General features: G+C 33.0%; 1 long non-coding RNA gene across 1 annotated transcript; it reads right to left on the bottom strand.

The window, feature by feature from the left end:
- Nucleotides 1–33305: 33305 nt before the first annotated feature.
- On the bottom strand, nt 33306–59752 carry LOC103106885 (uncharacterized). Its single transcript, XR_468551.3, has 3 exons — nt 58918–59752; nt 39556–39893; nt 33306–33766 (listed from the first exon to the last, which is right to left on the bottom strand). It is a non-coding gene; the product is annotated as an uncharacterized LOC103106885 (long non-coding RNA).
- Nucleotides 59753–72089: the final 12337 nt, after the last annotated feature.

Here is a 72089-nt window from a genome sequence, read left to right as displayed (position 1 = left end):
TATTTTGGGGTAGAATGTAGAGTAAGTATGTAGCAAGGAAACAAGGTAAGTATATTGGTGCACAGAGGGAAACACTAATTGTAGTTTTTCTCTGTGCAAAGAGGGGATTATAGGAATGATAGGGAACAAAGGAGAAGATTTGCAAAAGTCAGAGGCTTGGCTTTTGCAATCCAAGGCTGGCTCAGGCATGGAACACAGAAGGAAACGGTTCTAATGAGTGTCTGGAAGTTATTTAAGAAGACAACCATAGTTCTTTGGGGGGAAGTTGTTCCTGTCTCTTGAGAGAGAGTACTTCCTGCCAAGGGGAAATAATGGACTTTCTGTTGGAAGCCATTGATCTTGAACCCAAGAGGGCTCCCATCATCTGTCTGGTCTCCCATATAGAGATTTATCCACCTGGGTTTCATCTGTTCCCACTGACCTTGTTCCGGTGTTCCAATTGCCTACTTTACATCTACATATTTATTAAGAAGAAGCCAACCCAAGCAAAGAAGATCTGTCTCTCAACAAAGGGAAGCTGCAGCCATCTGGCTGGACCCTTTAGGGTGACTCTGCCATTCTCCTTCACCCTATCAAATCATCTACAACAATATTTTGGGTGACCAATAGTCAGGAAAGCTACATAAGGTTTGGGGGTTCAAAGGCAGTCAGAGCAGAGGTAAGCAGCTGGAAGACCAGAAGACGGATCTGTGAGGATCTCTTAGATTGGTGGGAGGAGAAATAGAGAAATAGTATATAGGGAAACCTTCTTTGGTCCTCCTTCCTTTCCCTGCAGTAAAATATTCAAATCAACCTTGTTTTTATAAAATATAGTAGTCAAATTGCAGTGTATCAGTCAGTCAGGTCTGAGGTCTAGCAGACCCAGCCTACAGTCTGATACAAGAACAATCAAATACAAGTCAAGTAATCTACATATTTCAGTTCCAAAGGGGCTTTATCTTGCTCACAAGCACACAGAACATAATTGAGGCTCAAGAGACCCTTGAAATTACATTTTTGGTGCCACCATATCCTTTGATTTTTGAATTACATCATGAATTCTATGTTAAAGTTAGTTATTTGTCATATACAGATGTGACATATCTTCTTATCTTTAAGTAATAAGGATATTAGTAAATATAGATACCTGAGATCTACATGGGATTGCTTATTACACTTGATTGGATAGGATCTATTTTCACTACTAGAAAAGATTAATATTGGATAAAATTTTCTGCAAGATTTATAATGTGGCTTTTTACAGAGTGGTAACAATTCCTGTTCATTTTAGATGGTAGAGTTAGAATTAAATTTTAAACAATAACCTTGACAATGGCATGACCTTTGAGCTAAATCATGTCCTCTTTTTGCCCTTGATATTTTCCTAAGATGAATTTTTAATGCTTTATTTTTTTAAAGGATAGTTAATCCTAACTATAGCTTTGTCCTTTGGTCTTTTCTTGGAGAAAATATTTGTTTGCTTTGGGTGTGAATACCTTAGTTAAAAAAAAAAAAGCATCTATGGATACAACCATTTTTTGAACTTCTTAATGACAAAATGCAATAGGACACAATTTAATTAGGCTTGAATTTGCAATAATTTATATTTATTTCTTTGGGGAGATGTAAGACAATCACAGGGTCTTTTATTTTTAAAGGACAGATGGCTTCCTGAGACAACACTAATGACAGATAACGAGTTTTTAACTCTGAAACTTCCCACAAGTTCCCAGTGTAATGAGTAGATTGAATACCTTGGAGACCCTGTTTTTAGAATGTGCTTTTCCTTGCATTAAGATTGAAATGACTAAAAAGGTTGGGGCATAACATTGTAATGAACTACTACTGTCATAAGAAATGATAAGCAGGTTAATTAAAAAAAAGACATGGAAAGAGCTGTATGAAATTATTAAGAGTGTAATGAGCAAAACCAGGAGAACATTATCTACAGGAACAGAAATATTGCTGGAAAATTAACTTGTGTATGTCCATCTCCAGAGGAAAAAATAATAAATAGAAAAAAGCAAGATATAGCTTATTATATATATATATATATATATATATATATATATATATATATGTTATTTTTGTCAAATGATGCCTTCTCTGACACAGTGAGGAAAAAGAGGCAAGGGAGGGAGAAACCTGGAAATTTTAATATAATGAGCAAATAAATAAGATTGAAGAATGTTCCAATATTATATACAGAACACTTAAAAGCACAACTATAATATTTTGATTTAGATTATGTTGTTGATAAAACTAAAGCAGAATATGTTTTCTGGTATAGCAGCAAAAAAGGCTATCATTTATATTTCTAAATAGAATATAAATTTAAATATGAAATTTACATATACAATATATTTGTAAACATATTCACAATAGATGTTTTTATATGTGCACACATTTGCCTTTTTCTACATAAAATACATTATCTGATATATATCACTCATGAGTATATCATAGAAAATCATTGATCTATATGTATATATGGCTGTCTTGAGATTTATTTAAATATCAGTTTGACATCCTTTCATTTTGTACATCCACATTTTAAGGGAATTAATGACTTCTCATTAGTCTTGTGGATTTTCTCCCCCTTGTTTGGAAGGAGTCTTGGTATCGCTTTACATTTACCTTATCAAAATTAGATATTGTGTGTGTGTGAATGTGTACATTCTCATTGTGAGGTACCAGTTTGTGAAAATATTTTACATATTTTAAGTACAGAAGCTATAACACTCAATAGTGTTAAATATAAATTACTAGCTCATTTTAATATCCCACGTTGTTAAATAACATCAAAATATTATTTGTTAAATAATTTTTATTTAAAAGTATATAAACATATTCATATGCTAATACATCTATAGCTCTTTTTAATCTACTCCGGGTGACTTTCCCCCTACAAAAGAAATTCTCTATTTCCTGTTTTTTCATCATGCTCAAATAAAAAGTGGAGCAAACCCTTTATCTAATGGCGAGCCATATGCATTACCTTTCCTACTGGTTTCTTATTTCAATTTCTCTAATCAGGATGGATTTAGAACAGTTTTCCATTTGATATTATTGATAGTTTTGATTTCTTCATTTGGAACTGCCTATTCATATCCCTTGACCATTTGTCGATTGGAAACTGGCTTGACTTGACTCAGTTCTTTGCCAGACCCTGTCCTAATGTACTTTTGTTCTCTCTCCTTTTCCCTGTGTTGACTTCCTTCATGAGTAAATTTATCTCTTCTCTGTCTCTTATGAATTGCTAGACTCTACGTCTGACACAAGCAGTCCTATTTGCCTTAGCATCTCTTCCAAACTACTTCCCATTCATTAGCAAATTCCCAGGACTTCCACTCTCCTACCTCCTCAGCTTATAACCATGTTTCATAATTTAAAGGAAAAATTAAGCCCATTCTCCACGGACTCCCTTTTCTCCTGCCTTCCTAGAGCATAGAACTGACCAGGTTCCCTACTTAACAAACTCCAGTAGTTCCCTCTTGCTTCCAGAATCAAAGACAAAATATTCAGTTGGGCATTAAAATCATTTCATGCCAAATCCCTGTTAAGAGAGCTTTTTAAATTAATTTCTCCTTTTTTATATTTAAGCGGGAACGTAGCAATGATATTTTTCAGTAAGATATCCCCTGCTGTGCCGTTCAGCAGTTAGAGACTCCCTGCTGTGCTGTGTGGCATTTGGTCACAGAAAGTGTGGCTTAGTGTGGTTTGTAAGTTGCAGACCATCGGAAAGGGCTTTTGTCTATGACTTATGTCTCTTGCGGAGAGGAGTGTATGACTTGTGTTCTCTCTCTAGTTGGAGACAGAGAAACGGAATTTAAGGCCTTATCAGCCTTATTGATCATTGATAATGGTTAGATAGACAGTTAGATAGTGGATTTATTATTAGATAGTCATAGTAGAGAAGAATAGGTGAGGGCTTTGGCCTGGCAGAAGATGCTGCCCTCAGGCAGATAGATTTAGCGTTTTCTAGAAAAAAAATAGTTAGTATTGGGATTTTGGATATAGTTACAAGCTATTATAATAGTATTCTCACTTTTCTCCTTCCTATTTCCTATCCGTGTTTCCTAATAATAAGCTGTTTCGCATTTAATAAACTGCACACTGGTTTTTATCAAACTTCTGCCCCACCCAATTTAACCCCTCACATCCCCATTCTGTATTTCCAATCTTATTACACCTTATTCTCTGCTATGTATTTTTCCATTGACCTTCTTGCTGTTCTATGAAGATTTGTTTCTGGCTCCCCTCCCTGCACCCACCCCCCTGGGATATCTGGAATATTCTCTCTTCTCCACTCTTTCTTCTGGATTCCCTGATTTTTTGAAGTTTCAATTAACATCTCAGGTTTTATAGGAAGCTGTCACTATCCTTTCTGAATTCTAATGTCTTCCCTCTGTTAATTCTCTACTAATATATAGGTGTACATATATTTGTATGTATGTATACACATATAGTTATAGGTATAAGTATATAAATAGCTTGTTTATAGGGATGTGCTTATCATCCCCCCATTAGATTAACATTTTATTGAGGGTAAGGATTACCTTCTGCCTCCTTGTATTTTACCAACACTTAGTACAATTAATAAGTAGTAGATAGTTACTAAGTAATTATTGAATGGCTGATTATATAAATTAAAAGATGCATAAGATATTGTATATACTCATATAGATATATATGTAAATATGTATACATTGCATATATTTATATAACTAGCTATATATAAATCCTGATCTATATCTATAATATAATGAAGCAAAGACAAATGAAAGATAAATTCACCAGGTAAAGGTCTAGTTGCTCAGGGTCTCCATCCTATGAAGGCTTCCTATACAAAGTGGCATTAGAGTTGTAACTTCAGGACAATTGGGAGTTCCAAAAAGAGGAAAAGAGACAAGAGATAAATTGGCATGTGCTCAAAATAGTTACATAGGCCAATATGGTTGGATTAGAATATGGAGAGTGGAATAAACTTTAAAAAATCTGGAAATTTCACAAGGGCAAACATTATAAAGAGTTTAGGATTCCAAACAAAAGAATTTCTACTTTACTGTAGGAATAATAGGGAATCTGGAGTGTATTGATAGTGGAAAACATTAACATAGTCCTATTCCTATGATTTAGGGAAATTACTTTGACAGCTGAGTAGGCTATTAAGTGGAGGAGAAGACTTGAGTGAGGGAGACTAATAAGAAGGCCGATGCAATAGTTGAGACCAGAGGTGGTGAATTAAATTTTATCCAGATGAGTAGAGTAAATTCAAACTAGTCAATTCTGCAGAATGCGTGTGAAGTACAGAGTTGAAGGTAATTGCTCTATGTATCAAAATATATTGCTTATATAATTTTTTTATTTTTATATATTCATAATATATGTAGGATGACATATTGTCCAATATTTTTACACACATATACTCTATTTTGGGGAATATAATTATTAACCTGGTTATCCATTAACTTGTATGTGTATGTTTATTTTTGATAACTGTATTTCAATGTGATTGGTTTTATTTGTAGCCCTGTACACTTTATTTTGTGTTCAAAAGCATTATTCTGAGAAGGAGTCAATAGATTATTTTATCAGACTGCCAAAGACCTTTATGGAACTGACCAACTAACTAAATAAATAAATAAAAACCTGTTATGTTTACATGCATAAAGTTTTTTTTTTATTAGTGCATAGATGTATATATATATATATATATATATATATATATATATATATATATATATTTAAATAGGGCCCAGATAGCAGCTAGTAAACAATTATTTAATGTCTATTTTTTGTAGCCAAAGATCTGTTATAAATATTATTAACTATATTTGAAAATCTCAATTGATTTTTTTTAAAGCAGAAGAATAAACAGTGTTCTTTTCTCTTTTGGCATTGATTATTCTGTGAGCATATCCAGAAGGCTGATAATACAATCCATTTTAAATGAATAATTGGCTCTTGCAACACTACCCCAATTGTAGAAAATCTCATGAAAGGCAAATCACTATTTGCATTTGCTAGAGCAATGATTCAATGTTCAACACCTTTGAAAAGGATATGTCCCCAAATGCTATACCCAGGGCTCTCTGCACTGACAGAGTAAAGTGGATAATTGAGTCTATTATCTAGAAACTGCTATGAAATCATTCCCCACTACTAATCCCTAATGTCTTGCATCACACTTTTTTTTTTTAGGAGAAAACAAAGGTTCCATTGTGCATGCCACATATTTAATGAGCCCTCATAGAATGGCTGCCATAAAATTAAGATTAAACATATGTTTTAAAGTTTCCAAAGAATTTCATATACACTAATGTACATAGTATTCATAATATAAATGTAGATTAGGTATATACATTACATATATGTATGTATATGTGAGCTGATATGCCTCTTCTTTGAACATCCAAATAACCAGTATGATAGGGATTACAGACATTATTTCCATTATTTTGAAGAGTAAAAAAAAACCAAAAACAATGAAACTATTTGCTAAAGACCAAACCAATAGTACTTACTGTCTTTACAACTGAAGACATTTACTTCAGATTAATTTTCAGTTTCAGTTCATTTCAGCCAGTTCCCTTGCCTCTCGAAATTCAGCAATTTAAAAATTTCCCAACATAATGTGTAGGTCTAGCATGTATTCATGAAAATATTTCTTTTTTTATGCAGTGAAAACACTTGTAACATAAGAATATAACAATTTCTTTTTCTTTTGAGACTTTGTGCTGGCATTGTCCCCTTCCTTAATTTCATTAAGGAAGGAATGTTCCATCTTCCCTGCCTTGTCTCCTCTCTATCTCAAGCTTATAAAAAGAATCACTTATAACTTCTAAGATTAAAGTAGGTAGGCTTCGTCCCCCTTCTTGGTTGGTGTACTCTCACACCTACATTTTCAATCTGCCTTATTTCACATTATTTCTCATGATGCAGATGGCAAAGGGCACAGAATGCCAGGTCTGAAGTCAGGAAAACTCAACTTCCTGAGCTCAGATCCAGCCTTGCTTTCTAGTTGTGCCATCCTGGGCAATTCATGTCCTCTCTTTGCTTCATTTTCCTCATCTGCAAAATGAGGGGGAGAAGGAAATGCCAAACTACTTTAGTATCTTTGCCAAGAGACCCTCCAACGGTGTCATGAAGTGACAGACTCGACTATAATTGAACAGCAACATGTGCTCCCATCATTCACTCCGCCATTCATCATGCCTGGTATTTCCATTTGCTGCTTCCATAACATTGCACAGCACATCTTTAAAGCAACACGGATTAGTGGATTCATGATTTGTTTCCAAGTAAATAATAATAATGATCATGATAGCCAACATTCGAGCTTTGCCAGGCTTTGTTCTAAATGCTTTATTATTTCTTCTCTCATTTGATACTCATAACAACCCTGCAAGGTAGGTGTTTTTAAATTTTGTTTCAATTATGACCCTTTTTCAATGGAGGACTGAGGCAAACAGAGGTTCAGTGATTTTTCCAAGATCATGCAGCTGCTAAATCTCTGAGGCTTGATTTGAAACCAGGACCACCTCTATCCCCAACACTCCCAAGTCTGGGTTCAAATTCTGTTTCTGATACATATTGGCTATAAAACTCTGGAAAAGTCACTTAATCTCTCAGTTCTCTAGAGACTCCTGGTAATTACAAAACATGGTAAGGGGGCTGACCTGCATTGGTAGTGGAAGTTTCCTCATTATAAAGCACCCTGGAGAAGTAAAATCACAAGTTTAGAGCTTCTATTTAATTTCCATGTAATGGTAAAGGCTGTTACTGTGCATGTGTATGTATGACTCTTTCTCCTTAGCTTTTCATTTGGAAATACACCTTCAGAGGGTCAGCTCAAGTTCCACTTGCTACAGGAAGTTTTATCTTTATCTCCCAAGTTATTAGTGTTCTCCCTTCAACCTTAGTCCATTGCTACGTAATTTTAATGTCCGCACTTTGTATAATTTATATGAACTCTATCCTGTCACCCTCCATCAATAAATCTAAAATCATTTAAGTGCCTACTATGTAACAGGCTCTATGAGAGGAATTGTGAATATTAAGACCCAAATCATAATAATTGCTGCTCTTAAAAATAGTATAATCTAAAAAAGAATTTCTTAACCACTTTTTTAAGGCGGTAGGAGGGTATCATGGGCCTATACAGCAAGTTTGTGAACCTTATGGACATCTCAGAATAATAATTTTAAAGTAATATAAACAAACATATGTTTGGAAAGGAAAATAATCATAGGGAAGAGTAATCAACATTCTTTTAAAAGAAAAAAAATGTCACAAACCTCAAGGCTAGTGCTGAACAAACAAAAACAAACAAGAAATAAAGTGAAATACGGTGTTTCTCCATCTGCTTTGAGATGCCACCAGTTCTTCCACTAGAGGAAGACGGCATTTTTCATTGTGAATCCTTGAGGATTTTCTTGGATCACTGTATTTCTAGGAATAGCCAAGTCATTCATGAATGTTTGTCTTATAATATTGTTACAATGTACAACATTTTTTCTGGTTTTGCTCACTTCACTTTGCATTAGTTGGTGTAGACGCCTTTCCAGGTTTTTCTTACTCTTCATCATTTTTTCATAGCATAGTAGTATTCCATTACATCCATATACCAGCACTGGTTCAGCCATTCCCAGTTGATGGAATTCCCATCACTTTCCAATTCTTTGAATTGCTATAAATATTTTTGTACAAACAGTTCCTTTACTCTTTCTCATAATCTCTTTGGGATAAAGACCTAATTTTTTTTTAAACCCTTAACTTCCACCCTCGAATCAATACTATGTATGGGTTCCAAGGCAGATGAGTGGTAAGGGCTAGGCAATAGGGTCACACAGCTAGGAAATGTCTGAGGTCAGTTTTGAACCCAGGACCTCCCATCTCTAGACCTAACTCTCAATACACTGAGTCACTCAGCTGCCCCCAACCTAATAATATTATTGCTGGATCAAAGTATGCACAGTTTTAAAGCCCTTTGGACTTAGTTCTTCATTGGAAAAACTTCCTATTCATATCCTTTGATCATTTATCAGTTAGGGAATGATTTTTATTCTGATAAATTTGACTCAGTTCCTTATATATTTGAGAAATGAGGCCTTTATCAGAGATTCTTGCTATAATTTTCCCCTTCCCCCAGCTTTCTATTTTTCTTCTAATCTTGGTTGCACTTTTTGTGTGAAAACCCTTTCATATAATCAATTACCCATTTTATATCCTATAATGCCTGCTGTCTCTTGTTTGGTCATAAATTCTCTTATCTTTAAATTTGACACATAGACTATTCTCCTCTAAATTCCTAATACGTCAAAATCATAGCAATAGATTGAGATATTAGTCGATATCCACTCTCTAGCATTTCTTTTTTTCCCCACTTTCCCCAGCAGTTTTTGTCAAATAGTGACTTCTTTTCCCAAAAGTTTTGATCTTTGGGTTTTCCAAACACTAAATGGTAATTTATGACTATGTATTGTGTAGTTAATCTATTCCACTGATCTACCTCTCTGTTTCTTAGATAATATCAGATTGATTTGGTGATTATAGCTTTTAAACACAATATGGGATCTGGCACTCCTATGTCACCTTTTTCACTTTTTTCATTAATTCAGTTTGTTCTTCCATATGAATTTTGCTGTTATTTTTTCTACTTCTGTAAAATAATTTTGGGACAATTTGATTGGTGTGGCATTGATAGAGTGAATTGAGTTGAATTAAACTGAACTGAATCCAAGCTGGGGTCATAAGGAATTTATTTAAAGAGAAATTTTACCTATCGAACAATTTTGCCCAATGTGCTGTATCCAAAGCTTTAATATTCAAATGCATTAATATCCCTTCAGAATTAACTAGATTCTTTAATAAGGCAATCAACCTCAGGCTTCATAAAGAGGTTAATATTGGTATCAGAAATCAATACTCTTGGTATTTTCTAGAAGATGCTTTTGAGGGAGAGTAAATGCTGACACTTCTTCCTTCCTCTTAAGAGTTGTTTCTTACCAAGATTTATTATATTTTTACATTTCTAATTAGATTTGGATATCAAAAGAGAAGCAACAATATTGAGCTTAATATAATCACTATGAAAGTATTTGGATGAAGATAAGCATAATTTTCTTATAGGACTTGCCCAATTAGATTCAAGATGCCATAAGCAAAATAACTGTTTCCTGCTAATTGTACTTGAAAGAGATGAGGTATGTATAATAAATTGGGTTCCAGAAAAGGGGGTAAAAACATATACTCCTAACCAATTAAATACCTTTCCACAATATGCTAGTTAAAAACCTATCATACTGAATATTCTTAAGTTATAAAGCCTATAAAATTCTAGATATGTTAAAATAACTCATTTTATAAATACTGGCATCCAGAGGAAAATTCCTGCAGTAAAAAAGAAACAAAAAAGACTTTAAGATGCCACAGACCAACCAGTTCATTGTTTCTGTCAAATCACCTTTCTTTTGAGAAAATAGCCAATGGCCTTAATTTCCCTTGAAATGCCAGAGTTAATACCAGAGAAACATAATCTTGAAAAATGAACATAAACTGGCAGACAAACTACAAAATTTTATTTTAAAGGACATAAAAATGTTATTTTAAAAAACTATAATAAATACAATGTTTAATTTAAAAAATGAGCATTAGACATTAAAACTCCTTACATTTATTTAAAACAATTTAAAAGTGAATCACTTAATTTCAATGAACATAATATAATAATTTCCCTGTTTCATGTCTATTGAATTTTCTTCTATGTCCTTAATAGGAATAATTCTATCATAAAGCACATATTATACTGGGCTCCATTCTTTTAAAATCCCTATAATGGCCTTAAATAGAACAAATTCTATCAACTTCAACTTATTTTAATTTCTCAGTTTTAAAATAATATTGTCAGTATTCACGTTCTTTGAATTGCTTATGTGAGTAGCCTCTAAATATCTGGCAAATTGTCATAAATTAAACATTTAGAAAAACTGATGATAATTCATGATTAGTGCCCTGCACTTTTATGTATCTTCCCATATTTTTATTACTTCCACAACTTTTCTATTGGATAGGCTGATAGTAGTGATTTTATTTTGGCTATAGGTATAGAGGAGACAGAGAGAGAGAGAGAGAGAGAGAGAGAGAGAGAGAGAGAGAGAGAGAGAGAGAGAGAGAGAGAGAGAGAGAGATGAGAGACTTGTGACAAAGGAAATAGTGGTTTGTATTTTGTAGCTGAATATATTATAAGAGCCATTATAATCTCTTAAACTTTTCTATGAAATGCATTTCATATGTATAAAGAAATATTAGTATTGACACTTTTCAAATCAATTTAATTAAATTTCCAAATACTGCACAATTCCCTTATGTGTATTTACTTTTTTTATTATCACCGTCAGAAGTAACAGCTAAAAGTGGTAACTGTGGTTAAAATCTTTGCAGGCAGCTCCGTTTGCATTATATTCTTAGAGCATTTATAAATAGTATTGGTGGACATAAGCTAATCTACTTAGCTCACCATTCATGATCTTCCCAGGAACATTGTTTTTGGTTTCTTTCCTTTTGAATTAAAAATATATTCATATATATTCAGTAATCAAATTGATAAGAATTGGGCTGAATTCATCCAGAACCAATTCATATATATATATATATATATGTATATATATATATATATATGAAATGAAGATTGGACATTTGTGCAAATTGATTGCATCATGTAGAAATAGGTATATTTGCCTTTTGATTTTAGAAATATTACGTCTTTGAATTTACACATCAATGTTTGCATGTATACATTAAAATTTTCTTTTCATTAATCAATTTTGTATAAGTTAAAGTAGCCAAGTAATATAGAATGACAATTATTTCTAGAGTACTAACTTTTCCAGGGTTAAATATTTATAAGAAATATTTTAAGTTTATATCCAACCCTTTTTAATTCCTGGTAATGAATCATAATGATAAGTCATATAAAGTGGTATCAGAATTCTAATAAAACTTTTAAGGATATAATGTAATTTTGTTATTGCTTTAGAACACAGGAATTACTACTAAATATCTAGTAAACCATAATAATCATAGCAGAACCTTTTTAACAATAAAAGCCAGTTTTATAAATATTTTAAGTTACTTTAAAATAGTGTGTTTTAGAGAGTAAAGAGTAATTCAATCCTGTGATTCAGATGATAGATACATAATGTTATCAAACCACAAGAACTTTAATGAGCTGACACTGGATTACAATGTTTGGATCTATATTAAGGGTATTGTTTTCTTTTTTCTTTAATATTACTTAAAATATTCCTACATATGGTTACAGAATAAAGAAGAGAATTGATGCTAATCAATAATATACATATGGGTATATTTTGTATAGTGCATTTAATTACTAATAAAAGTATTATACTAAAACAATTATTGAAATATATTTTAAAATTTATTTTATAAATAAATTTATATATTATATATTATATAAATAATTATATATTATTTTATATATTTATTTATATTTATTTATATGTACATTTATATATATATTATATAAATAAATTTAAAAATATATTTCAATAACTGTTTTAGTATAATACTTTTATTTTTAATTACATTCATTATGCAAAATATTCCCATATGTATGTACACATACATACACACATGTATATGCGCATGCATACACATGCCTATTTGAATGTGTTAGTCTAAGAAGCTTTCACAAGAGTATGAAAGAGGTCCATGATACATACCAAGATGAAGCTATTTCAAAATTTGGGATGGCTAGGTATTCAAAGAAATCTTTAATGACATGTTGCTAATTTCCTTTAATAATGTTTATAAATACTTTATGTTGTTTGCATTCTAAGTTAGTATTATTTTTATTTTATCATATTTATTTCAGTCTTGTTCATACTAATATTAAGTGGCAAATTGAATTAGTTAATAATAATAATATCTAGCATATATATATATATATTGCCTACTATGCACAGACACTATGCTAATTGCTTTAGAGTAATATCTCTTTTGATCTTCACAACAACTCTAGAAGGTAAATATTATTATCCCCATTTTAGAATTAAGGAAATTAATTTAAATGATTTGTACAAGGACATATAGTTAATAATTTTATGAGACCATATTTGAATTCAAGTTTTCTTGAGTTTAGGCTCAACATTCTATCTACTGTGCCACCTAGGTTTGGCATTATGCCATTCTATTTATTTATTTTTTAATAACCCTTACCTTCCATCTTGGAATCAATACTGTGTACTGGTTCCAAGACTGAAGAGTGGTAAGGGCTAGGTGATGGGGGTTAAATGACTTGACCAGGGTCATACAACTAGGAAGTATCTGAGGCCAGATTTGAATCCAGGATTTCCCATCTCTGGGCCTGGCTCTCTATCTACTGAGACTTGGAATCATTCCAACAACCATGGAATGAAGATTGACCCTTCTCCTCCCTTATTCCAGTATATGCAATTGATCAGTAAATCAAAAAGTCAATAAACATTAACTTAAAACATTGACTGTGAGGAAGACTTGAAACCTATGAAGAAAGGCAAAATTAATTTCCCTGCCATCATACAGCTTACCTTTTAACAGTGGAAAGAATATGCATAGACGGATACATAAAGGATAGATACATTCTTAAATCCCAATTTTTGTATGAGAAATTTCCCCGTCTCCAACTCACTCCCACTGTCACTCTTTGGTACTTGCCTCTGAGGTTAACTTTCATTTAAGATGAATCATGAAGACAGCCAAGAAAGTCTCAAGGTTGAAGTGAAGAGACGGAAAAAAGGAAAAGAAGGGAATAAGTGCCTCTGCTAAGTGCTTTACAAATATTTATTTGATCCTCACAAAAAAGACTTTGAAGGAAGTTCTTCTATTTATCCCCAATTTACACCTGAGGAAACTGAGATGAGTAGAGTTAAAATGACTTTCCTACAGTCCCACAGACAGTAAGCATCTGAAATATACCAAAAGTGGGGAAAATTCAATACAAAAACATGGCGTCATAGCCTAAATTTCAAATAGAATTTAAATCAGTCTTATGAGTCTAAAATGTGTTATTCATAAAGGCAAATAGGTTAACTTTAATAAAGTTGCTAAGTTAATTACTTCATACATTGGATGCCATATAATAAGGCCCTTTCCATATTGGTGCAAACAATGAATCCCATGGAGTCTTTTTGTTAACTATATGGAGTATGGTAATTGCTATCAGTCTAGTTTTAATCTACAGTGCAAATTCTAACAATATTTCATCTTCCCAAAATTAATTAACCTCATTAATCAAGATTAAGTTGTATTAATTATCTCATTCAACAAGTATTTATTAAGTACTTACTATATCCCAAGTATTTTCTGAGATAGATTTTGGGGATAAAAAGACTTAAATGAAATAGTTCAAACCCAGATATATGATCAGGAAACTGCTTGAGATGAAAATAAACCCTACAACAATATTACCTGTTGACTATTGTTCCATTACATATTTTCCAATTAAATCATTATATTATATGGTTTTAAAATCACAATTTCTTCTTGATTACCAAATAATAAATTCCAACATTTACAAAATTAACATCAATTTGATTAGGAAACCATCATATCTTTGGTATATCAGTTACTCAAGGCATTACTACATTTTCAAACTATATTTCTGAACTCATCAAATAATAAAAGATTTTTGTAAATCTACTAATCCGCATAACTTGTCAGAGGGTGTATTCAGTCTTTTGACCTTTCTCCTAGGCATCTATCTTCTTATATCTCAACTGCATCATCTTTGTGACTTGGTCTTTCCTACCTCCCCTTTCGCTATCCCTTAATTAATTGTAGGGAAATTATATTTTCTTTCATTGTACATACTCTCTCATTTCTCATTAGTTCTTTGTTATGAGCTACAGAAAATTACTATGGAATTTAGATTCTATGTACCATGCAATGACTTATATGATTTTTTGTTTTGCTCTCTTTGATACCAATACAAATTAAAATCAAAACAATATGTCAAAAATTGTTTTCCAACTCTCCTCTTTCCCAATATTTATACTTGTATATAATTGAATAGCTCTGTAATCTCTACAATATGAAGATTTCAAAAAATGTTATAGATCAGAACCTCATCACAATTTATAGTGTGTGTGCATGAGTGTGAAACCATATAAATTATTGCACGGTGCATAGAATCTAAATTCCATAGTAATTTTCTGTAGCTCATAACAGAGAACTAATTAGAAATGAGAGATTATGTATAATGAAATGTACCATTTCCTATCATAGAATAAATCCTACACATAATGTCCCACCGTTCCAACTCTTCTCTGAATTTTTTGATATTTCAGGTTGATCAGTGGGGAATATTGTCACTTTAACATTGTTCCTTACTCTTGGTACATATCTGACCTGCTTCCTTTCTGGTAAGATATCTTTTTTACATAGCAAGTTCATGATAAATAGTTTACACATTTTTATTGTATATTTCATTACTTTTGATATGGTTCAGGCTATTTATACAATACTCAGCAAAAGCATCTCCATTTTCTTTTAAAATATCCTCCTATTTTACTTTTGCCCCATACTGACTATATTTAATACCTTAATTTGAATCAAGGAGAGATTTTTGATATTAAAATAATGTACTTGTGTTTCAGAGTTTGACAACTCAATTTTCAAAGTTGATAAAACTTGCTTTCTCCCTTCTATTCATTCTAAGTATCAATAATTTTTTCATATATAGAGCCTTTCCAAGACAAGTTTTAGGGGACAAAATTAATATGGTTTGGCTAAATATAAGAGAATGTGGTCACCGATAGTATAACTCATCAAAATGACTTTTTATTTAGCAGCTTTATTTACAAAATAGAGGGAAAGAGTAAAGTAGAGAAATGTGAAAGAGGGTGGAGTAATCAGTCTAACTTATCACCCTAAATGTTTTTCCAGTGCTTGACTCAACTCAGGCAGGGCGCATTAACCCTCCACCGGAGGACTCTTAGCCTATAAAGATATTAGAAAATAGGCATTGTTTTATTTGTTTAGAGATAAGAAGTAGAGAAACCAGCTTGAGAAGGAATTGGAGTTTCAAGCAGAGCTGAGTCAGAGTCAGTTTCAAGTATAATGTTTTTTCTGAGTGGCAGTTGTTCTCTGGCAGTTGGCAGTCACACACAGGAGCGCTTGCTCTGAGGTCTTTGAGTAGGTAATATCTTTGCCTCTCTCTCTCTCTCTCTCTCTCTCTCTCTCTCTCTCTCTCTCTCTCTCTCTCTCTGGTAAAGACCTGAAGGAGTTTTCTTTTTCCGACTTGGGAAACACTATTGACTATCTATTACTGCCTTTATAGATTGTTTAACTCTTAGAAGACCAAAGAAAGACCTGGTCTTTGGTTTGGACTGCTAAGTCTGCTAAGTTTCAGAGTCCTAATTTGATTCTTGTTGAGACTCAGTAAACTAGCTTTTGTTATTTTTATAACTTGGAGGTGAAGTTAAGAATTATAATCGTAATAGTATAGTTTATTGTAGAATAGGGAAATTTGGGTTGGTCTGATCAGGAGAGATTAGTGTAGCCTGTGAAGAACTAGAGAAGTGGTTCCTTGTGGAACCAGGGAGTTTTATTTGGGCAGATTTAGAATCCTTAGAAATCCTTTTTTATCCTTATATATTTCAATAAATATTTGACTTTTTATAATCAGAGTCTCTTTAGCATCCTTGAGCCTAGCTTCACTTCACTGATATAAACTGAGGATATTTTGTGAGCATATCAAGCAGAGTATCAAAATCAGTTTATAATCTATAATCAAATCCATTCCAATATTAGTTTTTGTAGATTGGCATTTTATTTTTACAGACAGAGGGCTGTGGTGAATAACCCCATGGCCTCCTCCAGAAACTAATCTTGCCAGAAGCCAGGAAAGGAGTCACCTTTTCATTCACCCATGTTGTATTCCAAAGGGGAAGATCCAAGAGTAGCCTCACCAAATGCTAGGGTCCTGGGTCCATGCTGAGGAAAGGCCTCCATCATGCCTTGAAAAAGCTCAAAGACCCCGAGATAAGAAGTTTCAGTCACTTTTTTTGGGCAAATTTTAATTTTAAAAAAATTTTTTCCATTTGAATTAGTTTATTTAGTCAATTTATAACATTATTTCTTAGTTACAATAATCACATTATATCCCTCCCTCCCCTGCCCCTACCCTTCCCGCAGCCGACAGCTGCTCAGTTTCATTGGGTATTACTTGTGTCCTTGATCAGAACCTATTTCTATGTTGTTGATATTTGCACTAGGATGATCATTTAGAATCTGCATCCCCAATCATATCCCGTCAACACATGTATTCAAGCAGTTGTTTTTCTTCAGTGGTTTTACTCCCACAGTGTTTCCTCTGGATGTGGATAGTGGTTTTTCTCATAGGTTCCTCCAAGTTGTTCAGGATCACTGCATTGCCACTAATGGAGAAGTCCATTACATACGATTGTACCACATTGTATCAGTCTCAGTGTACAATGTTCTCCAGGTTCTGCTCCTCTCACTCTGCATCACTTCCTGGAGGTCATTTGAGTTCCCATGGAGGAATTCCTCCACTTTATTATTCCTTTGAGCACCATAGTATTCCATCACCAACATATACCACAATTTGTTCAGCCATTCCCCAATTGAAGGGCATTCCCTCATTTTTCTAATTTTTTGCCACCACAAAGAGCGCAGCTATGAATATTCTTGTACATGTCTTTTTCCTTATTATCTCTTTGGAGTACAAACCCAGCAGTGCTATGGCTGGATCAAAGGGCAGACAGTCTTTTAGCGCCCTTTGGGCATAGTTCCAAATTGCTCTCCAGAATGGTTGGATCAATTCACAACTCCACCAGCAATGCATTAATGTCCCTACTTTGCCACACCCCCTCCAGCATTCATTACTTTCCTTTGCTGTCATGTTAGCCAATCTGCTAGGTGTGAGGTGATACCTCAGAGTTGTTTTGCTTTGCATTTCTCTGATTATATGAGATTTAGAACACTTTTTCATGTGCTTATTAATAGTTTTGATTTCTTTATCTGAAAACTGCCTATTCATGTCCCTTGCCCATTTATCAATTGGAGAATGGCTTGATTTTTTTGCACAATTGATTTAGCTCCTTATAAATTTGAGTAATTAGACCTTTGTCAGAGGTTTTTGTATTGAAGATTGTTTCCTAATTTGTTGCTTCCCTTCTAATTTTGAATGCATTAGTTTTGTTTGTACAAAAACTTTTTAATTTGATGTAATCAACATTATTGATTTTACTTTTTATGATTTTTTCTAGTTCTTGCTTGATTTTAAAGTCTTTCCTTTCACAAAGATCTGACAAGTATACTATTTTGTGTTTGCCTGATTTGCTTATAGTTTCTTTATATTCAGGTCATTCACCCATTCTGAGATTATCTTGGTGTAGGATATGAGATGTTGATCCGAACCTAATCTCTCCCATACTGTCTTCCAATTTTCCCAGCAGTTTTTTTTTTTATCAAATAGTGGGTTTTGGTCCCCAAAACTGGGCTCTTTGGACTTATCATAGAGTGTCTTGCTGAGGTCACTTACCCCAAGTCTATTCCACTCATCCTCTTTTCTGTCTCTTAGTCAGTACCAAATTGTTTTGATAACCATTGCTTTATAGTATAGTTTGAGATCTGGGACTGCAAATCCTTCTTCCTTTGCATTGTTTCATGATTTCCCTGGATATCCTTGATCTTTTGTTCTTCCAAATTAACTTTGTTATGGTTTTTTCTAATTCAGGAAAAAAGTTTTTTTGGTAGTTCAATGGGTTTCAATCACTTTTTTAGACCCTTCTTTGAGTCACTTCCTGTTCCTTCCTCCAATTTAGGGAACCAATTGTAGTCTTTAAATTTGCTTAGAACTGCCCAGGGAGCAGTAAGTTACTTCTGGAGGTGTAAACCCTTTTAGGAAGTAGTTTGTCGACTTCCCCTACATTAGGGTTCAGTAGAGGTATATTTGCTTTTATTTCTTAAATTTAAAGGTAGGCAAGGGGAGAGTTAATCCCATCTTCACAGTGTATGGTGATGGAACATCTCTCAAAGTTGTTGATTCAACTTTATTTCAAAGGCTACACCATGCATATTCTTTATTTTTCTTAGTGACTACACTGCTGATAAGTAAGTCAACCTTATTTAAGAAATCATGCATCTCATTTTGGAGGGTTTGTAATATTCCAGGAATTGATGCAATCATCACATCATTTTTGAAAAGGAGCATCTGGAGAAACTTAGCATGTATGAACAATTTCTCTATCATTTAGACTGTTCATTAGACAGCCTTAAAGTGCTTCACTGGTTTTGTGCCTCTTAGACAATAACTCCAAGGTCACCAACAAACTTAGAATTATTTTAATTTTGATGAACATTGCATAATTTTAACATCAGAATTGTGGATATTTATATGATGAGAGACTTCAAAGGTGTCATTTTGTCTTAAAGAGCTGAAAGATTTGTTGTTGTTTTCTATTTTTTCCTAGTGAACAATTAGCACTTGAAGGATCTTAATAGCTATGATCCTTTTAGTCAAACACGTGACTGTAAAGACAAATTTTTCTCTAGAACACAACTTGCCAAGGCCAAACTGTTTCCTTGTTCTTCTCTATTCATATTAATTTAATACATGTCTGTTCATAATTGGACAAAAATACTACCTTAATATATATTTTTATTCTTATATTTAAAAAATTGTGTCCTTCTATGAAGTACTCTCCAAACCATATATTAGCCTGTCACCTATATTTGTTGATAAATAAAATATGACAAATGAAGGAATCCTTCCCATATTGAAATGGTTATAGGAAAAATGTCAAGTTCTTGCACTATCAAGAGTTAATCTTATTCTGCAAAGATTGGTTACAAACTCTGGATTGTTTTTCACTTATTCTATCTTTCAATGGGGCACTCATAATTAAAAATACATTTTCTTGCAGCCTTCACTACAGTTTATCTGGCTCTAACTTTCATTTTCTTAACATGAAAAATTAATTCATGAAGCTCAATAAATTATTCTCATTTTATGAGGAACATTTCGTTTAGTGAATCCTATACCTAGAGCTAAGGCCCCTATTGTCCCTTCCCCTACAATATATCAAATATGTGTGAGTCTCTTAAAGTTCCGAATTTTATTTAAATACAAGATTTAATCAGGTCTATGATGTGAGTTGATTTTTTAAAAAAAATTAAATCAAGGTGGTATAAAAATAGCAAATAGAAAATACATCAATGAATCAAATGAATAGAGTCTTGGGGAGTAAGAGAGAGCGGGCAGGACTTGGAGGAAACTTATTGCAAGCCAAATATCATTCAAATTTCAGTAAATACCAAGAAATGCTGCTAATGCCATTCTATAATGGCAGTTCAGAAAATGGCTAAATGTCAATCTGAAGTCAGAATTTTAGTCAGCAACAGCACAAAGGTGTTGGTGAATTTTTGAGGCCAGAAATGGAAACATAAGTGAAGTCACCTGGGTTTTTTTCTTGGTCAACTCAAAAAGCTCTGTTAGCTGCAAGTCTTGAGAATTAAGTTTATTTCAAGGTGAATGAAATCCTAAAAGGTATGTTTTTGAGGGGGAAATAAATGACAGAAAAGCTGTTGTTCTCTTTCTGAATATTTCCTTATGAAGAGGAGTTCTTTAAAAATACTCAAATATATTAGAATCACACATTAAATTGGCCTCAAGATTCATGATCTAGACTAATTATAGAAATGAAACTAGGACTTCTGTGTCACTGCATCAAGATGGTTAAGATATATACATACATACATATATGTCCCTATAAGCTCTTAAAATGTCCCAAAATAGAATTGTCTAACAGATATAGAAAAAATGAAATTGAATTAACATAACCAAAAAAATGAAATACCAGTGATAAAATTCTCTTTAATTAAGTGAAAAAAATATCCTTAAAGAGATTTCTTAATATATTTTTACTACTAACCTCTACTATAATGAGGAAACACAATCTGAGCCACAGGCTAATGTCTGGATCCCCTAAAGGAATATTGGCCTGTTGTAAAGATTTATTTAGCATACCTAAGTCCTATTAGCCCCCTTGTCTTTGTGATAATTTGCAAAAATTATTCTGCATAGCCTGTAAAGTGGAATAGAGTGTTGTCTTGCAATGGTAAGTACTACCAAATCTATAGAGATTTTGTGAAGAAAATTTCCTCTGTTCTCTCAATAAGTCAATTAGCATTTATTAAGTAAGTAGTTATTACATGTAAATACTGCAAAAAGTGGCAAACATCAATTGAGATTAGCAGGAAAAGAGTCAAAGAAGGAAAGTGAGCAAAAGTATAGAATGGTTATCTGTGCCAACAAAAGAAAAGGTGATTTAAATATAAATGGTTTTAGCAGGTCCCCTACTCCATCTCTGGGCTTTTCATATTAGGGAATAAAGAAAACATATTCTAAGTGCCCAAACATAGAAGGCAGCTGAAATAGTTATGTTGTACAGCGCTTTTTGGTGAAGAGAAATGGTACCCATTCTCAAAGGGAAGTATGATAGAGGATCAATTAAAAGAGAAAATGGCTGAAACTTTTAGGATTTCAAATGTAAGACTATTCATTGGATTCAATAAAAATGAAAGGCACAATACATAACATAACATAGAGAATCCTAAATCTAGGAGGAAGATGAGTATTAGTCCCCCAAGAAGTTGCAAAGCAGCGTTATAATACATTGAAGCAAAGATAAATGAACCAGCAACATAATATAATTCAGAATTCTGTGGAATTCCTTAAAAGAATTAATCAACAAGAAGTTCCAGAATGATTCAAAACAAAAATACAATGAAAGGATAACAGATATTCCAGAAGAACATAGCAAAAAGAAAAAAAAAGCACTACAATGGAAGTAAAAATATGAAATACTGCCTCAAATTCTAAAAGGTGTAAATTAAGCAACAATCTAAAGTATCCACAGGTAAGCCAAAAGCAGTGAGAGAAAGAGCCAGAGCTGGAGACAGAGACAGAGAGAGGGAATGAGGGAGAGAGAGATGAGGAGGTGAAAAAGGAGGAAGAGGGAATAAACAAAGGTAAAATAGGATGGTGGGAAATGTATTACTCTGAATTTTAATGGGATGAGCATGCCTATAAAAGAGATGCTAATAGGAATAGAATGTAATTTATCTTCTTAGCTATCCATAGTACTTTCACAAAAATTGACCATATGTTAGGAGAGAAAAACCTTAAAACCAAATGCAAAACAGCGGAATCATCAGACAATATTTTTTTAGAAAATAATGCAGTAAAAATTCTATTCAGTAAAGTATCATGAACACAAAGAATTAAAAATTAATTGGGAAAAATTTTAATCCTTAAGTATGTATGCATCAAAGAAGAAATCAACATTTTTTTAAAGAGCCTGACAATTGCAAAAAATACCAAAATTTCTGGGATGTTTCAAAAATAATACTTGGGGAAAACTTGTATCTAAAAATGCACACATCACTAAAAATACAAAGAGGAGATCAATAAAATGGGTATGTGGATTAAAAAATCAAATAGAAAAATAACAAATTAAAAATCGTAATTAAATGCCAAAATGGAAATTCTCAAAGTCAAAAGACAGATATAAAATATTAAAACAAAAAGTAATTGATTTAATTAAAAAAATTTGGAGCTGATTTTTAAATAATAAAATAGACATACTACCAGTTAATTTGACTAAAAAATAAGAAAGCCAAAATACCAGTATGAAAAATGAAAATGTCGAATGGACCACCAATGAAGATGGAATTAAAGCAATTATTAGTGGTTATTTTACCCAATTATATGCCAAAATGACAATCCAAGTGAAATTCATGAACATTTAAAATTATGTAAACTGCTCAGATAAACAGAAAAAAATAGAATGCTTAAATAATCGTATCACAAAAATAAATTTTAAAAAAGTTTTCTAAGAAAAAAATCCCAAGAACAAGGTCAGATTACAAGTGAATTTGATAAAAAATTCAAGGAACAATGACTTTCAATATATTATAAACTACTTGAAAAATATGTCATGAAAGAAACACACCAAATTCTTTTTATAACACTTAAACATGGGAGAGGTAAAACAGAGAAAAAACAAGGCTAATTTATTTATTCAATATCAATGAAAAATATGAATAAAATACTAGCAAGATTATTATAGCAATGTATCACACAGATAATACACTTAAACCTAGAGGAATTTACTAGAAATGCATGGCTGGTTCAATATTAGGAAAACTATCAGCATAATTGACCACATCAGTCATAAAACCAACAAAAATCCCTTATTATTATATACAGAAATAGCAATTGATAAAATTCAGTACTAATTCCAATTAAAATCAGTAGGAAATATAAGAATAGGAGCATAAGAGCTTTTCTTAAAAATAATAAGTAGTATCCATCTAAAGTCAAGACAAAACATTATTTGTAATGGGGATGAATTTGAATCATCCCTATTAAGATCAGAGATGAAGGCAAGATACCCATTATCACAACTGTTATTCAGTATTATTCTAGTAATGAAAGCTGTAGCAATAAGACAAAAAATGAATTAATTAAATAGATTATGAGGAAATAAAGCTAATACTTTGGGGAGGATAAGCTTAAAGAACACTAGAGAATTGATTACAAAACTAGTTGAAACACCAACTTTAGGAAAGTTGAAATATATAAAATAAATCCACATAAATCAATATCATTTCCATATACTACCAACAAAACTCAGCACCAAGATACAGAAAAATAAATTCATTTAGAATAACTGCAATCAATATATGATATTTTGAAATCTATAATGGAAACAAACCAGGAACTATGTAAATACAGTTATACTTTTAAATTTTTTTTAATATTTATTTTTAATTAAATGTAGAAGCCAGTTTTGACAATTGTTTTCTAACACTTTGCAATTTAGATTCTTTCCCACCCACTTTATCATCACTCCCTGATGTGATAAATAGTCTGATATAGGATATATTAGTGCTTTCATGCAATACGTATTTCCATATTCCCTATGTTGTGACTGAAGAAACATATCATATATACCAGTGATAGTGAAACTTTTAGAGACAGAATGCCAGGTCCTGCCCCACCCCCCTCCTTAGACCAAGTGCCATGTCCTGTCCTTCCTCATGCCCCTCCTTACCTCAGACAGGAGGGAGGAAGCTCTCCCATTGGGCTTCTTGGCAGAGTCACAGGTGATGAAAGGCCCATATGGAGAGAGGCTGGAGTGCTCCTCTACTCTCCAGCTCTGTTCCCCTCCAGATATGTGCCAGACTGTGAGCTATGCTCCCCTCAATCCTAGTTCCAATCCAACTCCACCATGGGAAATGTCTTCACTGCAGACTTGACAGCCTGCCAATTGCACTGCAGCCCCATGTAGCATGTGAGCCTGTCCCCCTAGTGCCTTACCCCAGACAGGAGTGGGAGTAAACTCTCTTATTGGGCTCCTAGGAAGAGAGGTCAGTTAAATGAGGAACATCCTCAGGAGCATGGAGGGGGGAGGGGAATAGCTATGCCCCGAGTTCCTCTGGCTTTCTAGTAACTGGGGGAGTGGTTTGGGGGGGAAGGATGGCATGTGCTCCCACAGAGTGTGTTCTATGTGCCATCTCGGCACCTGTGCAATAGGTTCACCATTACTGATATATACAATAACAAAAAATTCCATTAAGGAAATAAAGAGATGGATGGAAAGCATCATGAAATGTAAAATGGATATTTTGCATATATTAAATGAAAAAGCTTTTGTACATTAAAATAAAAGTCAAGATTAGAAAGAAAACAAAAAAAAATCCAGGAAAGAAATTCTAGACAGCCTCTGAGTAAAAGGCTCATATTAAAAATATGCAGAGAACTTTGTGAAGTTTATAAGAATAAGAACCACTCCTCATTTGATAAATGGACAAAATATATAAAAGAAATATTCAGATGAAGAAATCAAAGCCTGGGTACATAAAAAATGTTCTCAATCACTACTGATTAAACAAATGCAAACTGAAACAATTCTGAGATATCTCACACCCATCAAATTTGTTAAAGTGCCAAAAGCACAAAATGACAAATATTTAAAGAGATGTAGAAAAATAAAGGCACTATTGGTGGAACTGTGAACTGATCCAACCATTTTGATGAGCAAATTGCACCCATAGAGTTCTAAATTCATGTGTATCCTTATACTCAACAATATTATTTGCTGGGTCTATTTTCCAAGGAGATCTAGGAAAAAGGAAAAAAAAACAACACATTTCTTCAAAAATATTATAGTAGCTCTTTTTATGGAGGTAAAGAACTAGAAATTGATGGAATGCCCATTAATTAAATATCAGCCAAATAAATTGTGGCATATAATTGTTATGGAATACTATCACCTTGTAAGAAATGATAGCAGATTAAAAAAAAACTTGAAAAGAACAACTTGAGATAATGCAGAGTGAAATGAGTAGAATCAAGAGAACAGTTTTGTAGGTTGCTGCACACAGAACATGAATTTGGAACAATGCTTTCTTTACCATAGGAATAGAGCCATCACAGTCATCATAATGGAGAGAAAAAAATACAACAAATTTCTCTGATTAAGGCCTCATTTGTCAAATACACAGACAAATGAGTCAAATGTGCAAGAATTAAAGTCATTCTCCAGTTGATAAGTGGTCAAAGGATATAAGTAGACAGTCATACAAAGTATTTAAAGCTTTCTATATTCATGCAAAAGTACTCTAAAGCACTATTAATGAGAGAAATTCAAATTAAAACAACTCTGATGTACCACCCCATACATATTAAATTTCCTATTATGATAGAAAAGGAAAACAACAAAACTTGGGGTGATGTGGAAAAATTGAGATGTTGGGGGAATTGTGAACTGATCAAACCACTCTGGAGAGCAATTTAGATCTATGCCCAAAGGGTTATAAAACAATGCATATCCTTTGTCCCAGCAATACCCTTACTAGGTTTGTATCTCAAAGGAATATTAAAAAATATGAAGGGCTTATATGTACAAATTATTTAAAGTAGCTCTTTTTGTAGGGGTAATGAAAAAGAAAGTGAGGGGATACTCATCAGTTAGGGAATGGCTGAGTAAGTTTTAATATATGATTATACTGGAATACTATTGTGTTCTAAGAAATGATAAGCTGGAAGAGCTAAGAAAAACCTAAAAATGAAATGAAGCAGAGTGAAATAAGCAGAACCAGGAGAACATTGTAATTAATGATAGGGATATTGTACAATGAGCAGCTGTAAATGACTTAGCTATTTTCAGCTATTCATTGATCCAAAATAATCCCAAAGGACTTGTAATATAAAATGACATTTGCTTCCAGGGTAGGAGGGGGAAAGCTGCTGGAGTATGAATCCAGAACAAATTAAACATTTTTTTTACTTTCTTAAATTTGAATTTCACTCCAGAAAAGGATTACTATAGAAGAATGATTTACTTGATTACACATGTAAAATCTACATATGATTTCTTACCATCTCAGTGGAGGTAGGGCGAGGGAGACAATTTGAGATTCAAAAAACGTTTTTAAAAAATTGAAAACTTTTTAAATGAAATGAGAGAAAATATTTTTAAAAGGAATGACAAGAAGGATAATTTCAGGAAAAAACACAAAAGACTTACATAAACTCATCAAAAGTGAAGAGACTGGAATCAGGACTTCATCCACAATAAAAGAAATGCTGTAAGTATGATCATGTGTGAAAGACTTGGGTAGTCTGATCAATACAATGACTGAATAAAATCCCAAAGAACCTATAATGGAAAATTCTATCTATTTTCAGAGTAAGAACTGATTAAATTTCAATTTAAAGTGAAGCATACTTCTTAAACTGGCATTTCTCTTTTTTTGGTCTGTTTTCATTTACAACATGGCTAATATGGAAATATATATATATATTACATGATTTCACATGTAAAATTAATATTCAATTTACTGCCTTCTTAAGTAGGGTGTACTAGATAGAGAAGGGGAGATAACTTAGTTATTCTTTACATGAACTGGGGAAATATTTAATAAAATAAATAAAATACATTTAAAATGTCTACAATGTATAAGTGGTCTGCCCTTACTCATGACTGGGAATTTTTTTACATTGTAAGATGAAAAAAAAAGCTATATCTCAGAAGTCAGAGAATAAAGTTCATAATCAGGCAAAATAAGAGAATCCCATCGTGTAGGACAGTCATTTTAAATGGACAGCTTTGTCTTTTTCTTTCTGTCCTAAGAATGCAAGGACAGAAGTTTTGCCTATGAAAATCTGGTCTTATTGCACACATCTCAAGCAGAAAACAAATATAAAATAGCATATGAAATAACATCTCTTATATATAGCATGACAAAAAAGTATATGACAAATTAAAAACATTAATTTTAATGATGTCTATAAATCTGATTTAATTCATATATTTAAAATATATTACTTGACATAAAACTATAATAAGTCATGATTTATCTTTGATTCATGTATGCATTTTAATCATTTGCATAGGTGAGAGCAATGAAAAGTATCACTCAAGCAGATATAATGATAAAAGGATTGATAGACCATTTGATAAAATATTTTAAATCAGTATGTCCTTTTAATTAAAAAAAAGTGGAAGGATATTCTGACAGGATTATATCTTTAAAAATATATTAATATAGATATCTGAGAAAATCGTAAACTGTTGCTTAATGCTGGGGTTGGGGAAGTGGGTCAAATGTTCCCAGCCATCCATTTTCCCTTCTATGTAGTTTGTATAGAATATAGTAGCATGATGCACAGTTTAGGTTGGAAAAACACAGAGTAATTGTCTAACCAAATTTTAACAAATTTATTTACCATTTTAAGGTAGAGTGTCGAGAGAATACTTGATGCAGCAAGTTATTTAAAATAAAACACTAAGAACTAAAATGGAGTTTATATCATAAATCAGATAAGAATTGAATGAGGGGATGAGAGGTCTTAACACAAGGGAATTCAAAGTTCAGTTTTATTCAGAGAACAGAATCAATCTGATGTTTGTATTAAATCTTTGTTGAAATGTACATAGCATATTAATACCTTAATTTGACATTCCCAGATAGGTTCACTCATGATGCTGCTACTGAATGACATGCCTATCTTTTTGTTTATTTGCAGATTTAAATACATGTACACTAAAGAAATAAATGCTTTTATCTGGGATATCAAAGAGTCAAGAATTTAATTTGTCATAATTGAATAGATCAAATTCATCTAGTTCTTGGGCAGTTGAAACCTATGCTTTCTTTGCTGTTAATTTTTTTGCTTTTTACCAATTTAGCACATATCAAGGACAGACTGAATATAGTAGAGTAAGAAGTAGAAGTTTTGTTTTAGCTGCTTCACAACATTCCCTACAATTATCCATAAAGAGCATCAGATCAAATTCTGATGAGGAAAGTCAAGGAAAAAAATCTCAGTACATCATTTTTTTCCATCCAAAGACAGTTTAGGAAGATAAATGGAGAGTTCTATGGAAAGTGAAGTAGATATTGACCAGGAACCTGTGTAGTAGCATCAATGCAAGCCAGAAATGTATATATGATTGTCTTACCTATGGCAGTGACAGCTCAGGGCCTGAACATCTAGGCAAAAAAGAGATTTTAAGGGCCTGCCAAACTGCCACTGGGGGCTGAAAGAGATTCCAACTCACAGCTGTGACTGCTATTATGCAGTTCCATGGCACAGTTCCAGGCCAAAGAGGAGCAGTGATGGTTACAAAGGATTGGGGAACTGACAATGTAAGAAGCGAGGAACGCGTTCCAGGAACAGCAGTAGAACTCAACCCAATAACCGTAGAGAATGTATACTCACTTTTAATACTATAAGCAAGCTTGAAGTGGAATAAATGAGGGCAAGAGACCAAACAAAGGGGGAGCAATCACTTTAGTCATTCTGAAATTGTTGATCCTACCAGTCACTTAAGTGTTACCAAGTCCAGTGGCAATCTACAGAAACTCAAGCCAATGTAATCAAATCAGATCAAGGATTTGTAAAGACTAGGAGGACAGTGAACAGATCTTTCCTTGGAATAGTTAAATGCTTCAGGGCATAGTGCACCAGATTTGGAATTAGAAAAAACAACAACAACAAAAAAAACAAAGTTCAAATCCTGCCGTAGGAAAATACTAGTTATGTGACTCAGGGAAAAATCAATAAACCTCTGTCTACTTAGTTTCATCAGCTCTAAAATGAGATAAGAATTGTAAAGTACTTCATACAGAGACTAATACATAATAAGCACAATATATGTTATATAGAATTATGATTATTATCATTATAATCACCATTTTGCAAGCAATAAAAATTTGCGGGCTCCCAGACTGAGATGTCAAAACAGCAGAGAAACATAATAGAAAGACATTTAGATCAAATATCACACCACACACTATTAGAGGTGAGCAGAGCCAGATAATAATAAAAGTCCAAAGTTAATAAATTAGCTGGAAAATGAACAAACAACAACAAATAATCTGACCATAAAAAGCTACTATGAAGACAAGGAAGTCCAAGACACAGGCATTGAAAGAGACAATGAATTTAAAACATCTCTAAGCAAAGTTACAAAGAAAATGCTGATTCCACACAAGACCAACAAGAATTTCTAGAAGAGTAAAAAACAGAACAAAATGTTTTTATTATCAAATAATAATAGTAAAGGATGAATTGGGAAAATTATAAAATACATGAAAGAAGGAATAAAAGAAGAAAGGAAGAGAAAAAAGAAATTTAAAAAATATGAAAGGAGATTCAACATATATCTATCAGACAAGTGAACATGCCCCCCCAAAATAAAGTGACAAATACTGAAAGAGATGTGGAAAAACCAGGACATTTTACACTTTGGGAGCTGCAAATGGATACAACCATTCTAGAGAGCAATATGTAACAATGTCTAAAGGTTCATAAAAATAAATATATTCTTTAACCAAGCAACCCCACTGTCTATATCCCAAAGAACTTGAAGATAGAAGAAAAGAATCTATCTGTACAAAAAATGTTTATAGCAGTTCTTTTTATAGAAGAAAAAAACTGAAAACTGAAGCAATGACCATAAATTGGGGACAAGTTTAACAAGGTTTGGGATATACTCATAATGGAATACTATTGTGTCATAAAAAACTGACAAGATCAGCACAAAAAAGCCTGGAAAGATTATATAAAGTGATACAAAGTGAAGTAAACAGAATCAGGAGAATGTTGTACATAGTAACAGCAATAATGAATGATGATTTACTGTAAATGTTTTAAATATCAACAATGCAAGGATCAGTTATCAAAATTTTTTTGTCTCAGGACTCCATTTCACTCTTTGAAATAACTGAAGAATCTCTGAAGAACTTTTGTTCATGTGTATTATATCTATTCTTACTTGGCTTATGGATTAGGGACAGGTAAGTGAATAAATGGATAAAGAGATCCCAAAATTCAATATCATATTAGTCACCATATGCTTATTAATTTATGTATTATCTGCTGTTTAATATATTGACAATAAAGATAAAATAATCCCTACTCTTAAAAAATTTACATTGTGTAATTGAAAGAAAAAGGTGTATACACAAATATAAAGAATAAGTATGTGAAGAATAGATACACAATAAATTCAAGGCATTAAAAATCAAGGTAGTAAGGGGAAATGGACATTACCAGGGCAAATCAACTTTGTATATGTAAAAAAAAAAAAAGACTCATATGGGATTCCTACAAATGGAACAGAAATCTGAAATCTCTCCTTTTCTTATGTGGTTATTTTAGTTATTGTAAGACACAGAATAAAGGATATTAGTGTTAAGAACAGTGATAAAATCAGCCTTGGTGAAAAAAAAAAAGTTTTCAGATAAAAATGCTTAAGGAATGACACAGACTGTTCTGAAGACCTAAGAGAAAAGTGTCCTTCAGATAAATTTTCTGAAAGAACCTGTTTGAAAGTAGATTAGTATCTGAGGTAAAATATTGTTGCAGGGAATTTTGGTCTGGCAGCTCATTTATAAAATGACTCATCCACATTTGAGGTATATAACTAAAAAATTGTATGTCACATGACTTTGGGGAGATGATGGGATGATTATATATGGATGATTGGGATCACAGCTGACAGAAAGGTAGATTATTTTTTGTGATTCAAATCATAAGGTTGATATGATTCACTAAATCATAAGAATGCCCTAAACTAAAGAATATAAGATTTTCCGTAAAGGAATAATCAGGAGAAGCCAAAGACAGAAGAAATGGAAGGCATCTAGAGAATTTGCATCCAGAAGACAGAATATTGCTAAATAGCAATGCAGTTTTAATCAGCAGGTTATGTCCCTAAAGAGATAGAGGAAAAATGATTTGTCATGTAGAGTTTCCTGCACATGTACTACACATGTGCCTCTTTGATAAGTTTCCAGAAGTGTATACCTACTACCCACTTACACCAACATATTTGGTATGCATTACTGAGAAAGTTATGCAATGAGTTTTGGAATATTTGTATTATTTCTTATTTTGACTTTTAAAAATAAATATATAATTTTTTTTTGTTTTTGCCTCCTTATTTTGCACATGTTCATCAAAAGACTTAGTCCTATTATCCAGAATGATTAATGCAAATAGAGAGCATATTAATTAAGGAATTAATCACTAGTAGAAATGCATCCCCTCTGTCAGGGTTGACTTGTAGGACCCTTAGAAATGATTTGTAAACTCATGTTTTGGGCTATGGCTGCTCCCTCCTTTTAACTAGAGAATATCTCAGCCTTGCTTCTATGGGTATAGGTTACAAAGAGTGAGTCTAAAAAGAGAAAATGATTTAAAAAGTCTTATATTCAGTATCACACTTGTGGTATAGACCATTAATAAAATTTTGCTGACATCAACATTTTTAATTTCTACACAGAAGTTTGCCTAATAGTCTCATTACATTAAAAATAACTATTATTTTAAGAGTTTAGAGACAAGGTAGGGAGAGGAGGGATAATAGAAGCAGCAAAGGTAACGTAAATCCATGCTAATTGGTTAGTTGAATGTTAAATCCTAATCAGAATAATTTGAACATTTAAAGGTTAATAATAACAATAATATGAAAATAATAATAATATGACATGTAATATAGTTGCAAGCCTGCCAGGAATAATTTTATTTAATTTATGATGTTTCAAAATTCAAGAATTTCTGCTTTGAAAGAGAAATATCCAAATTAGCAAAAGTCTTTCATAGTTTTTAATCTCTCATAACAGATTAATTCAAAGTGCTAAACAGGATTCTCAAACAAGGAATTTTTCACAGTCATGATTGCACCAATTCTAGAATTAGGAAACAAATGAGTTTACAGTCTCCTTCATCAAACAGATAAAAAAATCTGTTAATTTTCAGCATACCTTCAGAGAACATTTTATCTAAAAACAATTAATTCCCTTTGTTACCACAGATTTTAAAGATTCTTCGTTCATGCTTGTCAAAAGTGAACTCAAGAAATCTTGTATTCTGATCATTATTCAAATCTATTTAGGTCTCTCTGAAAGAAGCTACAATTCTTAGAAGCATCAATTAAGAATTTCTCGCTTTTGTGACTACCCAAATCAGAGGAAGAAATTCCTTCAGGGATCAAAGAGAGGAGTAAATGTATTATTTTAGAATTCATAGTCCAAGATGGCAAAGAAAATTCCTCAGTTGAGCTCTCCAAAATAATCCTCTAAACAATTCTAAAATAGTGCCTCAAATCAAAATTGGGAGCAGTAAATACAGCAAAAGCCTGGGTGAAATAACTTTCCAGCCTAAGACAAATTAGGAGGTGGTCAAGAAAAGTCTTTTTTGGCAAGGGAAGGGAGCTCAGCACAGATCACTCAGCACAAGCTGTAGAAAGGACGAAGAAAGGTCCAAATGACTTTGGAGGTGACTTTGGTGGCAGCAGTATCTTGGGAAGTGCTTAGGCAACTAATGATGGTCAAAATAAGATTTCAGTGGGTCATCTGACATTATTGTTGTTTCTGTGTACATCATTCACTTTGTTCTTTTCATTTCATATAAATCTTGCTAGGTTTTTTGTGATCAACTTGTTTGACATTTCTAATGGCACAATAATATACAGTCATATACCACAACTTGTTCATCCATTCCCCAATTGGTAGACATTCCTTCAGTTTGCTATCACTTAAAAGAACTGCTATAAATATTTCAAAACATATAGTTTCTTTTCCATTTTCCTTGATAAGTTTAGGAAACAAATGTAATAGTGATATTACTAGGTCAAAAGTTTTAAATAATTAATAAATCTGAATATAATTCCATATTACTCTCTAAAATCATTGGATCAGTATAAAGTTCCATCAACAATGTATATGTGTCACTATTTTTCCAAATCCATTTGGACATTTATCATTTTGCCTTTTGATGATTTTAGTCAATCTGACAGGTATGAGACATCTCGGAGTTGTTTTAATTTTCATTTTTCTAATCAATAATGAATCGGAGCATTTTTTTTCATTATTTAAAGGTAGGTTTGACTTCTTTATCCAAAATCTTTCTATTCAAACCTTTGCACAATATATCAATTTGAGAATGGATCATATTCTTGTTTGACAAAGTTCTTTTATATATTAGATTTGAGATCTCTATCCGAGAAACTGTGTATAAAAAAAGATTCCCAGGTTGTCATTTTCTTTTTAATCTTGGATACATTAGCTTTATTTGTACAAAACCTTTTAAATTTAATATATTCAAAATTATCTGTTTTACATTTCACAAAATCTTCTTTCTCTTAATTGTTCATAAATTCTTCCTCCATGCATAAATCTGAAAAAAAAAAAACAACATTTTCCCTAAGAGGGGAAAAATAAAATAAAATAAAATAAAAATAAATAAGAGTTTTAATTTGTTTATGATATCTCCCTTTATACCTAGGTAGTATATACATTTTTATTTTGCTTGCGAAAAGGTGTAAGATAATAGTCAATATTCAGATTCTGCCAAATTACTATGTAATTTTTCTAATAAATTTTAACAAATAATGAATTCTTACTCCAAAAACTGGGAACTTTACCTTTGTGAAACAAGGTTATTATAATCCTTCCAGACAGTTTGTTGTATGCCAATTTTGTTCCAAAAAAGATATACTTCTATTTTATGGCCACTAACAAACATTTTAATAATTCCTGCTTCATAATAAATTTTGAAATCTATTGCTGCTAGATTTAATTCCTAATTTTTTAAAATTTCCTTTGATATTATTGACTTTTTGTTTTTCCAAATTAATTATTTTTTCTTCTTCCATAAATTAATTTTTGATAATTTAATTGGAATGACATTGAATAATTCTTTTGGCTTAGCTAGGTCTGTTGTTTGAATTAAGCTGACTTTGCATAACCATGAATGATTAATACTTTCCTAAATAATAATGATTTAAATCTGGCTTCATTTGAATAAAATATGTTTTATGATCATATTAATATCTTTTCTGGATTTCTTTTGAAAGATAAACTTCCAAGTGTTTAATTCTATCTATTATTGATTTTAGTGGATTATTTCCTACTATTTCTTCTTGCAGGGCATTTTTAGGAAGTTCTTTTAACCTGTTCAATTTCTTTTTCTAAAATAGCTTCATTTAGATATTCTATTTCCACCTGTGTTAGTCTAGGAAATTTATATTTTTGTAAGCATTCATTCATTTTGCTTAGCTTATTAAACACATAGGCATTCAATTGGAGGAAAAAATCCCAATAATTGTTTTGATTTTATCCTCATTAGTGGTCATTTCACTATTTTAATTTTAGATGCTCATTATTTGGTTTTCTTGTCTCTTAAAAATCTAATTAACCAATTTTTTATTTTTTCACAAAACTACACTTATTCCAATTATTTTCTTATATTCAATTTTGTTAACTTCACCTTTACCTTTTAGGATTTCCAATTCTGTATTCATTTAGGTATTTTTAATTATTTTCTTTTTTCTAATGTTTAAAATTTGTATATCCAATTAAGTGGTCTGTTATTCTATTTTACTGATATGAGTATTTAGAGATATATTTTCCTCTAATTACTGTGTTTTCCATATCACAAAGTTCTAGTATTTTGTCTCATTATTATTATTTTCTTCAAGAAAATTATTGTTTTTATGTCTTCTTGTTTAACCCATGTATTCCTTAAGATTAGGTTTTTAATCTCCAATTAATTTTTATTCTGTATTCATGTGATCCCTTATTAAATATAAGTTTTATTGTATTATGAACTGGAAAAGGATACATTTTATATTTCTGCTTTTTCTGTGTTTAATTTTATTTTTTGTGTCTTAATATATGGTATTTTAAAAATAACAATGCCATATGGCATTGAGAAAAAAATCATGTTCTTTTCTAACCTCATATAATTATAAAACTTAGCTATTATATAACTATGATTTTTTCTTTTGGAATTTCTTTCAGTTGGTAATTAATTATTTCACATTTTACTTTATCTTCTAATTCCAAAACTTAAGGCAAATTTTCTTAAAATTTTTTAAAAGATTGTTTAAATTATTTTTGGATGATCATTTCAAGGTGACTATAAGAATACTTATTTTGTCTCTTCTCAATCTGTTTTTCAGGTCAGTTGCTTTTGTAATAAGATATTTCCTATCTTATTTAATTAAAAATTTTTAGTTTTATTATTTCTTGTCTTAAGTTATCAGCTCCCTCTTGCCCAATTTTAATTTTTAATTAATTATTTTCTTAAGTGAATGTTTGGATTGTTTTTCCATTTGGTTGATTTTTCTTTTCATAATTTTGTATATCTTGAATTAAAATTTTTTCCCTCAACCTCTCTCATTTTATTTTTAATGTATTTTTTTAAGATCTTTCAAGAACTCTTTTTGGACACATGTCCATTTCACATTTTCCTTTAAAGTTTTAGAAGTGGATCCTCTTCTGTCACTGTCTACTGAGTTTGAACTCTGATCTTTATTTCCAAAAAAAAGCTATCTGTGGTTGGAAATCTATCTCTTTTGATTACTCATCTTTTATTTTTAGTGACCTTATTAATTATCAATTTTAAATAAGTGTTATGTTCTTTTCTGTGTGTGTTTACATTATTATAGGATTTTATTTTGTGGTTATTATATTTTAGTTCTCTGGGGGGTCTTTGATGTTTTGGTTCCAGCTGTCTGCTTTGTTTATCTCTAAGCTAATGTATTTTAGCACTAAATCCTAAATCAGTTCAGGGACAGATAAGAGAGACAAGGAAAAAGCAAGTGGGTTGTGCTCAAGGTATTGATTGAGTCCTTTTCAGCCCCTCCTCAGGAACAGATCTTGATGGCAGGTAGAATAAATAGTGGATTTTTTTTTTTGAGAGAATATAACTTCAGCAGTCAAAGGCAGGAAGTATAGGTGTTCTAGTGGCTTTGGGGAATCCGTCAGCCACTCAGAAAGTGCACTTTTGAGCTCACCCTCCTGATGAAGCCCTGGGGCTCACCAGAATCTTCCCCAGCCAATGGCTCTCTCCCACAATCCTTTGCTGATCTCAACTGTCATTCAACTGTTGTCCATCATTGTAGAATTCCAAAAAAGGGGGTCTCTCTTTCCAATCCCTACAGTGTGTATTCACTTTTCCTCTCTAAAGCCATAGTTTATTGTAGTGTCTAATTAACTGAGGACTCAGGTAAGCCTCCCAGTCTTCTTTCTCTGCCCATGCAGTGAGTTGGTTGAAGGTTCTGAAGCTGAGGCTGCAGCCTACAAGCTGCTTCCAGGCTCTACCATCTATATATTTCATCATTAGACAAGCATTTAAAGCCCCCATGCTTTTTCTCAAGTTATTTCAGGTTCACTTTCCTTTTACTACATAAATTTGGTGTTGATACCCTAAAGAGAGAAGCCTCTCTAATAAGATGCATGGTAAAGCATGAATGTCCATTATTACTACTATTATCCAATATTGTTTTAAAAATGTTTGCTATAGCAATAAGACAAGAAAGGCAAATTGAAATAATTGTAATAGGCAACGAGGAATCAAAATATCACATATCAGATGGAATTCTTAAAAATCTTAGTTTCAACTTAAAAAAGCCTACTTGAAATAATTAGCAACTTCAAAAAAGTTGCAGTATAAAAATAAATTCATGTAAACCATCAATATTTATACATATCACTAACAAAGTCTAGAAACATGAAAGAGAAAAAAATTCCATTTAAAACTACACCCAATATAAAATAGTTAAGAATCAAATTACCAAGACAAAACCAGGAACTATTTTAATGCAATTTTAGAACATTATTTACACTAATATAGTCAGATTTATACAATTGGGTAAATATTAATTGGTCATTAATATGCCATGTCAATATAATAAAAAATGAGAATTAATTTTAAAATTTAGATTTTATATAAAGTTATATAAAATAAAAAATTAATCTTAATTTTTTCTACTTATTCAGTGCCATGCCAATGAAATTTAAAAAAAATTAATGAACTATAAAAAATAATAAAATTGATCCAGAAGAACAAAAAGTCATGAATATCAAGCTAATTAATTGGGAAAATTTGAAGGAATGTGGCTTAGCAATACCAGATCTCAGACTGTATTACAAAGTGATGGCTAAGAAATAAAATGTTGAATTAGTGATATAGACTACATGCACAATGCATAGCAGTTAATGACCATGGTAATTTAAGGTTTGATAAATGTGAAACTTTTGGGACAATGTGGAAGAGAGAAATGATAAAATTAATGAAAAGACTGGATTTTGCAAAGCTATCTCAGGAAAAGATGAGGTGGAACTCTGTTGCCATCATAGGAATGGAAAACTCCAGGTAAGTTAAAGGTGGGGCAGTTGGGAACTGTTGGATTCTTCTCTCCTTGGTTAAACTGCCCAAACTTTAGTTCCTTCTTGATTTCCCCGCTAGTACAACAAGAATTCACTATTTTCCAAAACTGCTGGGGAAACTAAAAAGTTTGGAAGATAAAGTCAAATGAAACATGATTTATACTTAAGGGGTGATAACCATAACCAAATAAGGGGAATATGAAATGTTTTAACTATCAGACTTATGGATAAGGGAAGATTTATGATTAAACAAGAGATAGCACTTTGGAGAGTAAAATAGAATTTGTTTGGCTGGAGAAAGACTCAAAGAAATACGGATGAATTTTCATTTTTTTGCACTTCAGTGTGAGAGGTGAACTTACTATTTGCCTATACTCTTTGCTGCCTTCTCTTATGTGAAAGGAGAAAAAAGAGAAGGGAAATGCTGGCTTTAAAACCAAATTTCTGTTAATCTTACTGACAGTTGAATGGATTTATCTCAATCCTAGCATGGTCCAGAGTCATCCTCATGAGCTCTGAAGCTTTCTGAGTGAGGGAAAACACTATTCAATACAATACACTTAACTCAAGCTCTATTTTGGATAGTTAAAAGAATTTGCCAATGCTTCATCTGATTGGTAATAGAAGAGAGAGAAATTTGCCTAGTGATGGACTGTTGAATATCAGAAGGAGGTAGCTATTGGTAAAGTAGCTTCTTTTTTTTTTTTAAATAAACTCATGATATTCAGGTTTAAAGTGTAGAATTTTGAGTTATCAGTAGCAAATAGATTTTTCTTTTCATGTATCAACCTCTCAGGTTTCTGTGTGTGCTCACTATTCTATACAGGTATTAAATGTATTTTTTTCAAGTGTGACACAAATTTAAATGTAAGCTGGGATATATGTGTTATTCTTGCATTTCACTTATGAATATTTTTATGTTATGATTATTTTTGTTGTTTTCACTTTATTTTTTAATTGTTCACTTCATTGATATGTTTATATATTTACATGTTTAAATGGATATGTTTAATGTCAAATTGTGTCAAAACGGGTGACTAATTTTCTATTAAATGAATCATATATTGTTGTGGATTGGAGAATTATAATTGTGAGTAATAAAGTTGTGAGTATTAGTATTACCCCATAACAAGTCTAACCCTAAGTAACCTAAGAATTTGAGTGTAACTATATAGTGTTTGTTTTTTTATGGGGACCTAAATCTATACAAATGTTTATAGACTATGAGAAAATGGAGAGACACAACAAGCACATGACCCTAATGTCTTATCCTAGGAATACATTTAATGAAACTTGATTAAATCTCTATACAAGTCTCTAGGCTAAAGTTGAAACTGTCTCCTTATAGGTTACTAGCAACTAGGGTTAGTAGAGCTATTCTATCAGTAAAAACTCTTTGCAAAAAGCATAGCAAAGAAAAAAGATAGATGAAAGTAAATATTCATTAGAACCAGAAAGGAAGTGATCATGCCATTCAGATAATGAAGATAATGTTCATTAGTAATGAGGATGATATTAATATTTGCAAAACACACTTATTATGAGTAAAATGATGTATTCCTCATTTACAATTGTTAGGACATCTCAATTCATCTCACTAAATATACACTGGTACCAGACAAGTTTTAGGGCAGAATTCTTATGATGGAGAAAAGTGTTTGTTGCAACATTTTATTATAAAGAGCATGGTGTATATTCACTTACCCATGCAGCCATTATAGCATCCTAGTTTTTTAGTCTCTGGTAGCTTTTAATTAAACTTTTAAAATAGATTGCTTTTCCCTTAATTACCTGTTGTTAGCTGTGCTGCCATGGAGGCAGCTGCTGTCGTATCAGGTTTACCATTTCCTAATGGCTCTGCTGATCGCCTGGTGGGAACAAAGACCATTTATCCGTGCGATTATAGCTGTAAGAGAATGACAAAGTAGTCTCAACTATAAGCAGAGCTCAGGGGAATTGTTATCACCTCACCTATTACTTGTTATTTTTTTCATGTATTTGATGTCTTCATTTCAATGAGAAAGTTCAGATCAATCCAATCCAATTCAGCACAATTCATGGCTCTTCTGCTTCTTAGTTGTCTATTCATGGATGAATCTTTTAACTTCTCTAGGTCTAGTTTTCTTTACCTGTTTCAGGAAAAACAAACAAACAGTTAAACTAACTACTTCTTAGATGTAGTTCAAGCTCCAAATTTATGATCTTAAATTGCAATTAAATACTATAAAAAGTAGGCATAAGGAATTGTGTAAGGCACAAGGATGGAAAATAACATATGTTCTGCTCTAAATAACTTTACCTATATTGATAAAAACAGTTCTCCCTTTAAATGAGGGCAAAAGGAGAGACGAATGAGTCAATGAATGGATGAAACATTTACTACCTATTTATTATATGTTAAGCACTATGCTTAGTGTGTAGAGAGAAAATAATTAATTTGTTTTTCTCTGGAGTGACTTCATCCTAGATCCCATCAGGGAATGGAAACCTGTTTAAGATTTCAAAATAAGACCTCAATGACATTTTGTTATTGCCACAGACCCATAAGTTGAGAGGCCTTTTATCTCAAGAAAGCAAACCATTAGACTATCCTTCCTCCTCCTCTCCTCTGACCTTTAGAAGGCAGAGGAGTCCCTTCTGAGGACATTACTATCCTTTCATAACCTCTTCCACCTCTGGTGAAATATCTGATTAAGCTTGTGTAACTTGTTGCTTTCTAATTGAGTATCTAATTATCTAATTGGGTATTATTTCTAATTTCTAATTTCACACCTAGATTGTAAATTCAGCTCCCAGACCATGGGGTATAAGACAGAGTGAGTGGAGGGTCTTGTATCAGTAGTCTAAAAAATGAGTATTTTACCCATGCATTAGGCATTGCCATTCGGACATGTCCCCGTACTCATGAGTAAGAAGAAAAGATAGTATCTTCTACTATTTACTCTCTGACTCCAGATTTGTAATTATAATTTGGGTGGGTGTTCATTTTATTTTATACCTCACATAATAATCCCCAAACTATGGCCCATGGCCCCTGAGGCCATTTATCCAGCCCCCACCACACTTCCAGAAGGGGCACCTCTTACACTGATGGTCAGTGAGAGGAGCACTGTATGTGGTGGCACTGCAAAGCACAGCATCGCTCATGTATAGTACTACTTCCGGTGACATAATCCTTTCTGTGGCGCCTTGTTCTGAGAGTAACTGAAGGAGCCCAAGGCACGGTGCAAAGGATTATGTGGCTGCACAATGGAAGATGTTAGAATGGTGAGCGGCGATCTGGGGGAGGGGATTCCGCACTGTGTATTGCACAGGCCCATCACAACTGGTGCTGCAACCTCCACTATCCCTGACAGTGGTATACAGTGTCACAGGCATAGCACCACCTCTTGAACTGTATACAGGCATTGGATAGTGGTGATCAGGCCTGTGACATCAGCAGTGGGACTCTATTGTGAGAAGCCCACCACTGCCATTGAGTGTTTTATGAGACACCCTCTGTTTTTTTGGGGGGGGTCAAATTAATATAAGACAGTGTTTTATTTTCAGGGAAACATGGTAGTACAATGGACCCCATACTCCCCCAGATGCACAACATAATGGCCCCTATAGGGGTCTTACCCATGTGATCAGATTCCTGTGTGAGTTCACAGATCGCAGTGTGGTTCGCACAGGGTAGTGTGAACTGGAAAGGTTGTAGAGGAACCATCTCTGTAATCGTGCCAGTTCCCACACTGTACCAGTGTGAGCCTGATGTAAAAGTGGAGTTCCACCACTGGTGAGGCTGAAAAGATGTGGACTGGGAAAGCTGCATTTATGGACACAGATCAGACTGCATTGTCTGTATGCCTCTGTGTGGGCAAAATTATTGTTGGTATGTTGTTTTTGTAGAACTATTATATACATATATATGTATATATATATACATATATATATATATTTGATGTCATCGTTTCCTAGGGATTTCAAATTGCTATTAGTAAAATATGTATATATATATATATATATGTATATATATGTATATATAATGACGTTAAGTAAGAGAAAAATTGATGCAGAGTGTAAGATATTAAAAAAACAATGAACTTATGATTACTGTTTTATGCAGTACAAGGAAAGAGCTGTGTGTTTAATATGCCAGAATATAGTGTCTGTGTTCAAAGAATACAATTTGCGTCAACCCTATCAAACTCAACATAAAGATAAATATGATCTTTTGGTTGGAGATGTGAGAAAAGATAAAATATTAAAACTGAAAAATACATTGACAACTCAGCAAAATACTTCTGTGGAGAAGAAGCAGCCAAATATTTCATCACTGCGAGCAAGTTTTCAAGTTGCCAAGATAATGGTGTGCACTTGCAGACCATTCATGGAGGGAGAATTTGTTAAAGAGTGCCTTCTTTCTGTTGCCAAAGAGATGTGTCCAGAAGAGGTAGACTTATTTAGTACAGTTAGTCTTTCAGGATCTACAATTATACCAAGGATTGAAGAAATGGAAGACAATTTGCATCAGCAAAACTCCTCAAGAAAACTTTTCTATTTATCCTTGGCACTCGACGAAGAGCAATGATGTTGGTGATTCTGCACAACTTCTAATTTTTAATTCATGGGACGAATGACAATTTTGAAGTCACAGAAGAGCTTGCTGCACTGAAAAGCATCAAAGGAACAACTACAGGAGAGGATATCTATGAAGAGGTTTCCCAAACTGTGAAGGATTTGGAGCTGGATTGGGCTAAACTAGCCAGTGTGACAACTGGTGGTACTCCTAGCATGGTGTGGTCTAAGAAAGGAGTAATTACTCACATTAACCAAGAGATGGACAAACGTAACCATTCTCATCCAATAGCCATACACTGCCTAATCCATCAACAAGTGCTGCTATGTAGTAAGTCACTGAAGTGGGACTCTGTTATGAAAATTGTGGTATCTTCTGTTAACTTCATTAGAGCTCATGCACTAAACCACAGACAATTTCAGGAATTTCTGTCTGAGCTAAATGTTGCCTATGAAGATATTCTGTACCACAGAGAAGTCTGTTGGCTGAGTCGAGGTAGAGTTTTAAGACATTTTGGACTTAGTTTCACAGTTTACAGCTTTTATGCTTTCAAAAAACAAAGAAGTACCAGAGCTCAATGATGCAGAATGGAAATAGCACCTCACCCTTCTGACAGATATAACAGAGCTACTCAACAGTTTTAATGTGCAACTTCAAGGAAAAGGGAAGCTCATCTGTGATATGTAATCACATGTGAAAGCATTTGAAGTAAAATTAGGCCTCTTTATTAAACAAGTGAAGAAGGAAAATTTCTGCCATCTCACCTTAACTCAAAATCTGTTAGTGGAAAAACCCTTAATTGCAGTCCCAAAAGAAACATGGGTTCACTGGAAAAGTTGCAAAAGGAGTTCCAATTCATATTTAAAGAGCTTTATCTACATGAACAGGACATACAGCTTTTCCATAACCCATTTTTCTATTGACATTGAAAATGTGGATACAATTTACCAAATGGAACTGGCTGAACTTCAGAATTGTTACACTCTAAAAGATGTATTTAAGTCAAGCAGCTTGCCTAATTTCTACACATCTCTCCCCTCTGAGACATATCCTAATCTAAAGAACCATGCACTCAAACTGGCAACCATCTTTGGCAGCACTTATGTCTGTGAACAGACTTTTTCCAGAATGAAACATCTGAAATCTCCAATCAGATCTAGATTAACTGATGCACACTTGCATCACTTGTTATGGCTAGCAGTGACAAATATGGAACCAGATATTGACCATCTCATTAGTCAAAAGCAGGCCCATAGTTCCCATTAAAATACTGATCAGTTTGTTGATTTAAATTTACTTGTTCTTTATTTTAAATATTGTATTTGTTCCTTTTTTAACTTTAAAATAAGATATGTGCAGTGTGCATAGGGATTTGTTCATAGTTTTTTTTATAATCTTGCCCTCCAATGGTCTGAAGGGCAGTGAACTGGCCCTCTGTGTAAAAAGTTTGGGGACCCCTGATCTAGGATATAGAGCTGGGAGAGACCTCTGGGACTATCTATTCCATACAAATCTTTCATTTTATATATGTGACAATTGCTCAGGGATATAAAATAATTTGTTCAAGGTTTTGCATCTGGTAAACATTAGAGATAGAATTTTGATATTCTAAAGCTTTTTTGTTGTTGTTGTAACCCAATGGTCTAAGGAAATGAAATATACTAAATAAAGGAATATTTGTTTAAAGAAATAGCTCCTGATCTATTCTTTGAAAGAAAAATATTTAAATAGGCAAAAAGTCAAGGGAGTTTGTTCACAGAACCAGACATGGACTATGAAAATGTGGGAAAGTGAAGATATTAGAAGAGGTGATTTAGTAGATGAGTAAGTGTGGGTCTATGAAGTAGGATATATGAATAAAACCAAAAAGTTGGAGGGAAATAGAATATAGAAGGATTTGAGCTAAAAAAAAACACCATGGTTCCTGAAAGATGTTTTCCCTGAAATTCTAAGTTACTCTCACCTTTGCTTAGTGTCCACATTTTTTTAAAGTAGCCTTTAGCGTTAAGGGATTGGTTCCACATAGGTGTGTCATGTCATCCGTGATTCTAGGGAGAAAGGTTAAACTGAAGAAGGAAAGAATGGCCTTTTCATGCTATTTGGAATCATTGGTTTTCAAAGGGAATGAGATGTAGAAAAGAATGGAGTACAGTCCTTATTGTTAGGAAAAAAAAAACAACCCCACCAAAAAAGAAAACAAATGAACAAGCCAAAACTGAGTTAAAATCCAGCATCAGACATGTGTAACATTGGAATTCACTTAACCTCTATTTTGCTCAATTTCCTCTACTGTACAATCTCTGAAGTTATTGTCTAGGTTCAAGAAATAGTCTTTTTAAAATACTTAGAAAGGTGACTCATATAATTTTGTTATTTGGTTATTTTCAGTCATGTCTAACTCTTTGTGACTCCTTTCCTTTTGTTGTTGTTGCTTATTTGTTTCTTTTGTTTTTGTTTTCCTGGAAAAGATACTGGAATAGATTGTTACTTCCTTTTCTTCAATAAATTTTTTTTAATTTTATGTAATTGATTAATTATAGCATTTTCCCAGGATTACAAAAATTATATTCTTTCCCTCCCCTCCCCTAAACCCATCCCATATCCAACACACAATTCCACTGAGTTTTACATGTGTCTTTGGTGAAGACCTATTTCCATATTATTGCATTAAGGTGATCATTTAGGTTTTATCACCCCAATCACATCCCCATTAACACATGTGATCAAGCAGTTGTTTTTCTTTTGTTTCTACTCCCACAGATTTTCCTCTGAATGTGGATAGTGTGCTTTCTCATAAGTCCTTCAGAATTGTCCTGGATCATTGCATTGCTGTTAGTAGAGAAGTCCATTATGTTTGATGGTACCACAGTGTATTGGTCTCTGTGTACAATGTTCTCCTGGTTCTGCTCCTCTCAGTCTGCATCAATTCCTGGAGGTCGTTCCAGTCTCCATGGAATTCCTCTATTTTATTATTCCTTTTAGCACAATAGTATTCCATCACTAACAGATACCACAATTTGTTCAGCCATTCCCCAATTGGAGGACATCCCCTCATTTTCCTATTTTTTGCCACCACAAAGAGCATGAATATGAATATTCTTGTTCATGTCTTTTTCCTTATTATCTCTTTGGAGTACAAACTCAGTAGTGCTATGGCTGGATCAAAGGGTAGGCAGTCTTTTTTGATTTTGTTCGAGAAAGGATCTTCAAGGAAGAAGCTTGATAACTCCTAAATCCAGAGAATGAATTGTTGCAGAAAGATGCAGAAAAACCTACACTACATCAAGAAGATCAAGAATGAACTTTGGATATGGTTGATTGAACTGAACTTTGATTGAACATTTATTGTAATTGTAAACATTTATGCCAAAAGGGACTGCCCCTAATTTGGCTTTCTGTCAATGTGCCTAGCAAAACATTGGTTTTGCTTTCTTTCTTTTCTATTTACTCCCTCACTACTCTAATTTCTCTTAGAAAATTGAATATTGTGTATATCTATAGTTAGAAGTGCATTTAGGATTACAAGATGATTATGTTAAATTATCAATGGGGAGACTAGTCTCCCAATGATCATCAGGGGGGGATTGTAAACCTTATAAAAATTCTCAGACCCTACTTCATAAGGTTAGGATTGTGAACCTTAAAAATTTCCCAGACCCTACTTAATAAGGTTGGGTTAAGACCATTCCCTATTGGGACCATTCCCCATTTGGGCAGTGAAGGTACTTAGATCAGGAATGTGAGAACTCTACTTAGATCAGGAATGTGAGACCTCTACTCCACCCCTACTTAAGTCTGCCCTAGGGGAAGATAAAGTTGTAAACTCTTTGCTAAACAATGAAAAGTACTCAAACCCATACTTATAGTAAGACAAAAAGTTCTTTAAGCCATGCCTATTTTTGGACTAATACAAAAGGGTGCTAAGTACCTATAAAGGTCAAGCAACTTGTGAATTTACAAGGAACAAAGAGGTGAGAAACTTACTCAGAGCTTTCCTGGTGTGAATTACTCAAAAATTTACAGCTTCTTAAGTGTGAATTAAGAATGGTCTGTCCTTTGAAAAACATCTACTGTGATTGGTAGATGGGAGAACTTAGGGGAGGTGACATAGGAGAAAATTCCCTATATAAGGAGATGACAGTCTCCTAAGAAGAAAAGACTCTCTAAGGAGGCTCTGAAAAGAGTCTCTAAGGAGGCTCTGAAGACAGTCTGAAGGAGGCTGACTCTGGCTGGAACTCTCTCTGAGGAGACTCTGTCCCTCTGAATCCTTGCTTGGACAGATCTTGTGGTGAGTGATTAAGGACTGACTGATCTCTCTCTTAAGACTCAGGTCTAGGGCATGTTGGCTTAAGGCCCTTCATACTTATTCCTTTCTTATTTGCTCTCTCTTTCTTTAATTCCTAATTGTAATAATTAATTTAAATCTTTATAAAACCCAGTTGACCTGGGTATATTTCATAATTGGGAATATTTCCCTGGCGACCACCTTATATTTGATTTGAAACAAGACACTGTAGTGAAAACATATTTTCTGCAGTCACAACTTACTCAGCCACTCTTACTATCTACTACAATTTAAGTCTTCCACTATTTTAACTGCCACAGTTTATGACCTCAACTATTTTAATCACTACATCACTCTTATGATCACTTGCTGGAGTCTTTTTTGCTAATAATCTATTTAAAATTTACACCTATGTTCATTAAGGAGATTAGTCTATAGTTTTATTTCTCTGTTTTTGACCTGCCTAGCTTTGGAATCAGTACCATATTGTGTCATAAATGGAATTTGGTAGGACTCCTTCTTTGCAAATTATGTCAAATAGTTTGTATAGTATTGGGATTAGATGTTTTTTGAATATTTGATAGAATTTACTTGTGAATCCATCTAGTTCTGGGGATTTTTTCATAGGGAGTTCTTTGATGGCATGTTCAATTTATTTTTCTGATATGGGGCTATTTAAATATTCTATTTCTTCTTCTGTTAATCTAGGAAATTTATGTTTTTATAAATATTGATCCATGTCACCTAGATTACCATATTTATTGCCATATAACTGGACAAAATAGTTTTTAATGATTGCCTTAATTTCCTCTTCATTAGAGGTGAGGTCTCCATTTTCATCTTGAATACTATTAATTTAGTTTTCTTCTTTCTTTTTTTTTAAATTAGATTGACCAGAACTTTGTCTATTATATTAATTCAACAGCTCTTTCACTTTCAATTTTATTAATTTCTCCTTGAATTTTTAGGATCCTTAGTTTTCATCTGGGGATTTTTAATTTGATCCCTTTCAAGTGTTTGATTTGCATATCCAATTCTTTGACCTCTGCCCTCTCTACTTTGTTAATATATGAACTCAAGGATATAAATTTCCCCCTGAGTACTACTTTGGCTGAGTCCCATAAATTTTGAAAGGATGTCTCATCATTGTCATTTTCTTCAATGAAATTATTGTTTCTATGATTTGTTATTTAACTAACTGATCTTGGAGAATCATATTATTTAGTTTCCAATTAATTTTTGATTTGCCTCTGCATGTACCTTTACTAACTATTATTTTTATTGCATTGTGATCTGAAAAGGTTGCATTTATTATTTCTGTTTTCTTGCACTTGTTTGCCATGCTTTTATGTCCTAGTACATGGTCAATCTTTGTGAATGTAACATGTGCTGCTGAAAAGAAGATGTATTCCTTTTTGTCCTTATTTATTTTTCTCCACATATCTATTAACTAATTTTTCTAAAATTTCATTCACATCACTTACCTCTTTCTTATTTATTTATTTATTTTTGGTTTTGATTTATCTAGATCTGATAGAGGAAGGTTCAGGTCTCCCACTAGTATAGTTTTACTATCTATTTCCTCCTTTAACTCCACTAGTTTTTCCTTTAGAAATTTGGATGCTATACCATTTGGTGCATACATCTTTATTACTGATATTTCTTCATTGTCTATACTGCCTTTTATCGGAATGTAATTACCTCCCCTATCTCTTTTAACCAGTTCTATTTTTACTTTGATTTTGTCAGATATGATTATATATCCTGCCTTCTTTTTCTTTGTTGAGGCCAATATATTTTCCTCCAGCCTTTGATCCTTATTCTGTGAGTGTCTACCTGCCTCATGTGTATTTCTTGTAAAGAACATATGGTAGGATTTTGATTTCTAATCATATATGATATTTGCTTTCATTTTATTGATGAGTTTATTCCATTCCCATTCAGAGTTAGGATAATCACTTCTGTATTCCTAAACATTTTGATAACCTCTCCTAATTCTGCCCTTTCTTCCTATGCTATATCTTTTTAAACCAGTTGTTCGCTTTTAATCAGTCTCCCTAATCCCCACCCTTATTATACTTCCCTTTTCCATCCCCTCCCTTTTTGTTCCCTTCTTATTTTTTTAGGGTCTATTAATTCCCTCTCCCCTTCCCTCCTTTTTTTACTCTCTGTATCTCTCCCCCCAGTTTTTCTCTTCTCATTTTCTCTGTAGGGATAGATCTAGATGCTCTTCCCTCTTGGAATTGAATTCACTGAGAATAAGGTTTAAGTATTTCCTATTAGCTCTCTCTTCCTTTCCTTCTTATGATAGCATTCTTCCCCTCATCTTCCCATGAACCTTTTTGTGTCCTTTTTATTATCCTATTTATCTTATTCCTTCAAATTTTCTTGGTGTCATCTTCTATTCCCCCTTCCTTTTTTCTTTCTTTTTTTTTTTACATATCATCTTAGACCCCTTAGTACCCCAATCTTTACCAATGAATGATTCTTCTAATTACTATAATAGTGAATGTAATTTTTGAAAGTTACAAATAATATTTCCCATATATTAATAAAAGCAATTTGATCTTATTGAAGCCCTTAAAGAAGAAAATTTAAATAAAGAAAAACATTTTTCCCCCTTTCCTCTCTCTTTCTTACCTTTTCATGTTTTTCTTGATCTTTATGTTTGGATATCAAACTTTTTACTTAGTTCTGGTCTTTTCTTTACAAATATTTGGAAATCTTCTATTTTGTTGAATTTCCAAACTTCCCCCTGCATGTATACAGTCAGTTTTGATGTGTAGGTGATCCTTGGTTGAAGACCCAATTCTCTTGCCTTTCTGAATATCATATTCCAAGCCTTAGGCTGCTGGATCTTCTGTGATCCTGATTGGTGGTCCTTGATATCTGAATTGTCTCTTTTTGGCTTCTTGCAAACTTTTTTCATTAGCTTGGAAGTTATAAAATTTGGCAATTACATTCCTTGGGGTTGTCTTTTCAGGATTTAGTATCGAGGGGATTCTATGAAGTCTTTCAGAGTCTATTTTGCCCTCTTGTTCAATAATATCAGGGCAGTTTTCTTGGATAATGTCTTGTAGTATGATTTCAAGGTTTCTGTTTATTTCTGGGTTTTCAGATAGACCAGTGATTCTCAAATTGTCTCTTCTTGGCCTCTTTTCATGGTCAGTCATCTTCTCAGTGAGATATTTCATGTTTCCTTCTATTTTGTCAATCTTTTGATTTTGCCTTATTAACTCTTCCTGTTTTGTGAGATCATTGGTTTCTAATTGCCCAATCCTGGTCTTTAAAGACTGTTTTTCCACAATAATCTTTTGATTTCCCACTATAATCTTTTGATTTTCCTTTTTGGTTTGGTCTATCCTGCTTTACATGACTTCCAGCTATTTAATTTTGTTCTTTAATTTATTTATCATTTCATTTGATTTCTGGGCTGCTTTCTTCAATTGGGAGTTCCTGTTTTTTAAACTGCTATTTTCTTTTGGAACTATTTCCCACTTTTCCTGCCAATATTCTTCCATCTTTTTGATAAGCTCTGATTTAAATTCTTCAATAGAGTGTGGCCAATTTTCAGTCTTTGGGGAAGGTTTGAATTCATTTATTTGAAGGTCCTCTTCTGCTATTTCCTCTGTAGCCTGGATTTTTCCTCCATGAAAATTACCCAGGGTCAAACCTTTTTCTTTTTCTTCTTGTTTGGAAGCTGATTTTTTTGCCATCACTATGCTGGTTTTTCCTTCTCTTTCCAGTCAGAAGTCTGAATGAGGAGTGTAGGCTCTCTGTGTGTATGGAGCTAAGGAGTGAGTTTTTTGCCTGAGGCCACCTTTCATGTGTCTTGAGCTTCTACTGTTTGCTGCCTTTCTCTGGGCTACCTCCATGCCTGAGGTCTGCACTCTTCCACCTGCTGGGGTCTCAAGTCTAGCTGCTCTCAGGGATAGGCCTTTGGTGGTCTTAGCTGCCAAGTGCCTAGAGATGCCAGGCTCGCTCACTGATTCTAGCACTTGCTGGCTCTGAATCAAGTACACTGGCTCCCTAGGTGGGGTGAGGAAAGATAGATCAGCTCCCATTTTGTTGGAAGCTATTTCATCCCCTTATACTGTTGAAATACCCAAATCCCACGTACCTTCAATGCTTCTTCAACCCTACTGTGGAGTCCCTTCATTCAAATGAATTATTTTTTTTTGTCTTTTTGAGGTAGTCTATATTGGTAGGCATTGAGGAGATGTAGATTTCTGCTTCTAAGCTGAAGCTATGTTTACCTGCAAGTCCCCTTTTCCTCATTTTATCATTTTACAGATAAGAAAACTGAGCCAAACAAATTTGAGTGACTTCCTAAGTGTCACACTGTTAGTAATTGTCTAAAGACCGATTGGAACTCAGTAAGATGACCATACGTCCAGCATTCTATCTATGGGGATACACAGATGCACATACAGCTATACATAATTGGTGATTAATTAATGCTTGTTTTCTCCTTCCCTCCCTTCCTCCCTTTTCCCCTCACTTCCTCCTTTCCTTCCTCCTTCTCTTCCTCCTTCACTTCTTCCCTCCCTCATACATTTATTTATTCATTTGTTAGTTTGTTCCTTTCTTCCTTCTTTCCTTCAATTGTGGCAAGCAAATTATGAGTCTATGCTTACTTACATCTTAGCAAACCTGGGTCCCATCTTTCTGTAATAATAGTTGACAGTTGAGTTTGGGAACAAACACACTGCAACAAAGGATGGGGGAACAACTGAATAGAGCTGATTTCTGGGGTCAAATTTCCAATTTCAATGAAAAACTTTACTAACAATAACCCAATGCTAGGAAAACTGAAAAAAAAATTTGCAATGATATTTTTTTAAGTTGGAATAGGAAAAGGTGGGTAATTTACTTCAAATAGCAGCTTTAGTTATGACATATTATTAGTGGATAGACACAAAAGGAACACACCATCATCCTGCTGAAATAATTATAGGTTGTATTCAATTTTAACTTGTCACTAATAACAGCCTTTTATTATATGGGTCAGTATCCATTCATATTATGAACTTTTCTTTCTTACTTTTAAAAATTAACTGTATTGTATCTGAAAAATATAAAGTCATTCTGGAAATATTTATGTGTCTACTCTTTCCTTCATCGTGTTGTTCCTTTTCTCTATTTTAATTGATTAAAAATGTACTGTGTATAACTAACTTGAGGGTTATTGGTGGTGGTATTCATTAAAATTAACCATTTAAAATTTTTTTCCCATATAAATCCATTAGGTTTACAGAAGGATGCCATGAATGCATCTCCTGTGGACCAACAAATCTACAAAAAGTAATCCATTATAAATATTTCTCTTACTTATCACTTCAGTTGATGTATTTATCATTTTATTTAATGAAAGTTAATTTTTTGAACATTTTTGAATAAAATAATGGGCTCAGGTGGGTCCCCTTTTTAAGGTTTGATAGATTATTAGATAGGTCAAATTTCAAACATTGACTATTCCTTTTATTGACCCCAAATCTCTTCTTAAAATAATGGTGTAACTATTGCTCATTCTGTCATTCTCTCTCATTCTGTCTCTCTCTTTCTCTGTCTTTTTACTTCTGTTTATGTCCTTCTCTTTCTTTATATGTCTGTTTCTGTCTCTCTGTCTTTTTTTATCTCTGTCTCTGTCTCTTTCTACCCTAATTATCATCCAATGTTCCAATGAAGTGATATGCCTGTGAATCATGAAATACATGGAAACTAAAGGATAATGTAGTGGCCAGAATTTAAGAAAGGGCAGACTGAGGCAAATCTCTGAGCTAGATATAATTTATTAATAGAGGTATGTGTTCTATTAATTAATGGTAGTTGAATGGTTGTCACCCAGAACAAAGTCCAGCAACATCATTTATACCTGGTTGTTTCTTCTTTTTGATTGCCCATCTGCTTAGGCTATTTTACCAGGGCATGACTGTTGTGCTTGCTATAGCTTCTTGGAGCCACAAGGGCTGGATGATAGGTGGAAACCAAAGGTGAATGAGCAGCCCTCAAAAGGGTTCAGCATATCTTCACATCAGAGGTGCCAGTTTTCCTCAAAGAACCCATATATTAGAGCATTGGAAAATTGATTGGTTTTGATGATATATGTGTAAAATAATTATTTTGTGCTCTGAGCCATCTTTTTTCCTGATTACAGAAAGGGGGTTTATCAGAACACATAAAGCAGAAGACCTGCTAAACTGATATCAATTTTTTTTTCATTTTATTATATGTTTACCTACATGTTCAGAGTTTTATCACCATTTTAAATAAAGAGGCAGTGTAGTTTATTGGATAGCGATTTTAAAAAGCCTTGGGTTCAAATCATTCCTCTAACATATACAGGCTGTATTAAACTGAGTGACTTGTTTAATTTCTCAGTGCTCTTGGAAACCCTCTAAAAGTATAACTTGACAAGAAGGTGCAGATTTGCATCTAGATAGTTTTCCTCAGTGATACTTGCCTATGCTTTTTCAGTTTCCATAGAAGAAAGTATTCTATCCTTTTGAGGAAATATAATATCACTATGTTTAAGGTCCTTCTTTGCCTATATTATATTGTATTTATAATTTTAATTAAGTAGGTGTATCTTTAATATCTCATAGAAGATGGTAAATTGCATAAATGAAATGTGTGTGTTTTTTCTTTAGTGGCTATCTTTGAACATTGCATATTTATAGAATTAAGTCTTTTTTCTTACATTCCTGTATTTATGTAACCCTCATTTCTTGCTATATTATAGCAATAACTCACTTTAAAAGGTTTGGGATTGAGAGAGAAATAAGTCTGATCAATGTAGTTGTGAGATCAAACTGATCAAATATTTTTCCAAAGAAATATGAGGTTTGGTAGATGTGTCTAAGAGAATATGAAAGCAGATGCTGAAGTAATAAACATCTTATACTATTTTATTCAGAGAAGGCTGCAAAAAATGTCATCATAAAATAAAGTAGGTACTTGATGCACTTTCAGAAATATGTCATAGTCTTACAAATGCCTTTTTTATTACTATGCAGGAAGATCACAGATGGTTTGATCTGCTCATTGTAGTATTTATTCAAATAAATTTACTAAAGAGCAGGTAGGTGAGTCATTATTTCCTAAATGCATTCAATTCTGAAGAAAAATGTTGAAAAGTCTTTGGTAAAAAAAGAAAAAGCCTTGTAAACTATGTGATTTTTGTCATAAACTAGGATAACTTTTGATTGAGAATTTTCCTCCCCCTCTCCAAATAATCATTCCAATGCAATGGTGTAGCAATTCTGACATTACAAAATGGGACCAAAATAAGATATGTTGAAATCAAGGTCTTGAGAATATAATCTCAACTATTAAGCTCTTGCTCTGCCTTTCTAAGATCCTGAAGTATATACTTTGTTATATTCACCAAGCAAAGCTTATGTGTAAAAATGAGAAAGGAGTAAAGACACAACAAAATTCCTTTGATTCAAAAAAAGAGATTCTGATCTTCCATTCTTTGTCTTTGTTTTATATATTTTATTCTATACACTGGAAATATCTAGATGAAACAGTATATTCTTTCACCATGTGTTTTGTGTTGGCTATTATTAACTTAAAACTGTTGGTCAAATATTGGGTAAAATGAGCATTACCTTTCTTTTTCTATCTTCAGTCTATCTTTTTACATCTTACTTGTCTTTTAAGGAAAACTGATTAAGGAAGACATGTGTCATACCTTAAATTTTTTCATTAAGATTACATGAACTCTCCTAAAAAGTTTATGAATTAGACACTAATACTTATATATCAACACAGATGTATAGAATCTAATATGTAAGCATAGAATCATAGGATTATAGAATTAGAATTGTAAGCTATTTTGGACATTGTCAAGTTCAAATCTCATTTTTTGGGTCAAGGAAATTAAGTCACATAAAAGTTAAATAACTGGCCCAGAATCATATAATTAAAAAAGTATCTGAAGTGATATTTGAATCCAGTTCTGACTTCACAATGACTATTATATCCATTGCATCTGTACATTTTTGTATGTATTTTAAAAATATTTTCATACTTCACTTTGTATATACATATATGTAATGTTTCAGAAATAATTTTAGAAATGTGGCAAAGATAGTTAAGTGAGATATTACAGGATACTTCCCTTCCCTTCTCAAACCTATTTCTACAATACAGATTTCAAAGCTATTCATCTTCTATTATCTCATCATGAAACTTTCCTCAGTGTCTGGCATTTCCTCATTTATAATACCTATATATGTGTAATATGTATTATATATATATATATATATATATATATATATATATATATATATATATAAGAAATAGGTGACTATTTAAAATATACATTTTTCCAAAGGGACAAAATAGGAAATATATAGCCTAAATAAAAGAAATAAATCCATTGATATACTTTTATTTTCTATTGATATTTATTACATAATTATTTTAAATGTACGTTACTTCCTTGAGAGAAGAAACTCTTTCATTTATTGTTTTTCTCCATCCAGAATCTAACACAAGTCCTGGCATATAGTAGGTGCTCAATAAGATCTACTTGACTGATTGATTGAAAGAGAAATCAAATTAACAATTAAAGAAATGTCACCTAAACATGACCTTAATTAGTTATTCTCTTTCTGTATATAAATAGATATACATATATATTCATATAAATTAATTTTTTCAGATACTCAAAGTATACACACACTTAATTCCAAGAACAAAAAGTTAACTTTGAAATGTGAAGGAAGACACTATTTAATTTACCTAATTAGAATTTAAAATTGGCTTTTTACTTCCAAACCTGCCACAGGTTAGTCAGAAAAGAAATTTGAACCAATATCATTAATAAATATAAATTCAATTAAAAATTAGGAGACACAAAATTGAATTAAAATTCATTTTGGAGAGAGAAATAAACATCTACATCTAACAAGAAGAAAACCAAAATACCCAGAAACAATATATACATACATATAATACACATATACATATGTACAGAATAATTTATAGTTATAAACATATACATCTATTTATATTAACATTTGGCATATATACAGTATAAATTTTATTTAAATTGTCTCTTTGCTCTCTATCATTTTATAAATTTAAAATTCTTTTTTATTCCAAAAAAATACATGTTCTTTTTATAGCATATTAATAATCTACAAGATTTATATAGCCACAACTCACTCTGCCATGCCAAATAATTGAATATATTAAATCTGACAAATCAGCCTTGTGCTGGCCATACCCAATGAACTAGTAAATCATTCCTTTAAATATTAAAATTTCAAATGCCTTTGATACTACTTTTTTGATATTGTTTTTTGTTCTTGTTTGAGTTTTTTAAGTGTCCTTAAGAGCTACTTCTTTTAAGGGAAGTCAGTGGGATAAGAAATTAATATGAGTACTCAATGATAAAAAATCAGATTTTGAAAGAAAATCAAATTATCCAAACTCATACCTAATGGGAAAGAAATGATGTCTGTCATTTCTGCAACAAGTGTTTTTCTAGGGAAGGAAAAATGTGTTTGTGTACGAGTATATAACTCCTGATATTTATAAATATTTTTTTTTGTAGAATATTTAATTGGTAGAAAAATGTCCTTACATGAAACATGTCTTTTTTTGTCTACCTATCTCTGATTCTCAAATAAGTGTTCATTGATATGTTTATATAAATGAATATATATGTATACATAACATATATTAACATACATACAGGCATGCATTTGTATATACATATATTTAATTTGTTTGTGTTTCCATTTATTGAATTACAAAAAATTCATAAGCATTTATTTAAACATGTATTGCATGCATACACACAAATATTATACATACATGTGTGCATTCTCTCTATACATATACATATATGTATGGAAATATAAAAATTTATATGCACATATCTATGAGTATAGAAATTCTCCCTCTCATTTTCTCTGTCTCTCTCCATTTCTGTCTTGACCCCTCCTCATGAATATATTTTATATCTTTGTATTTACAGAAAGAAATATGTAAAGAACAATCAAAATGTCAATAATGGTAATATATACACACCTGCATGTGCACAATAATACATAGATTTCTCAAAGGACTTCTCATTTTATTGTTTTAGGGACCTCTTATTGGGAATATCTGCAAAACAGATCAAACAACTTTTTTTTCAACAACTTGTATTCTTAGAGAGATTTGTTTGGAACACTAAGATGTTAAGTTGCTTACCAAAGCTAATTCTTTATCACTGATTTAAGAGATTCTGTTTGATCAATGTATTCAGAGTTTAATAGTTAGAATTCAAGTTACTACAATATTGTTTTTTTTTCTTTTTTCTGCCAGTCAACAAAACAACAGTCATCTACTATATAATTAAATTCTTTCTTCTGATGATGTCTACAATATTTAATTTTTTAGAAAAAATCTCAAAGGAATCCCTCCAAAATCTCTAAATGGGATAAATTTTAATTGTAACCATTTTATTCACCAATTTGTATACGTGTGACATAGTACTATTTTTCAAAAAGGTATTGCTGAATGTCAGACTTCTGTAAGAAACACAGAATAAGTGCACTAAACTAATATTGATGGATAATTCATTTTCCTATTTCATTGTTGGAGGTGACATGACAAAAGGAGGTATGTTTGTTACTGAAGGAAGCTGAGGTGATTAGAAATGATTGATCAGAAAAATTCTGTTTTTAAGTCCTATCTTACTTAATTTATCATTCTTTGCAGAATGGATGCTGGGTTCTTGAAGCATTTTGCCAAGAAATTACAGATTCTTCCAAGCCTCAGTGACTACTCAAATAAGGCTGATGAATGATTATTATATAAGGTCTGTTTTCTATTTTATTTTTACTTCTTTTTAATTATTTCTTCACTTCACAAACATACCTTTTTTTGCTATACCATCTCTCTATATCCATTAGAAAAGTAATATTTTTCCTATGATGAAAATGCACATTCAGTCAAAACTATTGATTAATGACCAAATCCTAAATTATGCTTCAAGTTGCACCCTTAGTGTATTGCCTCTTGATCAGTAGGTGACTAGCATTTTTCATTATCAAGCCTCTGAATCATGGTTAGATATTTAAATTATCAGCCATCTTAAGCCAATGAAATTTGTTTTTGTTTACAAATTTACTTTTTAAAAATTAACTATTCTCTTGGTTCTGTTCAATTTTCTCTGCATGGATTTATACATGTCTATGCAAGTTTCAGTGGTGTGATTCATTTCATAATATCTTATGAAATACTAATATTACATTATTTCCATTTGCCAGAGGTTATTCAGACATGCCCTAATTGATGGACACCCTGAATGTTTCCAGGTCTTTGCCACTGCAAAAAGAACTGCTGTAAATATTTTGTACATAATAATCTTTTCCTCTTTTTAAATCTCTCTTTTTTTTTTTTGGTATAGGTCTAACATTAAAATACATGTACAGTTTAATAATCATTTGACTTTACTTCCAAGTCCCTTTGAGCAATGTGTGAATCAATTAAATTTATGCCAATTCAAAATAGCACTCTGCTGATAAGACAACTGGCATTATTTAATCTCTTAATGAATATCTGATTCTTTTAGAACTGATAAATTTTAAACTGAGAATCAGTTTTCTGGACCTCCTTTGAACTCCAATAACCATAAACCAGCCAACACTGGCGCTATGGCTAGTGGCAGTTGCCACAGGACTGTCTTGAGCACGGCACCATAATGCCGGTCTCAAAGCAATAGGCACTTATTTAGAACATCATAAATTGCCAGGAGGGGCCCCTGTTGAATTATTTTGGTCTTTATCAAATCCATAAACTAAAGATGAGGTCTGTAACTAAATTCCCGGTGAATACATTGACTTGGCTGGGTAAACCGAGCCATAGTAGAGAGCAAGGGCTGAGATTAAGCGGATGGATATGACCACTTGGAAGGAATAAAACCTTGACCTGCAGTCTTCCTTCCAAAGTGTTAAAATGGAAATGAGGAGAACCTCTGGCAGGATGGTTTTTGGTTAGTTTGATTGTGCTCGTGAACTAAACTCCCCAAAGGTTATCCCTCCTTGTCAGAACAGAGAGTTGCTGGCTGCCCTCTGTTCCCTCTCAAATATGGTAATGACACAAATAAAACAGAGGACTTTCCCGGAATAGGAATGAAGAATGACACATGATTAGGAAATGTTTTGAAACCTAATCTTCCTTGGAGTCGCTTCTGGTAAAAAAAAAAAAAAAAACAAAAACAAAAACAAAAACAAAAACAAACAAACAAAAAACACTTTTGCTTGAGGGAGATCAATAGCATTCAAATCGGGCTTTGCCTTACCTGACTCTAAATAGAGACCTCCCACCTGGACCAAAGCTCCGCCTTCCGATCTCCTTTCTTCTCTTAAAAGATCTGACTGTTTTTGAATAAACAAACTCCTTTTATTTGGGATCGGAAACTTATGATGGGGTCAGGTAAGTGGTTAAATAGAAGTCCCTACGCTAAATGTCCAGTGTGGAAGCGAGTTCCTGACTGGTGAACAGCAGAGACCAGTTTGAAAACCTTATCTATTCTTAATATTCTCTTATGCTGGCGATCTTGAACTAACGTTAAAGTAGTAACATAAGTCTTTAAGATAAGCTGACACGGAGGAAGATGTTTCTGCTTTCAGGACTGACACAGCCTGCGCTCCAGGGAAAATCCCTCTTGGGCAAAGATGAAATGTCCAGTCAGTCCGCTCAGATCTTGATATGGCAGAGATCAGGAACAGTTCTCAGTCAATATGGGTGTTGAGTTCAATATGGAGAATCCTTAGGGAGAATGGTGAGATTCAAATCCCGAGATCAGGAAAAGAGCTGCTTCCAGTCCGAGGCTCAGAACCGAACCTCCTGTCCATTGGTAAAGATATCCCAGAAATCCCCTCTCCCCAATCTTGGTAAAGTCTCCTCTTATATAAGACAATGCTGAAAACTGTGCCTCTCTAAAATCAGTTAAAAGTAGCCCATAGGAGTCTTTTAGGAATTTCATGCTTTGACTCAGACATAGGAGGAATGTCCCACTAGCCATTACCCTATTCTATAAGAATGCCAGTGTGGGGTCAACTATGACAACTTCCTAATTGCTCTCTTTTGAGTCACTTGGAATGGCTACCACTGTTTTCTCATTTACTATCCCTTCATGGGGACAGATATTAATGGTTCCATGGGGAACTTCCTGAGAAAACTATTTAAATCATGAAGTAAAAGTAGTTTGCCAGTTCTGGGAAGGATGAGAGAATATGTTGGTCTATATGATTGTGTAACCTTTTATCTAGGACGTACAGAGATTTCAGCTAATGAACTTTGTTGAAATGATCATTGAACAATTTCACCTTAAACAAAACAAAACCAACAAGCAAAAAACTAGCATACATTTGAGGAGAGACAACCCTGTCTGTTGGGACACATTCACCACTCCTAAAGCACCTACTTCTGATTATTCTCTTCTGACTGTATTATCCTCTTTTGCTCCTCCAACCAAAGCCTCCTCCACCATGGTAAGAGATTTTACATCTTTTGGACATTATCAACCAGCTGCTGGTGAGTTTTCTGTCCCCTAAAAAAAGATATATATTTGCCATCACTAGCCCCCCCCAAGTATGATATTCTATCTTGTTACCCCAGAAATCAAACAATCTGAAGGAAAAGATAAAGAAAAGAAGAAACCTAGGCAGAAATCTCTGGTGATATTGGGCACTGCCCTTATGCCTCTAGCTCCTTTTTAATCCTTGTTATGAAACCTTAAAGGTGTTGGGGGGGGGGTTCTATGACTCATGAAGAAAAAAAATTCATTACATGAAAAGTAAATGTCTTATCTGTGTTTTGTGCTAATCTATACTGGCAGGTTATATTTTGTTCTGTGTGGTTTTTTTTTCCCCCTTTAAAAAATGAAGACTATTAAAACTTTCAAATGTTAAGAAAAGACAAAGTTCTTTTTTTTCTACCTATTTTCAACATAGGCCACATTGGAATGTTCAGAAATGAAAGGAAAAAAAAAACTGATTAGAGATTAAATTTATTTAAATAGGTGATCATTTATTTACTTAAGATTTATAAATTACATAAATATATATTTTTCATGAGTATTTTCATGAGTTTTTGGGGAACATGTAAACTATATAAAGTTTGATGGAAACAAAAAAATGGTTCTCTGAGGTTACTTCACCAAAAAGAATAATAATTTAAGACTGCTTTTAAAGTTGCAGTTTCAATTTTAAGAGCTGTTTTATTAATCATAAGATCTTTTCAAGGCTGACTCAATGAAATTTAAAGGGTGTTAAGCTAAGAACTTAGGAAAACAGCACAGAGAAATTGGAATAAAATTCCTGTGAATTAAAATAATGTCACAACCAAGAATTATTTTTTTATTGCAGTTATTTAACATTAAAGTAATATGTTATAGAACTAAAGATTGAGAGAGTCCTAACTTTTCAAGTCCACATTCCTAAAAGCAGTTTTAGTTTGTCAGTCTCTGAGTCTGAAGTTTGGGGGTTTGGGGGAATTGGTTTCGCTAATTCTGGAAACTATAGGGTATGATAGACTTACTTCACGGTTTGTTTTTGTTTTGGGCTTTTTCTTCTTAAAAGGCATAAAAGAAAAAAAAATAGATCAACCTCAGTTTTCTCTCTTCAAACAAATAAAAGTACATAAAATCAGATCTTATTTACTCTTCTATTGCTTTCTGTATTTAAAGAAATCAACCTGAAGACTCCAACAAAGGACTCATTATCAGCTTCTACAATGAAGCTCCCAGTTTGAAGGTGAATCCCAAAGTGCTTCTAGAGAGACCAAAATTTATTTTAAAATCAGGAAGCAACTCAAGAATGAGTAAAATTTAATGTTTTTCTATGAAGGGTATAGTTAGCTGAGGGAAAGAAAACAGAAGAAATGGACTTAGCTTTTGAGTTCATTGACAGGAAAGAGAGGGAAAAAAATTAAACCTAGATCCCTTCAGAAAATTAGTTTCTATCAGATATTTTTTCCAGTATTGCTATTCCTGTTACCTCTATTTAACAAAAGTCAAAATTGCATTTTAAGAAAAATAGATATTTTTAAATCAATAAATGAATATGCTACATATCCGGAAAATTTGTCATTCAAATAATTGTTGATCATTTAATAATAAGGCAAATTTCATTATAGTTCATCAAGGATAATAATTTGCTTTAATATTAAGGAGTTAGTAAAAGTGATTCATCATTAGGGAAGGCTATGTTAAGGTGACATCTATATGAAAAGATATATATATATATATATAAATTTAATGTCAAATGGTAATTTTTAAAAATTTACATTTAAATGATGCCCACTATTTTATGCTAACAGTTTTATTTTCACTATCTCTTTTTAATTTGAGTTTTTTTAAATAAAAAAAAGATAAACGACAGTGGTTCTTGAAATTTGAGATCCTGGGAATTAATGGCCATTGTAAAGATAGAGATTTTAAAATGTAACTATTAGTGATTATATAATAATATTTGATTTAATTGAATAAAAAATTAACCTAATGAGATTAAGATTTTTTAAAATTCCAAATCATTAGGAAACTGTAAAATTTAAAATTTAATCTTAATAATAAAACTATTATATTTTAGGAGGTTTATTAAATGATCATTAGAAATCAAGGAATAAAGAAGATACAAAATAAAAACCATGTGCCCATGGCTGATTAGCCATTTCAAAATCTCTACCTTACCACACCACATTGCTGCATCACGCCAAAGAGGGCATGGGAAGAGTTACAGCCAGTTAAATACCAATAACATGATCTCACCAACGTGGAGACACAGGAGAGATTATAGGGAATTTTGGGAAATACTAAAGACTTCTGGAGAATAAAGTCAAAGGTTCAAAATCTCCATTTATACAAAACACATTCCTCTTTGATGAGACAAGCCAATAATTCCTAACTATTAAATTTGCCATAATAATTTTAATAACCTATACTACTGGAAATATATAGGAAACTTCAGAAAAGGAAGAGACAATTGGGACCTAAGATCTTTTACAATTTAAAAAAATTACCATTTTTTGTACATTTTAGTACCAACACCAAAGCAAATGTTGATTTTATATGACTATAAATTCAGAAAAGAAAATAATTTAAATTTGAAGAAAATTGTTGAATATTTGATTTGGAGTACATAATAAAGTAGACATTAATAAAAACTTAGTGGGCATAGTAGCAGAGACCTTTTTAAGATGACATCCCTGTGTCATTTAAAGACAGTAACCACCAAAAATGTAATATGTTCATAGTCACTCTTCCTGATTTTAAAACTTAATATTTTAATGACTTTGCAATGATGGAAATATCTAAGGACAAAGCCATAATTAGGTTAATTGGGTTAAAATTAAAATACCAGTGACATTGAGATTCAGAAGGAATTTAGCTGCCCTCTAGTTCAATCATTAAACACAATGGATTTTTAATAAAATATTTAAATTTTTCCCAGATTAAATTAATGTTTTTAATATTTGTTTTCAGACATTTTTTGAACTATGTTCTCTCCTTTAACCTCTTACCCTTGCCCATGAAGACAAGTGATATTATATAGGTTATACACATTTTTCAAATAATACATTTTCATGTTCACTATGTATGAAAGGAGACATTTTCACTGTAGGAAAAATATCATTTAAGAAATAAAGTAACAAATTATATATTTCAATTTGTACTCTGATTCCATTTGTTCTTACAATGGTGAATATCCTTTTGTTTTTTCTTTAATTTCTTGGAGGCATTTGGATCTTTGCCTGACTGATAATAGTTAAGTCATTCACAGTTGCTCATCATATGCTATTGTCAGTATCAAATAAAATGTTCTGATTCTGTTCACTTCACTTGCATCACTTCATATGAGTCTTTCCAGATTTTTTGTGGTAATTTTATTTTTCACCTTCTGTGGCACAATAGCATTCCATTGCAGGCATATACCACAACTCGTTTAGCTATTCCCCAGGAGATAGATATCCCTTCAGTGTCTAATTCTTTGCCACCATAAAAACAGCTGCTATAAATATTTTTGAACAAGTAGGTTTGCTTAGCTTCTTTAACCTCTTTTGGATGCAGATCTAGTAGTAGTATTGCTAAATCAAAGATTATGTACAATTTAATAATTTTAGGGGCATAGTTATGGATTGTGCTACAGAATCAGTTTGTAGCTCCACTAGCAGAAAGTGTATTGATGTCCGAATTTTTTCACAGCTCTCCAACATTAATAATTTTACCTTTTTTGTCATGTTAGCCAGTCTGATGAGTGTAAAGTGGTACTCAGAGTTGTTTTAATTTGTATTTCTCTAATCATTAGTGATTTGGATCATTTTTCATATACCTAAAGAGAGTTTTAATTTCTTTATCTGAGAATTGCCTATTCATTTCCTTTGACTATTTGTCAACTGGGAAAAGCTTTATAATCATATGTATTTAACTCATTCACTATATATTTGAGAAATACAACCTCTGTCAGAGAGACTTGCAATAAAGATTCCTCCTCCCCCAAGTTATTGTTTGCTTTTTAAATTTTCATTGCATTTTTTGTTTGTACAGAAATTTTAGTGTAATAAGTTATCTCTTTTACATATTATAATGTTCTCTTTGTACTACTTTGTTCTGAATTCTTCTCTTATCTATAGATATGACAGATAAACCATTTGTACTTCCCTAATTTTTTTTCATGGCATCACCCTTTATTTCTAAACCATTTATTCATTTAGATTTGTTCTATGGAATGAGGTATTGATCTGTGTTCAATTTCTGCCATAGTGTTTTCCCATTTTCTCAGCAGTTTTGGTGAAATAGGAAATTCTTCTATTTCCAAAATCTTAGATCTTTGTGTTTCTCAGACACTACATTGCTATGGTAATTTACCACTGCATATTGGGGGTCTTATCTGTTCCACTGGTTTTCCATTCTATTTCATAGTCATTACCAGACTCTTCTGATGGTTGTTGCTTTCTTGGATAGTTTGAGATCCAGTACAGCTAATCTACTTTTCTTCATTTTTTTGATTAATTCCCTTCATATTCTAGATATTTTGTTCTTCAAGACATCATTTGTTATTATTTTTCTAGATCTTTGATATGATTTTTGGGTTGTTTGATTGGTATGGCACTAAACAAGAAAATTAATTTAGAAAGAATTTACCCATCTATGACCAATTAATGATTTTTTTTCAAAAAAATTAGATATGACTATATTTGTATGAAGAATGTTTTGCATTGTGATCATGGAACTCTTTGTTTTGCCTTGACAGGTAGATTCCCATGTTTTTTATATTTACTTCAGTTATTTTAAATGGGATGTCTCTTTCTATCTCCTATTATTGAACTTTATTTGTAGTATAAATAAATACTGATGACTTTTGTGGCATAATGAATTTCTAATAAAAGACACCATATAGACTGAATTAATTATTATCAGCAATGCAAGGATCCATGACTACACCAAGTAACTCATGATGAAAAAGACTAACCACTGTCATATAGAAGCAACTGATGGAATCTGTATACATATGGCAACTGTATTTGAGGGGTTGTTTAGTTGTAACCAAAGGGGTTCAGTCTATATATATATATATATAAAGAGAGAGAGAAAGAGAGAGAGAGAGAGCGAGCGAGCGAGCGAGCGAGAGAGAGAGAGAGAGAGAGAGAGAGAGAGAGAGAGAGAATGCAGACCTCCCTTCTCAAAGCAGGGTGCAGGGGAAACAGCTGATGTTTAAGGTTGACTCAGAGAGAGGAGAGGGGGTTTGAAGATTCTCCCCCTTCTGTCTTTCCTACTTAGCTAAGACTGCTCTCCCAGATTCTTCTGTCCCTCTTGTTCCCCCACCACCACTTGGGACCAAAGGGTCTCCCCTTGATCTGTTCACTCACATTTGATTCACAGCTTGGGGAACAGATAACTATTTTAATGTCAACTCAATCAGGGTAATACAAAGGAATAACTAGCAAGGAAAGAATGGGAGAGGAAAGTAGGGAAAAGGGGCATCCCTGTCTCTATCTAGAACTCTTTCCCCTCCCTCTTTGAGTTTGGGGGGGAACTCAGGCCTTGGCAGCCTGAGCCCCCTGAGAGAAAAGTCAGGTTGACTCACCCTGGGTTTGGCCCCTTGGCCACAGTTCAGACTCAGGGCAACAAGAGCTGAAGTAAAGTCGGACAGAGATTTAAAATTTCTTTTTCAGGTTTCCTCTTCAATAGTCTTTTCAATTGGGTAATGTTGGGGGGAAAGATTTCCAGTCACAGACAGGAAAAAGTGAGTAACCATCAGGAGAAAGTCTTTTTCAACTTTCTCTCTTTGGTTTCTCCCAACTGAGAGCCCAACTCCTCTACCAGCCAGAGTCTTCTCCTCCTCCAGATTCCAAACTCCTGGGGACCCTCCCTCATCACATTAATCAGTTTCACACACTCTTCAGCCTGGCACATTTTCTCTAGAGCCAGCCTCTGCCACACAACATGCCATTCTTTATTTCCTCAGTGAATTTTTCTCTAGTTTAAGTTAAATATATATTCTTTCACAACATGATGAACATGAAAAAATATATTCTGTGGTAACACATATACAATCTGCATCATATCACCTTTCATCTAGCAGAAGTGGCAGAAGGGCAATAGAGAACATTGATCAGAAAATGTTGGGAAATGATTGCTAAAATTTTTATCAACATGTAAAAAAGAAAATTAACCTAAAGAACCACACACAAATAAGATACCATAGAGGTCTATATCCAACCTTGGCTTAAAACTTTAAATGAAGGGAAAACTCAACTTCAAGAATTTTATTCTTGATAACTATTCTATATTTGGACTGCTGGAATTGTTAAAATCTCTTTTGCAGGACTTCTAGGCCAAATATACTTTATTGTGATTGCTCCATGTTGATGTCTCTTCAGCTAAATAAAACAAACTAATCTATTCTGGGCATAATAACTTTTCTAATACCTGAAGATATGTATTAAGTTGCCCTTAGTCTTCTTTTTTTTCCAGTCAATGTGCTTAATTTGTTGAGGTAGCCTCTGAATAACAAGGATTGAAGTCTTTTTACTATATGCTATCTGTGAACACTCTCCAGTTTATTAACATATTTCTTAAAATACTATACCTGTAACTGAACATATTATCACAAGTGAGAAGAGTGATACTCTATACTGTAACCTCTTCATTGGTCTATCATAAAGAGAACTTCCTGGAATTTCTATGCTCATATCTAAATTCCATTGAATTACCACTAAAGAAGTAGCATAGGGTAGCATGAATACTTAGACAAAGGACAATGCCCTCATTTCATGTATTTGTAGTTACAGGTGATTTAATAATCAAATAACTAACATTTATGTGCAAGTTATTTCCCTCTAAATACTGACCAAGATTGCGTGCAGTGCTTTTATAAATCTAAGGCATTGGTTCCAAACTCAAACAAACAAAAAAGAGGAACCTTTATTCATATATAATGATTCTAATGCCCACATCCTAATTTAATTTTCAAATAAAATGTTATATATGTTCTATTTCTATTTTTAGTTAAATATTTTTAATGACATTTTAATGTTTGTACTGCACCCAAGAATGTTGTGAACATCTTGTTTGGCACCTCTACTCTAGGGGACAAATATTTAATTGGAGAAATAGAAACTACCTTACAAATGATCTAGTCTGACCACCTTTTATTTATAGATAAACTAAAAAAGGGCACAGAATGTGATTTGCTTCAGATAACATTGGTAGTTAAGTGCTGGTATTAGATATTAGAATTGAATTTGATGACCAATTCAGGTCTCTTTTCCTTTTCATATAATATGGTCCCTTTGGGTTAAAAAAGAACTGTAAAAATGTAAAAAGTTTTACTGAAATCCAACAAGAGTATAGATTGAGTTAGAAAAACTAGAACACTATACATATGGAACATGAGTCCCTGTTCAATAAAATTCATTGATTTCCAATTTTCTCAAGGAACAAATGCTCTGTTTAGGATTCAAAACCCTTCATAACCTAGAGTTCTCCTACCTTTCAAGTCCTCTTACATTCCTTCCCACCCCAACATGTACTCTTAAACCCAGGAAAATTGATCTCTTGGAGATTCAGCAATAATTACATGCCAAGTCTTGCTTTGGGGACTTTCTCTGGCTACTTCTCATGACTGGTATATTCTTCCTCCTCTGCTCAGACTAAAGTCCTCTCTGGGTTCCTTTAAATCCCAACTGAAACCCCACATTCTATAGTAAGTCTTCCTTTACCCCTCTTGTTTTTAATGCTTTCCTCCTTTTATTTTCAATTTATACTTTATATATCTTATTTTATATATATTCATTTCATTTTATGTCCTCCATTAGACTGTAAACTCCTTAAGGGTAAGAATTTTTGCTTCTTTTTGTATCACTAGCATTTATCACTGTGACTGGTACATACGGGGCAATTAATAAATGCTTATTGAATTAAATTGAGGCTGCCTAAAGCTGGAAATAAAGGCATAGAGGTTATCATTCTTTTAAAATTCAGGCTACCCCACACAACTGCTGTGGTGGTTCTTTTACCGGTTTTAAAAATAGATAGAAAAAGGAAGCCCTCTTTATGACAGACCAATGATCCTCTGTAATGTCTGGTTCCCTGGGTGATTTCCTCTGCTTATATGTTTTCTTTATTTTATGTCTGTATATATCCCCGGGGGAAAGTCAGTGCCTTGGGACATGATATACACAACTTAGTTTACTAGAGACAGAAAAAACAAATAGCTGGGTAGTGATAGGAGGTCAGTGACAGCTCCATCATGGACAAGTCTTTATTTTTTCCCCTGTTCTTTTAGAAGATTTTCTTTCAATTATTATAGAACTCTGATAGTCAGTGGTTGCAGGATACTCAAGTGCACAATTATGTTTTTTGACTCACTTCTCATTTTTGTTAGTATTTAAGGATTTTCATTCATTTCATTTCATGAAATGTTACCAACCATTCTTTTTCTGACATATTAAAACTCTTCTTCATGCCTCTTATACTCATTTTGACTTTAATACGTTTCTGATAATTATATGATATTGAATTGCTTTTACTTCCATAACAGGCATTTGATAAAGGAGGTATCAAAAGAAGCTCAAGAGCCCAGAGCCATGTTGGTGAACCTATAACACACATGCCAAAGGGGACTGCTCCCCTCCCCCTCTCCACCACATCTGAGGACAATTCTCTCATTACCCACCCCTTTGCCAAGAAGCCCAATAAGAGTACTTCCTGCCTCCTCTGTCTGGGGTAAGGGGGTGTCACATTCAGCCTCTAAAAGGTTCTTGTAAGAATAATTTTAGTGTTTTGGCTTAAATCTAAATGATTAGTCACCAGGGGAAATTCCCAAATAATAAAATACCCAAGTCAGCTGGGAATTATGGAGATTTTAATTAATAGAGAGAGAAGGAATTAAGGAAAGGAGAAAGGGAGAGAGAGAGAGAGAGAGAGAGAGAGAGAGAGAGAGAGAGAGAGAGAGAGAGAGAGAGAGAGAGAGAGAGAGAGAGAGAGAGAGAGAGAGAGAGAGAATATTAATTTAAACTCCTCTGGCTCAGGCTGAGCCAGGCAGTAGTTAAAGACCTTGGCCAAAGTGGCCTCCCTGAGCCCAAGGGTAAGGGAGTCAGTCTTATCACTCACCGCGAGACCGTCTCTAATTTGGATTCCAGTCCTCCACTGAACTCAATCTCCTGAACTGAGTTCAGAATCCAATTCCACTCTGAATTGAATTCCCTCAACTGACTTTTTACCCCTTCCTTTTAAAGAAATTTTCTCTTATGTCACCTCCCCTAAATTTTTACATCTACCAATCACAGTAGATGTTTTTTGTTTTTTTTTTTTTCCAGGACTGCCCATTCTTAGTTCTCACCACTCTTTAGTTCTCACCTTCTCTGGTTAGATTATACCTTCTGAAGTACTTTACACTTCTTTGTTAAGCTTGCCTTTTGTGAGTTACTTGACCTTTTTGTGATTAATTTAACCTTTACAGGTACTTAACAGCTTAGATCTAAAAATAGACCTAGCTTAAGGTACTAGCTTCACTATAAGGTTCATGAGTTAAGTACCTTCATTGTTCAATCAGGAGTTTACAACTTTATCTTCCCCTAAAGTATATCTAATTAGGGTGGAGTAATTTTAAAAGTTCCCAATACATTCCTGATTCTAGTTAGACCAAGTATCCCTATTGTTACAATAAGGGAATAGCTAAATCAAATCTTCTAAAGTACAGTCTGAGTAGTTTTTAAGATTCACAGTTCTCCATCACTGGCCAAGAGTATTGCAAGAATTGTCTCTTGATCTGTATTGTCCTCCCCGATTCATCTGTTATACCACTGCCAAAATGGTTTTCTACAAGGATAGTATATATCTAACCATGTCATTTCTCTGTTCAAGAAACTAAGCTCCACCTCACCCTTCTCCCCTCCCGCACACACTTTACCTTTAATATAAAATAAGAACTTCTCTGCTTGTTATCTGAAGCCTTTCACAATTTGACTAAAGCTTAAATTTCTAGATTAACCATATTTTGTTGCTCTCGTGTATTCTACATCACACGTAAACTGAACTACTTGCACTTTCCCACACATGATAGATCATCTCCCACCTCTTTATCTTTCAATATATTAGCCCATCTTTACTTTATTTGTATTTTTTGTAATACATCCTTTCTATTCAAAAAAGCAACATGATATAGTGAATAGAGCTTGTCTCAGAGTAAGGAAGACACCAATTCCCTGCCACAAAAGCTGTTGTCATTAACCCTGTTCTACTAAAGAGGGAGTGAGCTAGTCCTTAGGAAGGAGAGTTGAGTATGTGGAATGGGTGACTTTTCTTATTTTGCTAGCAACCAAAGACCTGAGGGAGATTCAGTGAATTAAGAAGTATTTTAAAATGCCTGCTATGTACCAGAAACTGTGCTGGCACTGATGACTTTCTCACTGAATTAACAGCTTTCTCTGACTATTATCTTTGACTGCGAGAGTGACTAAATTTGAGATTTCATTACAAAAATTTACACATACTAAAAATTCCTCTATCAATGAAGGGCAATTATTCTCTGCAATTTATGATCTCATGGCATTTACTAGAGTACTGATAAGTTAAGTGATTTGCACAGAGTTTATACGTGTCAGAAGCAGAATTTGAAGCCAAGTATTTCTGCCTCCAAGTCCTGTTCTATGGACTACTACTCTCCACTTTTCCATCATCTTTGAACACTGGATGGACAAACATAGATGTATGAGTCAGGGAAAGATAATTAGAAACTCACTTATCCTTTATATTTTAGACATTTGTGAGTTTGTTGTGATTTGTGCCTCCACCAACTTATCCTGTCAAAATATCTCTTTCAAGATATACTTCAAATGATGCCTCTTCCATGAAGCATTTTTTGGTTACATAGTCATCAATGATTTCTTGCTGCTCAGACTTATTTTTCTTGTAACTCTCATGCATTTTAAAACACTTTAACTTCTATTAAAGTTATTTTTGTTCATGCCTTATGACTATGTTATAGTAGCCTAGAGGGATTCCTATCTCATTTATTTGTGCATCTCCCTCAGTGCCTGTCACAGACAGAGCTTTTCACATAAGTGCCTAATAAATGCTTGTTCACTTGTTTGAGAATATTTCCATAGGAAAGTGCTAATGGAGCTTGCCTCCCTTGTGAATGTAAGGTATAAATATAAATGTACTTGTGAAATATGAACATCAGTTGCCCCAGTGGTCTGCAATGCCATGTTGGCCTTTTTGATTCTTATTACTCAATCACTAAATGTCCTTGAAGAAAGTTATGAAACTCTGCTGACTGGACACATTACAAAGTCAAACACCCTTACTTGGAAACAGCAATATTCCCACCTTTTAAAAAAAATCTGATTACTTAAACTCACAAGTCCCACTATAACTGTTCTAGACTTTATACTCTTTCTTCAAGCCCCAGCTCCACTTCCACCCCATTTATCAATAGATATAATTTCTCCCTTCTCACTCCATACTTTCCTGAGAAGATTGAGCTCATTAATCACTGGTCTATACTTCTATGCCTCAAAATGTCTTTTATGGTTCCCCCTGTCTTCTCCTTTCTCCTAGACCTTAGGGAGTTAAGGATATTTCACATGGCAAAACTAACATTTTACATGTACCCTTCTTCCCATTTCTTCCCCTGATTCACTTATCACTTTCTTTGTTTTTTTTTTTTTTAATTTTAAAAATCACCCCGTTTGTTATCACCTTCTTAATCTACAAACGGATTCATGCCTCTCCTATGGTAAAGCAAGAAATAAACAAGCAAAAAACTTCCTTTGTCTATACCATTTTAATATAGCCCACCTTCGGTTTCTCTAAGAATCAATTACAATTGCTTTCTCCAATTCCTTACCACTCATTTAGTATCACCCAACAATCCCTTGTAATTTCCTTTCCATACCCACTATCCTACCAAACTGAACATCATTTTGTTTTATTTAATATTTTTAGCTTGTTTGACTTTTCTG

The sequence above is a fragment of the Monodelphis domestica genome, chromosome 6, assembly GCF_027887165.1.
Source record: "Monodelphis domestica isolate mMonDom1 chromosome 6, mMonDom1.pri, whole genome shotgun sequence".
Lineage (NCBI taxonomy): Eukaryota > Metazoa > Chordata > Mammalia > Didelphimorphia > Didelphidae > Monodelphis > Monodelphis domestica.
Note: the sequence above shows the minus strand (reverse complement) of the source record. Positions and strands in the feature narration are given on the sequence as shown.